Below are 72089 nucleotides of genomic sequence, written 5' to 3' on the forward strand. Positions count from 1 at the left end.
TAGATGTATATAAACTAATATTATTTGTTATTGACTCATAAAAAGGACGTATTATATGAGCGTCCAACAATATACATTTATTTATTTGTGTAATTGACGAATAAGGATAATGATTCCATAATATATCAAAATGTATTTTATGTTAGATTCTAGTGTATCATGAAAACTGAAAAAGATTAAATTCTATGGAAAGGTAGTAGACTGTTCATATAGGTGCGTTATATTTGGGATTAGGGGAAACATTTCTGAGCAATCCCATGCATGAACAGATCAACGTGTGTGGCAAGGAATCCTCCTAGAATCTAATTGCAATGTGCGGTAAGAACGATCAGGGAACAGACAGGATCTTATAGGAGATCAACCGTTTTTCTATGAAATGAGTTGCATCTGAAAGTGGGATAAGGATTGGGACAAAGATTAAATGATCCCATGTGCACAAGGGTGTATGTTAAAATATATAGGTAATAAGATCATGGTTTATATAGGAGAAAAAAAAAAAGGGGGGGACAATGAAATGTTATCAAAGGTCAGCTTCCTATTCACAAGGTGCGTTATATATGGGAGCATAGGAGCATAGGAGATATATATCTATATAAGGGAAGACATGCACATGATTATATTATATATGCAGACAAATATCAAATAGTGAGAAAAAAAAAAAAAGGGGGGAGGGGTGGGAAGCAATGAACTAATAAATACAGAACACTGCTATATGTATGGAATGATATATGAGGAAAATATTAAATATTTTTATCTTTTTGGTTGAAATATTTATTTAATATTTATAGATTTGTATTTTATGTGATTTTAATTTGATTTATTATCACTCCATAATCAGAGATAAAACATATGTGATTAATGAAATATGCATTATTTGTTATATGTAATGTTGGTAGTTAATTCTGAAAATACCTATATGGAGAAAATTCCAACAAAAAATAAAAATAAGAATATATTTGCAATGTGGTATGTAGACAACTCGGTGGAACACGTGTGATACAAAAATATATTTTCATTGTTGATCCCTTCATGTTCGTTCTATAATACGTAACGAAGGTCAGAACGATAATTTAGTCCCATTGGGAATCTACTGTCCATCTTAAGGATCCATTTTGCTTCGGTTTGGAGCAAAAGTCGAAACCAATCTCCACCACGTATAGGTTTACATACATATTCAATTCCTGTAATGCTTAGAGTAGAAAAATCCCCTTGATGCATGTCCAAAAAATGTTTTGTTAAACCAGAAACGGAGCGTTTGTTTTTATTTTTACCAGTAGTGGGATCAAGATATGATGCTACATTAGTATGCTCGGAGATTCTTCTCTTGAGGGGTCTCGAAGTACAACCAATGTAATCTTTAGTACAAGTGTTACAGGTAGCCTTGTAAATAACATGTGCTGTGGAGCAATTGATAAAAGTTGAAATTTTATAGGTTTTGTTAGCACCATAGGTAATTATTTGGGTCTTCTTCATATGCTTGCAAAGGCCACAGCGTGGAATGCCGCATTTGTATGAGCCCTTAGTATTTAACCAGGTGCCGGAATCAGTATCTGAGGAAGCAAAAAATGAGGAAGGAGATATTAAATTTCCAATCGTTCGGGCCTTTTTAGCAACCACATTTACTCCTTTGGATAGTATGTTGGCCAGATCAGAGTCCTGATGCAGGAGAGGAAGATATTGAAGGAAAATTACTTTAATTTTAGGGAAGTCTCTGCTGTAAGGAGTTGAAAAAGTGATGCGATTAGAAAACGTTCTTGATGATGTTTTTGATTGGTCCCTATCCTGTTGCAGATTATCACGAGATCTTTGGTCAGCAAGATTGTTAGCTCTATTAAGAATTTTTTTAGTGTATCCCCTATTCCTTAGGTGGATTTTCATATTCTCGACTTCAGCTTTGTAGGTCAAATCAGTGGAGCAAAGGCGACGTGCCCTCAGGAATTCGCCCAAGGGAAGGTTTGAAATAGTATGGGCCGCATGACAGCTATGGGCATGTAGGGTGGTGTTCCCACTAATAGGTTTGCGATATAGTTTGGTATGAATCAAACCTGAGTGTGGATCCCCAGACAGCCATATGTCAAGAAAGGGAGCTGAGTTCTGAAATCCCTCCACAGTAAACTTTAAATTCATGGTATTATTGTTAATATAATAACGAAAATCTTCAAGGAGTTCTTTTTGTGGGGTATTTTCGTCGAGCTGCCAGATCATCACCAGATCATCTATGTATCTGGCATACCAGATTATATGACTGAGGAAGGGGTTATCAAGAACATGTATACGAGATTCCTCCCAAGTGACTATATAGAGGTTGGCAAGAGCACAAGAAAAGCTAGCCCCCATGGGCCAGCCCTTTATTTGTATGTAAAACTGTTGGTCAAATCGAAAGAAGTTGTGCTTCAATAAGAAATCACATACTGTGAGAATGTACTCCTTTGTGACCTCGTCCAAGTTGGATTGTTTAGTCAGATGGTAAGAGAGGGCATTAAGAGCATCCGCATGAGGTATACATGAATACAAAGCTTCCACGTCACTTGTCACCCAAAAATAGTTATGTTTCCACTGTAAATCAGGAAGACATTGTAAAAGATGCTTGGCATCCTTAATGTAACCGGTTGAGTTTTTTACCATGGGTTGGATCATATTGTCCAGCCAGGCAGACAAGCGGCTGGAAAGCGAGTCTGTACTGGCCACAATAGGGCGCATGGGTGGAGGGAAGCTACCTTTGTGGACCTTTGGCAGTCCATGGAAAACCGGACAAATAGGAAAGTCATTAATGAGGTACTCAGTAGTACGTTTATCCAATATGCCGATGTCAAAGCCTTTGTTAACAATACCCCGTAGTTTGTCCAGGAAAACACTTGTAGGGTCCACATTGAGTGGTCTATATGTAGTAACATCATTTAACATGCATAAAATTTGCTTTTCGTATAGTGTTTTATCAAGGACAACCACGGAACCGCCTTTATCCGCGGCCTTGATGGTAATATAGGGGTTGTTGGAAAGGCTTTGGAGGGCACGTTTCTCCACTGTAGAAAGATTGTCTTTGAGAGAGGACTCAGACAAAAGGGCTTTCTTAATTTCAATTTCCATAGTGTCCTGATATATATCCATAGCAGGCACACGTGATGAAATGAGGTAGAAGTCCTTATTAGATATTTTGAACGGATGAGGATCTAGTGTGGTATTATGCGACTCATCCAAATCAATCAAAGTTCTTGTAGAAATCTGTTCTTTCAAATTCATGTATAGAGGGATAGGAATGTCAGATGTAATTATTTGGGTATCTTCCTCTTTTTCAGAAAGGATGACATGTTTCTTGATGGTAAGATTGCGAATGAATTTGTTGATATCTCTGATGGTCTGAAATAAGTCAGCTCTATGTGGAGGAGCAAAACTGAGGGCTTTCTGTAAAAGTTCTTGTTAAGCCCAGAAGTGTCAGGCCAAGAAAAATATCAGAAAGGCAGAGAAGAAGAATGGTGAGAACAGTCAAGGACAATCCACAGACCACCTCCAAAAACCTACAGCATCATCTTGCTGCAGATGGTGTCAATGTGCATCGGTCAACAATTCAGCGCACTTTGCACAAGGAGAAGCTGTATGGGAGAGTGATGCGAAAGAAGCCGTTTCTGCAAGGTATGCAAAAGCACATTTGGACAAGCCAGTTACATTTTGGAAGAAGGTCCTGTGGACTGATGAAACAAAGATTGAGTTGTTTGGTCATACAAAAAGGCGTTATGCATGGAGGCAAAAAAACACGGCATTCCAAGAAAAGCACTTGCTACCCACAGTAAAATTTGGTGGAGGTTCTATCATGCTTTGGGGCTGTGTGGCCAATGCTGGCACCGGGAATCTTGTTAAAGTTGAGGGTCGCATGGATTCAACTCAGTATCAGCAGATTCTTGACAATAATGTGCAAGAATCAGTGACGAAGCTGAAGTTACGCAGGGGATGGATATTTCAGCAAGACAATGATCCAAAACACCGCTCCAAATCTACTCAGGCATTCATGCAGAGGAACAATTACAATGTTCTGGAATGGCCATCCCAGTCCCCAGACCTGAATATCATTGAACATCTGTGGGATGATTTGAAGCGTGCTGTCCATGCTCGGCGACCATCAAACTTAACTGAACTGGAATTGTTTTGTAAACAGGAATGGTCAAATATACCTTCATCCAGGATCCAGGAACTCATTAAAAGCTACAGGAAGTGACTAGAGGCTGTTATTTTTGCAAAAGGAGGATCTACAAAATATTAATGTCATTTTTATGTTGAGGTGCCCATACTTTTGCACCGGTCAAATTTTGTTTAAATGCGGATTGCACATTTTCTGTTAGCACAATGAACCTCATTTCAATCCAGAAATATTACTCAGTCCATCAGTTATTAGATTTATGAAACTGAAATAGCTGTTGCAAAAACCCAAATTGTTATAAAGAAAAAAGGTTAACATTAACCCCTTCAGCCCCAAGCCTATTTTGACCCTAAAGACCAGGCCATTTTTTGCAATTTTGACCAGTGTCACTTTATGAGGTTATAACTCTGGAACGCTTCAACGTATCCCGGTGATTCTGAGATTGTTTTCTCGTGTCATATTGGGCTTCATGTTAGTGGTAAATTTAGGCCGATATTTTTTGCGTTTCTTTGTGAAGAAAACGGAAATTTTGCGAAAATTTTGAAAATTTTGTAATTTTCAAACTTTTAATTTTTATGCTCCAAAACCAACGAGACATATGACACAAAATAATTAATAAATAACATTTCCCACATGTCTACTTTACATCAGAACAATTTGGGGGAAAAAAAAAAATTTAAGGAAGTTATAGGGGTTCAAAGTTTATGAGCAATTTCTCATTTTTACAACAAAATTTACAAAGGCACATTTTTTAGGGACCACATCACATTTGAAGTGATTTTGAGAGGTCTACATGACAAAGAACACCCAAAAGTGACACTATTCCAAAAACGGCACCCCTCAGGCTACTCAAAACCACATTCAAGAAGGTTATTAACCCTTCAGGTGCTTCACAGTAACTAAAGCAATGTGGAAGGAAAAAATGAACATTTTACTTTTTGCAACAAAAATGTTAATTTAGCCTCAAATATTGCATATTCACAAGGGTAGTAGGATTAAATGAACCCCCAAAATTTGTTGGGCAATTTCTTCTGAGCACGCAGATACCTTATATGTGGCGAAAAAACACTGTTTGGGCGCACAGCAGGACTCGGAAGGGAAGGAGCGCCATTTGACTTTTTGAACAGAAAATTAGCTAGAATCGTTAGCCGCACCATGTTGCGTTTGGAGAGCCCCTGAGGTGCCGAAACAGTGGAGCTCCCCCATATGTGACCCCATTTTGGAAACTAGACACCTCATGACATTTATCTAGATGTTTATTGAGCACTTTGAACCTCTGGGGGCTTCACAAAAGTTAATAGAGTTGAGCCGTGCAAATAAAAAAAAATTTTTTTACCACAAAATTGTTACTTCAACCAGGTAGCTTTTTTTTCACAAGGGTATCAGGAAAAATTGCACCATAAAATGTATTGTGCGATTTCTCCTGAGTACACAGACATCTCATATGTGGTGGAAATGAAATGTTTGGGCGCACAGCAGGGCTCAGAATGCAAGGAGCATCATTTGACGTTTCAAACGCAAAATTGTCTGGGATAATTAGCGTATTCCATGTTGTGTTCGGAGACCCCCTGAGGTGCCGAAACAGTGGAGCTCCCCCACATGTGACCCCATTTTGGAAACTAGACCCCTCATGGAATTTATCTAGATGTTTATTGAGCACTTTGAACCTCTGGGGGCTTCACAAAAGTTAATAGAGTTGAGCCGTGAAAATAAAAAAAAAAAATTTTTTACCACAAAATTGTTACTTCAACCAGGTATCTTTTTTTTCACAAGGGTATCAGGAAAAATTGCACCATAAAATGTATTGTGCAATTTCTCCTGAGTACACAGACACCTCATATGTGGTGGAAATCAAATGTTTGGGTGCACAGCAGGGCTCAGAATGCAAGGAGCATCATTTGACTTTTCAAACGCAAAATTGTCTGGGATAATTAGCATATTCCATGTTGTGTTTGGAGACTCCCTGAGGTGCCAAAACAGTGGAGCTCCCCCACATGTGACCCCATTTTGGAAACTGGACCCCCATGGCATAGAAAAAAAAATAGGGCGCACGCACAAATGTTCTGCAAAAAAGGGGGGGGGACTAGGTGGGATGGAAAAAAGAAGTCCTGTCCAAAGTCGAGTACGACTGCAAGACGATTGCTGATCAGGTACCTAATTGTACATGTTTTGTTATGTTTTTTTTTATTTGAGGTACACAAAAAAAGCAAAAACTAGAGCAACAATTACGTACCTGATCAGCCAATCACGTAGCTGATCAGCACTTGGCGGCAGGCAGGTGGGGGAGGAGGGGGGGAGAGGGAGTGGGAGATGCGATTGGGGATAGTTAGAAAAGAGCCACGAACAATACTTACAGGATGGATCAGAACAGCGGCAGATTGGGGGCGGCAGATTGGGCGGCGGCAGATGAGGGGGCAGCGGCATATAAAGGGAGCATCTGTGAATGTGAGATGGCGGCGGCTGGGATAGGGTGGGGGCGGATGGGAGAGGGCGCAGTGGATGCAGGAGCAGCAGAGGATGGGGGGGATGGCAGGAAAGGGGAGTGGGAGGTGAGATTGGGGATAGTTACCCTACAGGATGGATCTAGGCAGCAGGATCACAGGAGATGAAGGAGGCAGCAGATCGGGGAGGGTGAGAGGTGGGAGAGGGAGCGCAGCGCAGATCACGGGGGAGACAGGTGAGTAGAGCACAGATCACGGGGGTGAGAGGTGAGGGAGCGCAGATCACGGGGGAGACAGGTGAGCGGAGCACAAATCACGGGGGTGAGAGGTGGAGGGAGAGCGGACAGCAGATCACGGGGGTGACAGGTGAGGGAGCACAGATCACGGGGGTGACAGGTGAGGGAGCACAGATCACGGGGGTGACAGGTGAGGGAGCACAGATCACAGCGGTGACAGGTGAGGGAGCACAGATCACGGGGGTGACAGGTGAGGGAGCACAGATCACGGGGGTGACAGGGGAGGGAGCGCACATCATGGGGGTGACAGGGGAGGGAGCGCACATCACGGGGGTGACAGGGGAGGGAGCACACATCACGGCGGTGACAGGTGTGGGAGCACACATCACGGCGGTGACAGGTGAGGGAGCACACATCACGGGGGTGACAGGAGAGGGAGCACACATCACGGGGGTGACAGGGGAGGGGGCGGGTAGCTGACCACGGGGGTGAGAGGTGGGGGGAGCGTGCAGCACATCACGTAGGGGAGGGGGCGAGCAGCACATCACGGAGGGGAGGGTGCGGGCACCGATCACGAGGGGGAGGGGCCGGGCAGTAGATCGGAGGGAGCGGTGGCACTATGACAGATGGAGGAGGACAGGGATCGCGCAGCACATCACGGAGGTGAGGGGGTGGGCACCGATCACAAGGGGTGAGGGGCCGGGCAGCAGATCGGGGGGAGCGGTGGCACTGTGGCAGATGGAGGGCGGCGGCGGCAGCGGATCGGGAGGTGTGGGGGTGAGGGTGCGGGCAGCAGATACGAGGGGTGGGGGTGCAGGCAGGAGATCGGGGAGACAGGTGGCAGATCGCGGAGGGCAGTGGCGGCGGATCGGGAGGCGTTTCGCCAGTTTCATACAGTGCAATGGCAGCGCGGCAACTTCCGGGTCCCATGCTCCGGTCTCATAACAGCATGGGATAACTGAAGTGAGCACTAATATATATATTATGAGTGCAAGCCAAAAAATACATACTATACAAAGGATAAGGCTGCACATCAAACATAGATAATGGTATAATGCCTCAAGCATATGGAAAAATATTGGAATATACAATGAAAAATGCTACTTGCTAATTTGAACATGTGAATAATGAATTGCATACCTGCTATGAATATTAGGAAAAAGGAGATATTTAGCAATCGCATTGATCAATGTAACTGAGCCCCAAAGCCTCGTCAAGGCATATCTCTATATTGGGGTCCCTAGCTCTGTGACCCTAACTGTGTGTCATCTCATTGCAATTAAAAACTGCTGTGGGTGGAGAGGGGTAACTAAGGACTTTCTTATATAGGAGATGGAAAAAACATGGCCGAAAGGGGCGGAGCTGTGTTCACATTCAGAAAAAAAACTACATATAACTGAATAGGATAACTGAAGTGAGCACTAATATATATATTATGAGTGCAAGCCAAAAATACATACTATACAAAGGATAAGGCTGCACATCAAACATAGATAATGGTATAATGCCTCAAGCATATGGAAAAATATTGGAATATACAATGAAAAATGCTACTTGCTAATTTGAACATGTGAATAATGAATTGCATACCTGCTATGAATATTAGGAAAAAGGAGATATTTAGCAATCGCATTGATCAATGTAACTGAGCCCCAAAGCCTCGTCAAGGCATATCTCTATATTGGGGTCCCTAGCTCTGTGACCCTAACTGTGTGTCATCTCATTGCAATTAAAAACTGCTGTGGGTGGAGAGGGGTAACTAAGGACTGTCTTATATAGGAGATGGAAAAAACATGGCCGAAAGGGGCGGAGCTGTGTTCACATTCAGAAAAAAAACTACATATAACTGAATAGGATAACTGAAGTGAGCACTAATATATATATTATGAGTGCAAGCCAAAAAATACATACTATACAAAGGATAAGGCTGCACATCAAACATAGATAATAGTATAATGCCTCAAGCATATGGAAAAATATTGGAATATACAATGAAAAATGCTACTTGCTAATTTGAACATGTGAATAATGAATTGCATACCTGCTATGAATATTAGGAATAATTCATGGCAGGTATGCTTTGGGGCTCAGTTACATTGATCAATGCGATTGCTAAATATCTCCTTTTTCCTAATATTCATAGCAGGTATGCAATTCATTATTCACATGTTCAAATTAGCAAGTAGCATTTTTCATTGTATATTCCAATATTTTTCCATATGCTTGAGGCATTATACCATTATCTATGTTTGATGTGCAGCCTTATCCTTTGTATATCATAACAGCATGGGACCGGAGCTTGTCGCCCTGCCATTGCACTGTGTACACTCACTGTGCTCAGTGTGCTGGCGTGCTGCAGGGACGACAAGTGAAGCTGATGGGGGCGGTCACCGGCAACAGTTCCACTGTGATTGGAGAAATCGGTCACAAGGCCGATCTCTCCAATCAGAGCTACTGGAGCTGGGGGAGGGTGATCCAGTAAGGTCACCCAGCTCCAGCCAATGGCCAGTGCTACAGCTGCACTGGCCAGGGCTGGATTTCAATGTTTCAGTCATTTTAAATGGCTGGAATTTTGTTTAAAAGAACAGAAAGTCCTCAGTGGTTGATACCTTTTAATGGCGTTTAATTGCCATTAAAAGGTATCAACCACTGAGGAATTTCTGTTCTTTTAAACTAAATTTTTTTTATCTCTACTGGCTAACACGGTACAAAGATATATTTTACTTGTATTTAAATGGCTGGAACATTACAGTGGCTGTGATTGGTTGAGCGGCGTTCGTCAGCCAATCACAGCCTCCGTAGGTCCGGGGAGGAGGCACCACCCCTCCTGAGGTCAGGAACAGGTCCCCTCCTCCCCGAATCTGCGGTTTATGTTAACATATTGCAGTCACCGGAGGCTCCGGTGCCGCGATTCCGCCATGACGGAAAGATCCGTCCTTGGTCGTTAAGGCCCATGTTAGGTTGACCTAACGGTCACAGCTATTGCCAGCGATGTCCGAATGCAGAGAGGGTACCGGTGACCCCCCTCTGTCCCCCCTTTAGCCTTCAATGAAAACAGGCAGACACCGTTATACACGTAAGGCTAGGAGACGTGCGGCTCCGAATAGAAAGTGTATTAGTATTGTTTACATTACAAAGTTATACAAAGTTGATTAGGGCGTAACTATGCAACATACATATTCATTAATCTACATTCATTAAGGCGTGGATTGCATATTCCCAGCAAGACAAAATTAATATAATGACTTATACTCCCATAACAATCTATGACGTTTCTTTTTCCATAACAAGAATGTTTTTCAGTCGTCTCTAAGTCAAAACATTCTGCATCCTTGAAGTTGGTCTCATAGTTTATTACGCAAATAAGTCTGGTTCGGTCTTGCCAGGGAGAATGAATTTCTATTATTTTCTAAGTCAGTGAAAAAGGTTAACTCTTTCCTCACAATCCCCCCTATTGGCGTGATTGATGGACAGGGGGCCATCGAGAAGCTTTGGACTATAGAGAAAGCAGGCTAGCCTCCAGATACTTTCTGAGCCGCGGGTTTGCTCAGGGAGTGTCGTCTCACATCCGTCACCCAGGACTGCCTGCATGCCTCTCGATAGGAGTCTCATCATGATACGCCAAGGTGATTTCTAGAGGAAAGAGTAGAGAAGAGAAAAAAGGCATATTAGTGATTTCATACGGGTGCTGAATAATCATTGTATCTACATTGTTTCAAGCAGCGGGAAAACAAAGCCATTAGCAACTTGAACACTACATAAGCAACTAGTAAACAGAGTAACACTTGGAACACTGATAGTCTGTTGTAACAGCCTCCCCATTGAAACACTTCGTTTATTGGGACTGGTATGGCTAAGTATCGCATGGAAGAGGCTGTCACAGGTGCGTGTGTACATATCCAGCAGTCTGTGATCTCAAGTTTTTCAGCTAACACTTCATGATGGGTCTCAAATGAATTCTGCCGTGGTGTAGAAGGCCCCAAAAAGGGAGTACACATAGAAATACTTATCAGCAGTATTAGGCCTTCTTGCAGTGGCTGGCATGGACCCATGTCGATCTCCCCTCAAGTTTGACGGAGGTTGGAGTGGTCAGCTGGACAGTCAAAGGCCCTTCGAATCGTGGCTCAAGGGTCTTTTTCACGTGCTTCTTTAGGTAGACCCGGTCACCAGGCTTTAGAGAGTGGGTTCCTGGAACGGCATCAGGATCAGGTAGAGAAGAGTAGACCCTTTGGTGGGTTTCAGTTAGTCTCTTCTGCAGGGAAACAACATAAGACGTTAGGCTATCACATTGCAGGTGTAACTCCTGTGGGAAGTAGCATCCTAATCTGGGTGCACTACCAAAGAGTATTTCAAAGGGAGAGAGCCTGTGCTTTCCCTGCGGGGTAGTCCTTATAGAGTAAAGAGCTATGGGGAGACATTCTGTCCATGGTCTACCAGTCTCCTCCACTGCCTTGGCTCTAATTTGAGCTTTAGAGTTCCATTTAACCTTTCCACTTTCCCTGATGACTGTGGGTGGTAAGGCGTGTGTAAGGCTGACTGAATGCCTAACAGGGCACAGGTGTTCTGGAAAACTTGTCCAGTGAAATGAGTACCTCGGTCTGACTCTATGACTTCAGGGAGTCCAAACCGAGGCACCAGATCACAGGCCAATTTCTTTGCTGTAATTCGGGCCGTGGCTCAGCTTACAGGATAGGCCTCTGGCCGTCCTGAGAAGAGGTCTACACAGACAAGTACAAACTCGTAGATGCCATGTTTTGGCAACTGTATATAGTCTATTTGTACTCTTTGAAATGGGGCAAACGTCTTTGGCATGTGTCTTTGCGGGGTTTTAGTTAGCTGGCCTGGATTGTGTTGTTGACAGATGTGATAAGCTTTTATTCTCTGGGAGGTGTATTGTCTGAAGTCCGGGGCTACCCAATATGGTTGCATCTGGTTCATGATTGAGTTTGCGCTACCATGTGTGGGATAGTGGAGTACTTGGAAAATGGCAGGGAACCAACTGCGTGGCAGGACGGGAAGTCCGTTTAGGCGCCAAATCCCCTCCACCTTTTCTGCCCCCTTGGCCTGAACATTCTTTGTGCAATCATACAGCGGTTGCATGAGTAGTGACGCATTGGGAATCCACCGTCTGCATTTATCTCTGCTTGCTTTGCATCCTACTTCTGCTAGAAAGGTAAGCATTCCTCTTCACTAGGGCAGCACAGTAGTAAATCATCCACGTACTGGTAGATGTACTGCGGGAGGTAGAGGGAGGGGGGATTGTCTCAGCTGCGGTGGCGTAATTCCAGGTTTGACTGAAACTTTTACTGTGGGCACGGGTAGTGTGCCGAGGTCAGTTTTTGATGTGGACCAGAGTTTTGCAGGAACTTGTAGAAGTATTGGATCCGTGTTTACTTTACGTGTAACATCAGATTCTGGTTGATCTTCTATCATCTGGAGAGTGCACAGGATTTCTTCTGGGATATCTTCTGGAATTTGCAGGATAGCAGATCCATCTTCATTGTAGACAATCTGAGCTTGTAGTCTTGATAGTAGATCTTCTCCCACTAGGGCATCTCCACCCAGGGGGGACACTAAGAATTTAGACACGAACATGTGTGGTCCCAGTTTCACCTTCAGTGGATGTGTTATTGGGATTATCTGGGCTTGTCCATCAAATCCGGATACTACAGTAGCTTCAGATGAGATGGATCCTTCAGGCACTAGGTTCCTGGGGTTCAGGAGCGTGAGGCTCCTGAGTCCACCAAAGCTCTTATTTCCTTGTTGCCAATGTGAAGGGTGACGTGTATAAATGGACCTCTGGCATCCCTATCCCGTGCTGCCGTGCTATCCCGTGCTGCCGCAAGTCAGGCAGTCTTCTCCTCCTGACTCTCGGGTTGGTTTTGAGTGTCCCTCTTCTTCTTTCTACAGTCTCTGATCACATGTCCTCTGATCCCACAATAGTAGCAGGTCGGTGCCTTCCTTCTTGTACCTTCTGGCTGACCGTCCACTGCTGCTATGACAACTTTCTTGTTGCTCCTTTTATCCTTTGCGTCGGTTTCTAAGCCACTTGCTTTGTTGACTAGAAGATGTATGTCTTCATGTTTCTCCATTCTGGGCAGCACGCTTTCAATCTTTCTGCCAGAGGTCCATGTATTCCATCCATGAAGGATCTTACCATCAGGCGACGTATCACACCCGCTTGTAAGTCCAGCCCTTCATCTGCGAATGACTGCATCAATCTGTAGTAAAATGAGCTGACATTCTCCACAGGACCTTGATGCACTGGTCCCATTGTGCCCTTAGTTCTTTGCTCCTGGGCGCAGAAGAGATTGAGTCTTATCATGAAGTCTTGGCCCGATTCCACATTACGGGTATCGTCCGGAACATGTCCTGTCAGGTGGGCAGTGAGTTTGGCATACAGTTCGGGAGACATTTTAACTCTACACAAACCTTCCATGTCCAACCAAGTGCTTCTGTAGGAGACCTGTATTTGGTTCAGGTAACGTGAAAAACTGACTGGGTTTCTAGTCGGGTCTGGAGCATTTTGCAGGAAAGCCATCTGCTCGGCTGGAGTCCAGGGTACGTAGTCATCATACGTACGAGGAACTGCATCTCTGGGAGCATCTGGGTTTTGTGAATTAACAGGTGGTCTTATCAGGACTCTTCTTTCCACTACGGGATAGAGAGGCACTGGTGCTGTGGCTTGTAGCTTGTGCTGTGGGGCTCCACAGGCTAAGCATGTTTCACTCCAGTCCGGATTTTGTTGGCCACAGTTTGTGCAGGTCCATTCCGGGGATACTGCTATTTTTGAAGCTGTTCCAGGAGTAGCTGACAGGTACGGAGGAAGCTGCTGTTCCTTATTAGCCTTCTTCCCAGCTTCTTCCCATGTGTCTGATTCTTCATGATATATCCAACCTTGATCGTGGGCTGTTTTTGCCATGTCAGAAAGAGTTCTGACCAGTTTAGTCCATGATTTATCTGCTATCACTCCTGCTCTAGTAGCTGTTATTGTGTCCCATTTGTTGGGGTCCAATTGATCCTTCCCCTTCAATCCAAATGTCTTAAAAACTTCCTTGGACTGACTGGCTGTTCTTTTGCCATGATAACACGTAATGAGATGTTGCAGGGTGCATCCAGCTCTTCTGTCTTTTGATATTCCTTGCCCCATTCTTCTTCTTCTATCTTCTTCAGCTTTTAGACCCTTGAACGTCCTTTGGACTAAACCTACCTATCCTGGAGATACTCAGAGACTAACTCCTTTTGTATTCCTACCTAAGGTGAGGTCTAGAACCACCTTTCCTGGAGATACTCAGAGACTAATTCTTGATCTGTATTCCTACTGAAAGGTGGTGTCCTAACTTCAGAGGGGGCTGAGAATGTTGAATGGCGCTGGGTTGCCCTTCTTGTACCACAGGTACACTCTATATCCGATAGCAATGGCAAACAGGGCTATTCCCACTAACACTAGGGCAGTGAATATCACATCCATGGGACAGAGCAGGTACACTATTCCCTTTCAACAGTCACTGATGTATGGGATCTATGACATGCCAACAAGGACAACAGCACAGAAGCAAAGCGCAGGAGAGCAGACCCGCGACACACGGAGAGGCAGAGAAACACAGAGAAACAAACAAGCAAACAACCAAACAAGGCACAGAAAACATCAGCTGGCAAGGCTCTCTCAGAGTTCAGTAGAAACCCGCCAATAACCCAGTATCTACTCACAGTGTACCATTTTGCGCGTTGAGGAGAGGGGAGATCAGATGTGGGGAGCATAAAGAGAAGAATAAGGTTCAACTCTTACCTGGCCAGGTGTTTCTGGTCCCCACGTCTGGTCCACTCCTCCTCTGAATGGCAAGACAGTCCACTGCGTCCTGGGATTACAAACACGGGTCCCTGCTTTTCGGGCGCCAGATAATGTTAGGTTGACCTAACGGTCACAGCTATTGCCAGCGATGTCCGAATGCAGAGAGGGTACCGGTGACCCCCCTCTTTCCCCCCTTTAGCCTTCAATGAAATCAGGCAGACACCGTTATAAACGTAAGGCTAGGAGACGTGCGGCTCCGAATAGAAAGTGTATTGGTATTGTTTACATTACAAAGTTATACAAAGTTGATTAGGGCGTAACTATGCAACATACATATTCATTAATCTACATTCATTAAGGCGTGGATTGCATATTCCCAGCAAGAGAAATTAATATAATGACTTATACTCCCATAACAATCTATGACGTTTCTTTTTCCATAACAAGAATGTTTTTCAGTCGTCTCTAAGTCAAAACATTCTGCGTCCTTGAGGTTGGTCTCATAGTTTATTACGCAAATAAGTCTGGTTCGGTCTTGCCAGGGAGAATGAATTTCTATTATTTTCTAAGTCAGTGAAAAAGGTTAACTCTTTCCTCACACCCAGGGCACAAGGACGGATCTTTCCGTCCATGGTCGTGAAGGGGTTAATAGGGGTGCCCAAACTTTGTCATATGACTGTATAAGCAAACATCATTCACAAAGAAATGCAAGACTGGAAATTTGTGGACATACATAAAATTCATTAGAATAAATTACATTTATCATTTTTTTACAAAACATTTTTAGGTATATAAGAAATGAACAGTTCATCGGATGTCAAAAATTGTTATAAATTCTGTTTTTGTATTTTCTGGTGAGGATCCATGATTGCTTCAAATAGTCCATAATAATTATGATGTACAGTTCATATTGTTGAGGAAGTACGGGAGGAAGATTAAATTGTTGTCAGAAATTCAGTCTTTCCAGAAGTCCTCCGAGACTCAGCGTGATAAAAATGTTCAAATCACCATGAATGAATGTGAACAGAGTCCTGCAGCAATTAATCATGAGATTGTTTTTAAGATTTAGAACAACTAATGCACCTTTCATAATACATTTCTGTGGAATACAAGAATTACTGATTATAAGCAAGATCAAATTAGTAATCACTATTATGAAGTAAACCTACTGTATTAGGTTATTCCAATTGATTCAGATTCACTATGGGTAAGATTATGCATTTACTTCACATTCAAACATGTTATCATGGTGATTAGGAACATGACACCTGGACAGTTTGTGCTATGGCCAGATTCACTGAGACAGCTTCAAAGTGAAACATAGTATCTCATTTGAAATTCAAACAACATGGAGCTCTGATAGGTTCAAACTTAGGGGTACTTCTCACATAGCGAGATCGCTAGCGAGATCGCTGCTGAGTCACGGTTTTTGTGACGCACCAGTGACCTTATTAGCGATCTCGCTGTGTGTGACACTGAGCAGCGACCTGGCCCCTGCTGTGAGATCACTGATCATTCCACACAGCTCTGGTTCATTTTTTGCTCGTTGCTCTCCCGCTGTGAAGCACACATCGCTGTGTTTGACAGCGAGAGAGCAAGGATCTGAATGTGCAGGGAGCTTCTGACAGCTGCGGACGCTGGTAACCAAGGTAAACATCAAGGTAACCAAGTCCCGATTGAAGGCAACAGCCCGACGGTGAAGGGGAGACACCGCCACCGCCAGGGCACCAGTTTCCCAGGGCCAGCGCCTGCGGGCAAAGTAGGGCTCCTTCGGCCCAGCTTGAAGCCGAGGAGTGGGTAACCGGTGGGGACCCATCGCTACCAAAGAGACTTTCATAGGTGCAGGGAAGAGACCGTCACCGCTAACTGCAGGGAACATCCGCACCGTGAACCGTCCGAGGGACCCGTCCAACCAGCCGTTTGTTTACCGAGAACTGTGTCGTGTTTACTGGCTGAGTGAGTACCTCCGTGCCGTGCGGCACAGCGCTGCCCCTGCGTCCCTGCACCTCCATAGGCCCCATACCCGCCTGACCACCATTCCAATCCCATCACCGGGCCCCGGGAGCACCAACACCCCTACCCACGGAGGGGCACATCAACAACTGGCTGCTCCATACCATCACTCCCGGGCTCCCCATACAGAGCAGCGGTGGTGTTAACAAATCACCACAACCGTGGGTGGCGTCACGGACAATAAACTATCCCAAAACAACCAATCCCCTTTTCACTCACGGGCGAGGAGCGCCGCTCGAGTCCCCGGGATCCGGCCCATCGCTCGAGCCACCGAGCAGTGGAAGGCCGCAGCAGCCGCGGCAGCCGGACCCGAGCAGTAGGGAGAGCGCGGTGTCCCCTCCTCCGCCCGCGACATGTCCGCACTTTGCTTTTTTACCTGCTTTTCCACTGCTTTTTCAACTGCAGCGTTTTCATGCCAAAATGCTTGCGTTCTGCTTTTCAAGCAAAGTCAATGGGACATTGAGCTTTCTTGTGCGCACTTTGCTGTTCAAAACGCTGCATTTAATTTGCATAAATTTGGCCAAAAACTCAGCGTTTAAAGAAGCAACATGTCAATTGTTTTTGCCATTTTGGCTGCGTTTCCCATCCATTCAATTTAATACAAAAATGCGTTTCTAAAAGCATCGGAAAAGCACTAAAAACTCATGAAAACCGCAAGGTGCGCATAGGCTACTTTCTTTGCGTTTTACATGCATTTTTAAAGCCAAAAGCATTGTTCTTTCTGCCAGAGGATGCTTTTTGAACTGCAACTACCTCAACGCAAAGTGCGGACACAGCCTAATAGTGCAGCATGATGTCTCGTCTGAGATTCAAGCCTTGGGGAACTCTGGTGTTTAAATGAAAGATCCACCATGCTTCTCTGTTTCTCAAATCATTCAAACTGAAACTGTGGCTGGGTTTTTTTTTAAGTTTTTCAATCGCAAATGCTGAAAAAAATTCAATCGTCCTATCATGTTCCTGAATAAAATGTTTGGAAGCCTGTGATGTATTTTTTACTGGATTGTATTTGACAATGTCATGAAGATGTTCCTTAATTCTAGTGCAGAGCGTTTTGTATTGCCAACATATTTGAGATTGCATTTAGTGCATTCTATGATGTATGTGACCCATCGAGTGTTACAATTCAGAAAGGAATTAATTTGATATTTTTTTATTATTTGTTGAATTAGTAAAAGATTTACAGTTTTTGGCCACTGTGCACATTTTGCAATTGTGCAAACCGCACCTGTAAAAACCCCCAGTGATAACCAATTGCCTTTAGGTTTGGAGGATCTAATAGCGCTAGGTGAAAGGATGTTAGCCAATGTAGTTGCTTTCTTGTACACTACTTTGTAGTTGTTATGTAAAATGTTGTTTAAAATATCATCCTTTCACTAACGCTATTAGATCCTCCAAACCTCAGGGTATGACCGCACTTTGCGTTGTTCAAAACGCACCCTCTTGCATTAATTGATTTAGCCAAAGTTGCCTTTTTCAGAAATTTAGTGCTAAAAACGCATGCGTATTTCCCGCGTTTAAGATGCGTTTTCAGCGCTTTTTACATGCTTTTTCCCTTGCGTTTTGACAGATGCGTTTTGAACATCAAGACACTGCTAAATAAAGTTTAAACAGTCAAACAAAATGAAAAAAGAGAAAAAAAAGCAAAACAGATATATTTTTGGAATTAATAAAGAAAATAGTTATATTTCATGAAATTATAGCGGTTTTATAATATTTATTGTTAAAATAGCAATAAAATCATAATTTTCATTAATTTAATTGTCGGACTATGTGTGTGTGTAAAGGGACATATTAATCCATTAATTTGATGTCAGAAAAGCATGCGTTTTTGAAGTAAAAAATGCAGTGTTTCTGCAGCTAAAAAGCAGGTAAAACGCTGCAATTTTGATATTTGTTGCTTTTTGCTACTTCTCATTGACTTAAATGTTAGCAAAACGCACCCAAAATGGCAAAAACAATTGACATGCTGCTTCTTTGAACGCATGTTTTTTGCCACAAATTATGCAAATTAAATGCAGCGTTTTGAAACGGAAAGTGCGGTTAGGAAATCTTCATTTTCCATAGACTATCATGGAAAATCAAAACGCAGGCCATTTGGCATGAAAAAGGTGCAGTTCAAAACGGACCTAAAAAGCACCTAAAACGCAAAGTGCAGTCATACCCTAAAGGCAATTGGTTATCACTGGGGGGTTTTTAAAGGTGCAGTTTGCACCATTGCAAAATGTGCACAGTGGCCAAAAACTGTAAATCTTTTACTAATGCAACAAATAATAAAAAATATCAAATGAATTCCTTTCTGAATTGTAACACTCGATGGGTCACATACATCATAGAATGCACTAAATGCATCTTAAATATGTTGGCAGCACAAAACGCTCTGCACTAGAATTAAGGAAAATCTTCATGACTTTGTCAAATACAATCCAGAAAAAATACATCACAGGCTTCCAAACATTTTATTCAGGAACATGATAGGATGATTGAATTTTTTCAGCATTTGTGATTGAAAAACTTAAAAAAAAAAACCCCAGCCACAGTTTCAGTTTGAATGATTTGAGAAACAGAGAAGCATGGTGGATCTTTCAATTAAACACCAGAGTTCCCCAAGGCTTGACTCTCAGACGAGACATCATGCTGCACTGTTAGAGCCGATGGTGTGAACTGTGCTACATTACAGGTTGTTACTGTGCTGCGCTTCTGATGACAGTGACAATCTGCTCAATATGCTGTGAAAATTGTTCCTTTTAGTTAACTTAAAATAATCCCCAATATAAATGAAAGTATTACTAATGATTGTAACAATTTCCATATAATAGATTGCACTCACATACTCATTTATAATGATAACATGCTTCTGAATTTTTCCGGGTTTATTTACTGAAAGTGTGTCTGAAATTTAATTTCTATGTTGTTACAATTTAGTGTGAACCCACCGGAGCTCCGTGGTGTCTGAATTTCAAATGAGATACCGTAGTTTTCGCTTTATAAGACGCACTTTTCCTCCTAAACATTTGGGAGGAAAATGGGGGGTGCGTCTTATATAGCGGTACCTGGGGGGGTCCTGTCTGAGGCGATCGGGCGGCCGAGTGCCTGTGGCTGCATGCAAGCGGCCGGGTACCTGTGCTTGCGTGCGGTGGTAGCCGGGTACCTGTGGCTGTGTGCGGGCGGCAGCCGTGAGCTGTGTGGGGTCAGCAGCCGGGTACCTGTGATTGCGTGCAGTGGCAGCCGGGTACCCATGACTGTGTGCGGGCGGCAGCCGGGTGCTGTGTGGGGTCGGCAGCCGGGTACCTGTGCTTGCGTGCAGTGGCAGCCGGGTACCCATGGCTGTGTGCGGGCAGCAGCCGGGTGCTGTGTGGGGTCGGCAGCCGGATACCTGTGCTTGCGTGCAGTGGCAGCTGGGTACCCGTGGCTGTGTGCGGGCGGCAGCTGGGTGCTGTTTGCGGGCGCCAGTCGGGTGCCCGTGCAGGCGGCAGCCGCCCTCACACAGGCACCCGGCTGCTGCCCTCACACAGGCACCCGGCTCTCGCCCGCACACAGCCACGGGTACCCGGCTGCCACCGCACGCAAGCACAGGTACCCGGCGGCTTGCACGCAGGGTGGGCGGGCAGCCTGCTGGCTGCCACTCTGTGCGTGCGGGGCAGGCGGCTGTGCAGCAAGTTACCAGTTGTCCACGGTCCCACTTTCAAATGATGGCGCCGGTAGAGCTCTTGGATGAGAGCTCCATCTGCGCATGCGTCGCTCCAGGCGCCATTACTTGAATCGGGACCGCGGACACACTCGGAAAACACCGCATCCGTCTGCTCCACCACTGAGCAGTCGCCGCCGCTCCCACCACTGAGCCGTCACCGCCGCTGCCACTATGACGCCCTGGGCAAGCCAGGGGTCACAGGTCATAACACCACCACACCCTACACCCCAGATAGGAACACCAAGGCTAACCAAAAATCCTTGTTGCCTTCCTCCAGGGGCTGATGTCCACACCAGGGAGTGGGCCAGGCGGTTGGCTCCACCCACCGAGGAGTTCACAGCCCTGGAGGCAGGGAAACCAGTCAGTCGAGTTAGGGAAGTGAAAGTAGAAGGAAGTAGAGTGGTGGAGGAGCAAAGGAGAGGAGCTGAAGTAAGGGAATGTGTCAGTTAAGACAGCCTGAAGCTGGTCCGGGTGTGTGCCCCGGACTGAGAGACAGCAAGGTCAGCAGACGGCGGTGACTGTCTGCAGGAGAGGCTGTTTGGAGGTTGCCGAAAGGACCGCGGACGGGTGGTGGCCCGGCGGTACCGGAGCGGTATACGAAGAACAGTCAGCACCAGTGGCAGGGGCCTTTTGGATCCCGTCAAGGTTAGGAGTCGCCGTGAATTTGCCAAATCCGTTAGTGAAGGGGACCTCTGGGTCTCCCAACAAGCAAGTCCCGATTGAAGGCAACAGTCCAACCGTTACAGAGAGACACTGCCACCGGCAGGGCACCAGTTTCTCAGGGCCAGTGCCTGCGGGCAAAGTAGGGCTCCTCCGGCCCATATCCAAGCCGGGGAGCGGGTTACCAGTGGGAACCCATCGAAACCATCATCATCTTAGGTGCAGGAAAAGGGACCGTCACCGTCAACTACTGGGGAAAAGCAAGTGCAGCCGTCCGTGGGAACCGTCTTTCCAGCCGTGTGTTTTACCGAGAACTGTGTCATCGTCTCAGGCTGAGTGAGTACCACAGTGCCGTGCGGCACAGCGCTGCCCCCGCGTCCCTGCACCCCACCAAGCCCTGCATCACCCACCTCATCACTGGGCCCCGGGACAACCAACCCCCTACCCACGGAGGGGAGGACTAACATCTAGCTGCTCCATACCATCACTCCCGGGATCCCCATACAGAGCAGCGGTGGTGTCAACAAATCACCACAACCGTGGGTGGCGTCACGGACAATAAACTATCCCAAAAAACAATCCCCTTTCACTCACGGGCGAGGAGCGCCGCTCGAGTCCCCGGGATCCGGCCCATCGCTCGAGCCACCGAGCAGCGGCAGGCCGCAGCAGCCGCAGTGCCAGCCGGACCCGAGCAGAGGGAGAGCGCGGCGTCCCCTCCTCCGCCCGCGACACCACCACTGAACCGGGACCGCGGACACTCACTGCACCGGCCTGCTGCACGGCTCACCCGCCGCCACCACGGACCCCACGGCTCCTGCCACCACGGACGCCACCGCACCTGCAACCACGGACCCCGCTGCCACTGACCAGCACAACCTGTGCCTCCTGTGACCCCGCTTCACCACCACTGCTGCCCCCTCCAGTAAGAAAACATCGGAGTATAAGACGGACCCCATTTTTCTTTTTTTTTACCTTTTTTTGTCTAAATTCGGGGTGCGTCTTATAATCCGGTGCATCTTATAAAGTGGAAAATACGGTACTATGTTTCACTTTGAAGCTGTCTCAGTGAATCTGGCCATAGCGCAAACTGTCCAGGTGTCATGTTCCTAATCACCATGATAAGGCTACTTTCACACTTGGGTTGAATGGCATCCGTTGCATTGCGTTGTGTGACAGATGCAACGGATGTGTTGCATTTAGTGGCACAACGGATGCAATGGATCATACAAAACAACGGAATTTTTATTTATTTATTTTTTTTCTTCTTTCGTTTTACCGGCGGCAGACTATTGTGAACGATCAGCTGATCGCTCACAGCAGCTGGTCGCCGGGTGATCAGCTGTTCGTTCGGTCGCCAAGAATGTGTGAGGGGGGGGAAGTGCAGAGGCGGAGTGCGGGGTTTGTGGAGTCGAGCGGGACCATGGCACTGAGGACGTCAGTGCAGCGAGGAATGCAAGGCTGGGGACAGGTGAGTGTGTGTGTGTGTGTGTGTGTGTGTGTGCGTGCGTGTGTACATGTGGAGTGAAGTGCGGGAGGGGGCAGAGCTGAGCGGGAAGTGTCGGGCTTCCTGCACCCGTAGCCAGGGTAAATATCAGGTAACTAGGGAAAGCGCATTGCTTAGTAACCCAATATTTACCCTGGTTACGAGTGCAGGGAGCCAGAGAGAGCATGTGCAGCGAAATCCTACGGATTGCGCTCCTCAAAAAATGGTACATGCAGCGTTCCCTGCGCCCGACGCAGCGTCAAAATAACGACGCTGCGTTGTGCAGCGGATGCAACGCAAGACCATCCGTTGCTATCCGTAGCTAATAGAAATCTATGAGGAATATAACGGTTTCCTGCAACGGTTACCGTAATTCCTCAAGGCTGCGGATAGCAACGGAAGCCGTCCAACGCAAGTGTGAAAGTAGCCTAACATGTTTGAATGTGAAGTAAATGCAAAATCTTACCCATAGTGAATCTGAATCAATTGGAATAACCTAATACAATATGTTTACTTCATAATAGTGATTACTAATTTGATCTTGCTTATAATCAGTAATTCTTGTATTCCACAGAAATGTATTATGAAAGGTGCATTAGTCGTTCTAAATCATAAAAACGATCTCATGATTAATTGCTGCAGGGCCCTGTTCACATTCATTCATGGTGATTTGAACATTTTTATCACGCTGAGTCTCGGAGGACTTCTGGAAAGACTGAATTTCTGACAACAATTTAATCTTCTTCCCGTGCTTCCTCAATAATATGAACGGTACATCATAATTATTATGGACTATTTGAACCAATCATGGATCCTCACCAGAAAATCCAAAAACAGAATTTATAACAATTTTTGACATCTGATGAACTGTTCATTTCTTATATACCTAAAAATGTTTTGTAAAAAAATGATAAATGTAATTTATTCTAATGAATTTTATGTATGTCCACAAATTTCCAGTCTTGCATTTCTTGTGAATGATGTTTGCTTATATATGTATGTTTTCCACCACTATGTATCATATTGATATTATATTTATGAAACCCCTTATAATTGCTCTATATCTTACATGCATAATTAGATTATTTTACCTACAAATAATAATGATTAATTAAAGCACCAATTATAAAAAACATGAATCTCTTGATACTAATTTTTTTTATAAAATTTATCTGAAATTATATATATAGAATAAGTTAGAACAAGTCTCACATGAGCTCCCAGTTATTTTGATTAATTGGGATTTATAGTAAAAAGAGCATTATACGTGGTCTCAATAATATATTCTGATCTTATATGTTTTTTTACTAATTCACTTTTTGTATAATGCAAACATTCCTTGCTGACACCTATGTTCCCATTTCCACTTAATTCCCCCAGATGGAGAGGGGAGTATATAGTGGAATCGATAACATTCACTAGATCTTATGATTAAGGGCGTCAAGCCAGAAACGCGTTAACGTCTCTGTGCATTGTCAGTACTGCACTGAATAAATCAGCACTCAGCTGGATTATCTCCTTCATTTATCGTAATCCCTTAGTGTATGGGGTTGGAGAGAATATTCTGAGCTTCCTTATCTAGTCTTCCATGTTTTGGATGACTATACCATCCCCCTTGTCGGCTCTATTTAGGTTATTTTGGGTAGTTGGGAGTGTAATATTTCTGATTTTATTGAAGTATTCAAGCACCAAGTCGAGGAAAGTGTTCAAAAAATGGCCTTTCTAGGGGATAAAAGCTTCATTTTCAGAAAACATCAGTATGTGGTCCTGTGTCATATAGAAATTATAAAATCCATAAAGACTCAAAAGACCCCTATGAAACTGACCCCCTCCTTTGGAAACAGGTAACTAAAGAGAATCCTCTAGCAGATGTGAGGCCAATTTCAACTTGAATGCATAAGAATGAAGAAAAGGACAGATTTATGACCAATAGAGATAAGAGCAGAAGTTGAACACAAAAATAGCAAAGAAATTCAAATACTTTGTTTCCCCTTATAGAAAATATGAATTGAGGTTTCATGAATGGCATCAATATAATAGATAAGAAAGCCATATTTTTGAATTTGTGATAAAGTAGAGAACGCAAAGCATCATTCAGCATCATTGGGAGATGGCCAGGTCCTGTAAAATGGATATTTGCCAGAGAGATTAAAATATCTATGTAATGTCTCCTATCTGTGAACAGATAAAATCATGAGAGGAAAGATGATGGTAATATGTGCCGCCTGGGATTTCCAGGGGCGAAGATATTGTAAAAGTTGGGAATGTTATAATTTTCAAAGACTTAAGGCTGCTTTACACGGTATGACCGATTGTGCGATTTCACAATCGATCGTACCCGCCCCCGTCCTTTTTGCGTCACGGGCAAATCGCTGCCCGTGTCGCACAAAGTTAGTAGCCCCCGTCACACATACTTACCTCTCGTGCGACCTCGCTGTGGGCGGCGAACGTCCACTTCCTGGAGTGGGAGGGACGTTCGGCGTCACAGCGACGTCACACGGCCGCCGGCCAATAGAAGCTGAGGGGCGGAGATGAGCGGGACGTAAACATCCCACCCACCTCCTTCCTTCCACATAGAGCCGGCGGCGGCCGCGGGAGGCAGGTGAGCTGCTCATCGTTCCCGTGGTGTCACACGGAGCGGCGTGTGCTACCACGGAAACGATGATCAACTAAATTAAACGATATTATGGAACCTAGCGAGCAGTACCCGACTCACGATTTGTGAGCGATACTGCGTCGCTAGGAGGTGTCACACAGGCCGGCATCGCCAGCGATGCCGGATGTGCGTCACAAAAACCGTGACCCCGACGATCTATCGCACGATAGATTGTCTGGTGTAAAGCAGCCTTTAGACACATCCTGTAGTTATGTAAAGTCCAGCCCTGTTATGAGTCACCAGAGGGGAAGTATGTGGGTGTAACTTGTGTTAATAAAAAGCTAATGCCAATTATGATCCTTCTTTAATGAATGGAACATTGCTGTTTAGGATTGTTCCATTGTAGGCCTTCCCTCCATAAATCTGAATCTATTTCTGTGATCCAGGTTCAATAATTTTCTTTCATTATTCCCTTTTATTTTATGCAATTGTATATACTATATTGTTTTGTTCCCCTTTGTAACATCTGTTGTGCATTTTTATAAATACTGTCTACTTTTTCAGATTAAATATATGACATTTAATAGCGTATGGCTTTGGGATGTGGCTTAGGCCCTTTGCGCACGCTGCGGATTTTACCGCGGAATTGCCGCGGATTTCGCTGTAGAGATACTGCAGAAAATGTTTATAACATTTCTGCAGTCCTTCTCCAGCAAAACCTATGGGGATAAAAAAAAATGCTGTGCGCACACTGCATTTATTTGTCCCTAAGGGTTTTGCTGCGGAATTTCCGCTGCAGAATTAATGTGCATGTCACTTCTTTTCCACAGGTCCCTGCATTTTGGAGGGCTGGCACATCAATCACCCGCTGACTCTGGGTCGGTGGAAGATTGATCCCCAGTATCTGGAAGATGCTGCTGCCCATTTAAAATTTATGGAGAACATAATCTGGCGCAAAGGGGTAGGAGCAAGCACTTCATACTCACCAATCATCAGTCGGCTGTCACACTCCTCCCGTGGCAGCTCTTTCATCTTCCAGAGCCGGCCGCTATGTTAGTCTTATAACATATTCACACCTTCCCTGCTCACCAGTGGCTGTGATTGGTTGCAGTAAGACCCACCCCCACGCTGAGTGACAGCTGTCTGACTGCAACCAATTACAGACGCCAGTGGGGGGGGATCTATGGCGTACATAAAAATAAATAATTTTAAAAAACGGCGTGCGCTCCCCCCAATTTTGATAACCAGCCAGGATAAAGCCTCACAGCTGGGGGCTGGTTTTCTCAGGCTGGGGAGCCTCCCAGCCGAAAAATATCGGTCAGCACCTGCCCATAATTGCCGCATCCATTGGATGCAACAGTTTCGGGACTTTTCCCAGCTCTTCCCGTTGCCCATAGCTGCCACTTATTCCTAGTTTAGTGATGGCAGGTATCTATGAGACACCCCCTCATCACTAAACTGTAAGTAAAAGTAAATAAACACAAATACCCCAAAAATCCTTTATTTGAAATAAAAGACAAAAAAGCCCCCTCTTTCCCCACTTAACCCCACCAATAAGAGCCCTCCAGGTCTGATGTAATCCAAACGAGGTCCCACGACGCTTCCAGCTCTGCTACACCTGACACTCACATCGAGCGCCATAGACCATGACCGCTCACTGTGAGGGTCAGGCCGCAAGTGAAGTGAGCCACGCGGGATCAGCGGTGACTTCACTCATGTGCTTTGCGGTGACAGGTGGAGGACTCAGCTGTCACTACACATCAGCTGACTGAAGTCACTGCTGATCTTATACTCACCTTCTCCAGCGAGGCTGCCTCTGGACGCTGATCTCCTGCTTCTAGGCCGGCTCATGCATATGCAGTTATGCACTCCACAGCTGACCCGTAAGTAGCAGAGCGCCGGAGAGAGCCGCACGGGACACAGCATCGCGGGACACTTCAGCACCACGGACAGAAGGAGCAGGGGACAGGTGAGTATCTCCCTGTGCTATCAAAATAACGCAGGGAAATACCGCAGCAAAACCACAGCAAATCCGCAGCAAACCGTGGTAAAACCGCATGCGGATTTCGGGTGCGGTTTGCTGCGTTTTTTTGCCGCAGGTGCGGTAATCTTTTAGAGGATGCAGATTTTTCTTAAGAAAAATCCTTTTTCTAGTGCGCACATAGCCTAATAGATTAAGAGGAACAAAGCTACCTGTACCGCGTGTCCAGTCGACCTGCATAAGCAAAAACCCTAATTCCAGTGAACTGTCACTTATTTGGCTGCTTGCTTAAGTTTTGATAAAAATCAGTTTTATCTGCTTAAGGTGTACTAGTTCTCAAAATGCTGTTGTGTATAACCTCACCCACATCACTGCTTGGCCGCTGTGTACAATGAGCATACACAAAAAGCTTCCAATCAAGTGGGGGCGGGGTAATACAGAGCTAATGGAGATGGGGGATACATGGTAGCAGGTTTACTAGTTTTCTAGTGATAATCCCCTAGCTATAATACTTTTTATCAAAACTACAGCAAACAGCCCAGTAAATGACACATCATTGGAAGCAGAGTCCCTGTCTGTAACAGACAGTCCTGTGGTGATCGGCATTAGAAGGTCACAGCATTTGTTTGCGCAAAATAGCCCTGACTTTATATTGTTCCTGCTGTCAATATTTAGTGTACTGATATCTCCTCTCCTGGGTTTTCATCCTTTTTTTAGGACCTAGTTGAGCTCCTCTTCCCTTCAGTTGCTAATAATCTGTATTTCCCCTTGGGTTTAGATACTTTCATTTTCCCTGGACTTGTGTTGGTGATATTATTCAGTTACTTAACAAGCTCTGGATGCAAGCAGGTGGCTTGCACACACCAGTAGGATTGTTGTTGCTTTTTACTGAACTTCTTACCGAGTTATCTAGAGATAAGTTGTTTCCCATTCTTTATTTTTTATCCCTGTGTGTCCTTTAGTGCTTAGTGGGGTTGACGAAGAGCTCTTCCCATCCGTTCCTTATTTAGGGCCCAGATCAGGGTCAGCCTAGGGTCAGGTATCCGGCTCAGCGCGGTGAGGGAACCCAGGGCCCAGCGGTAGGCTTAGTCAGAGGTTACCATCTCCCCTTCCCTATGCACAGGGTTTTCCTTCCTTTTCGCTTGGTACTTCCCCGTACCTAATGTGACACTGTGTTTACATTATTCTGATTTTTAATTAAGAGGTAAACACTTAGTGACAGAATCCCATAAAATTCACAAAACCCCAGCATAGGTATCATAAATGTTACTTCCTCTCCACCAAGAGATAGGCCCCTTTCAGTTCTGGTCTCTTCTACACCCATAATCTAAACTGTAATAAAGGTTTGTGGGCAGAGATGAGGGAACCTGAATAGTAAAGTTCGGTGTTTGTACCAAATACAGACTTTATACAAAAAATCAGTGTTAGAGTTCGGAGTTCGGGTGCTTTATGTATCCTAACCACTCGATCTAGCATCGCTGTGCTCGGGTACACTCAGTGCTCGGCCCAGTGCGAGACGCTTGCAGTGTGTGAATGGCTTTCACGGAGAGGTAAAAACATCATTATAGGATGTATTGTGTACAAGGAAAAAACCCGCCCTCCCTTCCCAGTAATAAATGCTCTGTTTATGGCTGGATACATGTGGGCGGAGACCCGAACTGCCCAATCAGTGACTTTCAATGGGGTTAACGACAAGTCCGGTTCCAAACTGAACTTTATTTAAAGTCCGACTGAAAAACCTGAACTTCAACGGGTCCGTATATCTCTATGTGTGCGTAGCCCCACAAAAAAATAATCTCTTGGATATCAAACAGATAAAATCCTTTAGTTTTTTTCAATACAACAATTATCATTTGTAAAGGAATCAGTTTTATAACATAAAAAGCCCCATTTATGCGGGGACCACTCCTGATTCATGAAGTGGTAAATGCCTCTCCATGAATCTGGAGCATTTGACGAGTGGCATGTGCCTCCTTGTACCATGCTAGAAATATTACTCCCATCAGACACTGGAGTGAGATTTCTGGCATAGGGAACACCACAGCTCGTCATGAATTAAAGCAGCTGTGGTATCACGCCCCCGTCCCACCTAAGCTCTGACAATTTTAGAGTGAAAATGCCAAATCTTGGCACAACTTTCCAAATTTTTGTGACAGTTTTTTTGGCATAAAAGCTTTGATGATTTGGGGACAGAGCGTCTTAACAACTTCCACATATCTAGGATGCAGTGTGATTCAATTCTCCCCTCACTATTTTGGTGTGAAATGTCTACAGGTCTGCGCCAACTCCAGAGGTTCTGAGGCAAACTCATCACATCTAGACAATAGAGAAAGCTAGGCATGAAGAATATATATTTACAAGCATTTATTAACAAAACAACAAGTTTTGAAATGCAATTATATACAATGTGATATACTTATGAGTTCCTATCTCCAATCTGGGGCTGCGCTTTTTAGTAAATAAAGCAGTGGGCAACCTGAGATTAGTGAATTATCTAAATATAATCCAGTATCAAAACCTTTCACAAATGTTCCTAAAGGCTCTCAAAAAGGCTAACAGTATGCCAGCTAAAAGAGAAAATTAATATTCACTGCTCCCCACGCCATAATCCCGCCCACCTCTAGGCAATGAAGCCAGCGCCAACCAAGAAGTAGGCGGTATTATTAGCATGGGGAGCAGCGAATATTCATTCTCTTTAATATCGGGTACACATGATTACTAAGCCGCCCGCTTACTGCTATGACTGGGCGATCACTACTACTACTATTAGACATTGAATATTCACTGCTCCCCAAACCCATAATCCCGGCTGTGGGGAGCAGTGAATATTCTGGCAGTTTACTGACAGAAAATGTCCGTAGACCTTGAGAGCTAAGAAGACGTTGTAGACAATCCGTTCCAAGCAAAGACTGAAGTTTATTCCGAGATAGCAACAGAGCAGATAAGACAGGTTATGCGGCAGGATGACACACGCAGGTGTCTGGCAGAACAGCAGAATTAGCAACAGATGAAGAAGTGTCCCCCGAAAGACGTGTGGGGCTCTTATACATGTTACACAAAGGAAAGCTCATACTGCAGAGAAAGGCGTATACGTTGGAGAACAAAGAATATAATGATACATCATGACATTATTTACGAGCATTGCGGTAAAACTATTGGATTCCTATGGGCCTCCATGATACTTTTCACTAGTTCAGCCGTGTCATCATTGCTGACATTTCTGATCCCTGAAGGCGCCTCTACTTCACATAACTCTTCACACACTGACAACTCTATTGACAACTTCATTTCTTTATCAATTCAATATACCTGCTATTCATGACTACACATCACCATCTATCAACTGACGCAATTGTATTCTTCTATTCAATTTAACCTTTTTTGGACCTTTTCTTATACTTGCTAATTACGCTGATGTCATCTCTATCTCCTCTCTGGGGGAGAACTCTAGCCAGTGCAGCTCATTAGCTGCAAAGTTAGTTTGCTCAAGTCTTCCCAAGATGGCTGTTAGATACAACATGGCAGCATATTATGGCTGACTATTCTCTAACACTTACGTCTGCGTGTAACTGGGGGCACATGGCAGTAATGTCATGCGCTTCTCCGCTTACATGCTGAAGTCACTTGCCAGCATCAGTAGAGAACACCGTGCACCGGAAGAGCGGAGGGATAGGGAGTGTAATCATTTGTTTTCTTATGTGTGCAGCGTGATGGGGAAATATATACCAGCATGGGCCCATGATGAGGGCTATATATATATATATACACACAAGAATGGGGACATATATACTAGGACAAGAATCATATATACCAGGATGGGGATCATATATACCAGGATGGGATAAAGATGGGCAACATATAAACCAGGATGGATATACAGTATACACGAGGATGGGAGACACATCAACAGTACCTGTAAGGGGCCCAGGATGGGTGACATCAGTACAGAATTAGGGGATTTTGTCCCAGTAACAGTGTCAGCAGATCCCCCCCATAACAGTGCGTGATGACCACATTTTTTGTGTCAATCTTTTTCCCTATATTCCTCATTCAAAACCTAGGTGTGTCTTATGGTCCAAAAAATATAATAAGTTTAAAAAGAAATAAAAAATTTTTTTCCTTACAAATTCTTACTTGAGCAATTGTAGCAATCTTTTTATAAAATCCTTTAAATTATAGTAGATCATGATGGCTTCTCCTGTGTGACTCATCGGACAACAGGATCTCATTAATCTTAAAAACATTTGCCAAATTCTGAAAGCAAGAATGGCTACTCCGCTCTGTTGGTTTTCTGATGGTCGGCAAGACTTGATTTACCAGTTAAACATTTCAATTATTCACAACATGAAAAAGGTTCCTTCCCTGTGCAGCTTCTTCACATGTTTAACAAGACCTGATTTCCTAGTAAAACATTGCCCACATTCTGAACATGAAAATGGCTTCTCCCCTGTGTGAGATCTTTGATGACTAACAAGATGTGCTTTCTGAATATAACATTTCCCACATTCTGAACATGAAAATGGCTTCTCCCCTGTGTGAGACCTTTGATGCACAACAAGATCTGATTTCTTAATAAAACAATTCCCACATTCTCAACATGAAAACGGCTTCTCCCCTGTGTGAGACCTTTGATGCACAACAAGATTTGATTTACTAGTAAAACATTGCCCACAGTCTGAACATAAAAATGGCTTCTCCCCTGTGTGAGATCTTTGATGCATAACAAGCTCTGATTTTGAAATAAAACATTTCCCACATTCTGAACATGAAAATGGCTTCTCCCCTGTGTGAGATCTTTGATGCATAACAAAAGCTGATTTCGCAATAAAACATTTCCCACATTCTAAACATGAAAATACGTTCTCCCCTGTGTGAATTTTCTGATGTCTAACAAATTCTGAATTCTGACTAAAACATTTCCCACACTCTGAACATGAAAATGGCTTGTCCGCTGTGTGAATTTTATGATGTCTAACAAGATGTGACATCCGACTAAAACATTTTTCACATTCTGAACATGAAAATGGCTTCTCACCTGTGTGAGATCTTTGATGACTAACAAAAGCTGATCTCTGGATAAAACATTTTCCACATTCTGAACATGAAAATGGCTTCTCTCCTGTGTGAGATCTTTGATGCACAACAAGATTTGATTTCCAAATAAAACATTTCCCACACTCTGAACATGAAAATGGTTTCTCCCCTGTGTGAAGTTTCTGATGTCTAACAAGGCATGATTTCTGAAAAAAACATTTTCCACATTCTGAACATGAAAATGGCTTGTCCGCTGTGTGAATTTTATGATGTGTAACAAGATGTGACATCCGACTAAAACATTTTTCACATTCTGAACATGAAAATGGCTTCTCACCTGTGTGAGATCTTTGATGCCTAACAAAGGCTGATCTCTGGATAAAACATTTTCCACATTCTGAACATGAAAATGGCTTCTCTCCTGTGTGAGATCTTTGATGCTCAACAAGACTTGATTTCCGAATAAAACATTTCCCACACTCTGAACATGAAAATGGTTTCTCCCCTGTGTGAAGTTTCTGATGTCTAACAAGGCATGATTTCTGAAAAAAACATTTTCCACATTCTGAACATGAAAATGGCTTGTCTGCTGTGTGAATTTTATGATGTGTAACAAGATGTGACATCTGACTAAAACATTTTTCACATTCTGAACATGAAAATGGCTTCTCACCTGTGTGAGATCTTTGATGCCTAACAAGATCTGATCTCTGGATAAAACATTTTCCACATTCTGAACATGAAAATGGCTTCTCTCCTGTGTGAGATCTTTGATGCTCAACAAGATTTGATTTCTGAATAAAACATTTCCCACACTCTGAACATGAAAATGGTTTCTCCCCTGTGTGAAGTTTCTGATGTATAACAAGGCATGATTTCTGAAAAAAACATTTTCCACATTCTGAACATGAAAATGGCTTCTCCCCTATGTGAATTTTCTGATGTCTAACAAGGCATGATTTCTGAATAAAACATTTCCCACACTCTGAACATGAAAATGGTTTCTCCCCTGTGTGAATTTTCTGATGTCTAACAAGGCATGATTTCTGAATAAAACATTTCCCACACTCTAAGCATGAAAATGGGTTCTTCCTAGAGTTAATTTTTTGATCGTTAGCAAGGGTTATTCTTGGAATAAAACATTTTTCACATTCTGGGCTTAAAAATGGCTTCTCTCCTGTGTGAGATCTTTGGTGTTTAAAAAGATAGGATTTCTGAAAAAAACATTTCCCACATTCTTGACATGAAAATGGCTTCTTCCCAGTGTGATATATTTGATGGTCAACAAGATGTGATTTACTGGCAAAACATTTCCTACATTTTAAACATGAAAATGGCTTCTCCCTTGTAGGAACCAATTCATCCGTTTCATATTCCACATCCCTTTTGTAACTTTTATACTGCTTACAATTCTGTGATAGATGGGAATTTTGGGCTTGTTTGAAAAACTCAGATGATAGAGCTTTCCGAGGAAGGACTGGATTTATATCTGGGACAACAGTATGCTCTTCATATGTATCATGTGGGATACTTTCATCTTCTGTTATAAATTCTGAAGATATTAGAGATCCATCTGAACTCCCAATACAGTCATCTGCTAAAAATAAACACAAAGTTATTAATTTTTAATGATATTATCTTGACAGTACATTTATTTTTTAAACCATAACATCAGAAATTAAATTAGGGAAAAAATTATTCTGAATCTGTTGTCCAATATCGAGATCTAAAGGCCCATTTACACGCTACGATTTATCTGACGATATGTCGGGGTCATGGTTTTCGTGACGCGCTTCCGTCGTCGTTGACGACGTAGTTGCGTGTGACACCTACGTGCGACTCCGAACAATCTTAAAAAAAGTGAAAATCATTGACACGATGTTCAGTTTCAAAATATTGTGTAACACAGCAGACATATTGCTACGTTTGACACCCTGCCAACGACAAACAACATCCACATGACCGCCTTGGTCAAACAATATCTCGCTGAACGATGTAGCATCGTTTGTGAGATGGGTACATGTGACCGCTACAAAATGACCTATGAGCGATCTCGTCAAATCGTAGCAACGATCTGGGCGTGTCACATCGCTAACGAGATCGCTAGCAATATCGTGTGTAAAGCGGCCTTAAGAGTTACATCTTTGCTAATTCGGCTCTCCCATTTCTAGCACCAGTTCTCTGGAATGTGCTACAGTAAATAATCTGATTGATTATCCTGCAGTCACATTGTGACAATGAGGGATAGGGGGCTCCTATACTGTCCCTCACACTAGGGGACCCTAAGCTATTCCTAACCTCTGGATTACCCCTGAAGATGGAGATGCCGGAGTCTCGTGCATTACTAGTCTCCTGACTTGCTCTAATCTGTGATCCCCTAGGGAAGGAAGGGGCAGGATTATGATGGAAATACAGATTAAGACAGACGGGACACATTGCAAACTCACAAAAATAAACAGTGAGAGGCTAAGGAGAAAAGCAAGAGCAAGAAGGCAGCAACAAAAATGACAACAAGGGTTAACACCACAACAGCTAACAGTAATAATGCACAAAAAACACCCATAAGTCTGGATCACAACACCTCACCAGATCAGTATAGGTAAACTATAGCTGGCATTAATGAAATAGTCCAACCAGCATGTACAGAACGGGAGCAAACAATACTTTCTCCTCTACAGCATGGGATCACAGACATTAACAAGCAGCCCAGCAGAGAATAACTTTTACTAGCCTGCCCAAGCCTGTGGTTTGATGCCTGCGTCTCCCTGCGCTGCTCACAGACAGCAGAGAAATTAACATGCAAAGTACCAGAGTCTATCATTTCAACAGATCCTGACGCTGCCATGACGGTTCGCAAAACCTGCAAACATCTCCTTGAAACATTGATCCACAACATAGACAATTTCAAAAAGGTTTTTTTGAAGACGAAAATAAAATAAAGACAGATGCTGAAAATTCAACTGGGTTGTCTGGGACTGTAACGCTGATGGTCTATCCTTAGGCTTTGTAACCAAAGCAGGTAGCAGGGTCTTGCAGCCTGTACAGATAAACATTAGGGTTCAAATTCATCAAAACCGGTGATGTACACTGAAAAATGACGTCAGGGACTGGAGTGAGATTTCTGGCATAGGGATCATTGCAGTTTGTTATGAATTAGAGAAGCGGTGGCATCACACCCTTGTTCTGGCCAAGCTCTGCCCATTTTGGCAAAGCTGGTTAAAATTGTCGTGAACATACACAGACACACACACACACACACACACACACACACACACACCAGCCTGTCTCCTCTTCAGCTTTAGACTCCTCCAATTGAGACCTTTGGTCACATGACTTGATGACAAAATGGTCCTTAAGCAGTCCTATTGTGGCGCCCTGGACAAGCCAGGGGCCACAGGTAACAACACACACACACCCCCACCCCCAACAGTTTCACAGCAGACATCCCCAGTGAAACTTGATTCCTTTCCTCGGGCTCAGACTGACACACCAGGTGGGCGGAGTCAGGAGATGGACACGCCCACCCAGGAGTTAGCTGGCCTGAGGCAGGAAACAAGCTGAGTCAGGTCCTAGGAGAGGAAGAGAGAGGAGGTCTGCAGAGAGGCAGACGCAGACTGGGGCCTAGGATTGGAGCCTATGGCCCTCGTGCAGCAGAGAGTCAGGCAGACGGTAGTGGCCGTCTGCAGGGAGCCGGGGAGACAGTTGGTGGAACCGTAGGTAGCCGGGGCTGGGGAGCCAGCTGGAAGCCGGAGCGCAGGAGGAGCATGCACGGAGGTGGAAGAAAGGACTTACACCACCAAACTGGGTCAGGGGAGAAACAACAACCGCAGCCGTCTGTGGGCACCCGTCCATCCAGCCGAGTGTTTTACCAAGGACTGTGTCGTGATTACTGGCTGAGTGAGTACCCCGTGCCGTGCGGCACAGCGCTGCCCCTGCGACCCTGCACCTCACCAGGCCCCATAACCCGCCTGCTACCCATCCACCTACCTCACCGGGCCCCGGGACAACCAACCCCCTACCCACGGAGGGGAGAACTAACATCTAGCTGCTCCATACCATCACTCCCGGGATCCCCGTCCAGAGCAGCGGTGGTGTCACAACCTCACCACAACCGTGGGTGGCGTCACGGACAATCTCCCTTACCAAATCCCCTTTTACTGTGGAGCCTGGGATCACAGACCGGGTCACGCCACTGTGATACCCACAGAAGTGTCCCCGTGGCCCGGATCTGAGTACCCCCTTATCCATGGGCGACACACTATAATTGGTATATAAACACTGGGGCCCCTGGGAGAATGAGGCCCTGTGCAATTGTCCAGTTTGCTCTCCCTTTCCCCTAATGCCAGTCCACCATGCCAGCCTGTCTTCTGTTCAGTCCTTTTAGACTCCTGCAATTAAGAGACCTTTGGTTACATCATGTCACATGACTTTGAAGCCATCAAAGGTCCTTAAACAACTAACCTCAGAATACAACTGATGGGGTCTTTAAGAGAGTGGGGTTTTGAGAATTTGCGCAGTTTGACTCCTCCCAACGGTGGCCCTGACTGTAACTAGAGCTTATTTATGGAGTAGGGCTTATATTTCAAGCATTCTTCAAAAATCCCATAAAATTGTGCTAAGTGTTATTTTTGGACTATGTTTGATTTTCAGTGAAACGGTATTTATGAACCCTCTGCAGGTCTTTGAGTTCCCTTCATAATAACATAGAAAAGGCACTAGAAACAAACAGAAGGAAAGACAATACATTTGAAAAAAAAACTGAGCAGAAAGTCTAAAAATGTAAACACAAATTAGTGCAGAAAGTGCATGAGTAGATATCTCTTACTGAATAGAGCTGGAGGAAACACATCCTGAGGAACATCAGGGTCTTCTTGTTTACAGTCCTGTGGGAGAAGAGGACGGGGACATCTCTCTGGTGTTGTCCTCTTACTGGATAGAACTGGAGGAGACACATACAGGGACTGAATTCATTCCTTACATACAGATAATTATAGGCCGTGTGTATTTAGTCCTGTCTATTACCTGGTGATGTGAGGGGCTGAGGAACCTCCATCATGACGTCCTTGTACAGATCTTTGTGTCCTTCTAAATACTCCCACTCCTCCATGGAGAAATAGACGGTGACGTCCTGACACCTTATAGGAACCTGACACATACAATGATACCGTCACCCCCGATCCCTTCATAGCGTTACTGTATAATGTCCCAGCATTCCCAGCAGTGTCACCTCTCCAGTCAGCAGCTCAATCATCTTGTAGGTGAGTTCTAGGATCTTCTGGTCATTGATGTCCTCATGTATCGGGGTGTTAGGTGGAGGCCCCGTGATTGGGCTCAGGGGGTCTTCCCCATCCCTCAGACACAGGGGCCTGACAGCGCTCACTAGAGGTCTTCTTCACTACTGTGTAATCCTGGTTATGGAGAGACACAGTAATAAATCTCACTCCAGACATTTCCAGAGTCCTCACCTCTCCAGTTCTGTCCATCTGTTATTCCCATAGATAAGAATGATGTAATGTGACGTCATCAGAATCTCTCACCTCTCCAGTAAGCCGGAAGAGGATCTCTAGGGTGAGGTGTAATATCCTCTCCGCCATCGTGTCCCTGTCCATATCCATCCTGGACAGGACATTTTCTGAAAACAGAATAAAAACCACTGATAGAATCCGATATTATAAGGACCAAAATGATAAGGAGATGAGCCGATATGTAAAATTAATGGAGATAATAATGGAGGAAAGATATCATTTGGGTAGGAAAAAAAAAATTTCAACATGAAATGAAGTAGCAAAACCGACCCATAAAAGTATTGCACCTAAAATGGTATCAATGAAAACGTCGGCTCATCAAGCAAAAAACAAGTCCTCACTCAACTTCGATGTCGGAAAATCGGAAAATGGAGACACAAACAGATTTTTTAATGTTTTTTTTTTTACAAAAGTCAGATTTTTATTCACTACTAGAGATGAGTGAACCTGTAGTTCGGTATAAACTCAGACTTTTCCAAGATAGTAAAGTTCAGGTTTGGAGTTCGGGGGCTTTATGTATGCAAACCACAATCAGATGTATTGTGCACCAAGAAATAAAACTGAAAAACCCATCCTCCCCTGATAGTGATCTGTTTATGGCTACATGTGGGCGGAGACCAGAACTGCCAATCAGTGACTTTAAATAAACTTCAGGTCAAGTCCAAGTCCAGAACCGATCTTTACAAATATTCATCTGGACCAGCAGAAGCCGAACGTCCACGGGTCCGCTCATCTCTAGTCACCACTGAGATACTAAGAAATGTGGACGTCTGATATTGCCGTAATCACACTGACCTGGAGAATCACGCTGACCGCTCACTTCCAGCACATCGTCAATAGCGTAAAAACAATAAAAAAAGATGGAATTTGTTTGTTTTTTTTTCATCATTTCATTGCACTTTTACTTAATTTCCAGTAGATTTTATGGTAAAATTAAAAACTAAGTCATATAAAGAAAAAAAAATAACCAAAAAAAATCCTTCATAACAGTTTACAATGCGCCCATTGTATTGTTGGTAGGCATGAGCGAATGTATTCGCCACTATTCGGTATCCGACAAATAACAAGCTATTCGCGACATTCGGTATCCGACGAATAAAACAACATCCGCTCCGATACTTTCATTTTCATTTCTGACTTCCTGGCGCCTGTTTTCCAGCCAATGAACACATCTGATGTTGTTTACCCTCACAGTAATGCCGCAGCCATCTTTGTTGTGGTGTTACTGTGATTGGCTCGGCCGCACAGCGTCTTGGGGGCTATATATGCCAGCGGCCATTTTGTGAACATGCAGTCATAGGGAGCTGGCAGTGTAGATAGACTGTATTGTGTGCGGGAGAGCGTTCTTAGAACCAACTAATAAATAGTCCTTGTAAGGGCTGAAGACTGTGTCCAGTAGCTGATAGCAGCTCCATAAATCGCCAAATCGCAAATCTGTGAATGCAGAACCAGCTATAGGGTTCTCTCTGTCTGTCCATCGGTCTCTCTCTGTCTGTCTGTCTCTCCCTCTCCACCCTTGTCTCATACTCACCGATCACTAGCACTGCTCTGCATGGCTGTCACACTGCTTCGGCGTCTTCTCCAACTTTTGAAAATGCCGCTCATTATTCCATCTCGTATTCACTGCTTCCCTTGCCCACCAGCACCTATGATTGGTTGCATTCAGACGAGCTGCCACATTGAGTGACAACTGTCTCACTGCAACCAATCACAGCCGCCGGTGGGCGGGTCTATGTAGTGCAGTAAAATAAATAAATAATTTAAAAAAACGACGTGCAGCCCCCTCAATTTTGATGCCAGCCAAGGTAAAGCCACATGGCTGAAGGCTGGTATTCTCAGGATGGGGAGCCCCACGTTATGGAAAGCCCACCAGCCTAAAAATATCAGCCAGCAGCCGCCGGAATTGCCGCATCCATTAGATGTGACAGTCCTGGGACTCTGCCCGGCTCATCCCGAATTGCCCTGGTGCGGTAGCACTAGGTTAATCATGGCAGGCATCTGAGACACCCTCATGATTAACCTACAAGTTAAAGAAAATAAACACATACACCCAAAAAATCATTTATCTGGAATAAAAGCCGAAAAAAACCCCACCCTCTATCACCACTATTAAAATCCCCAAATACCCCTCCAGGTCCAACGTAATTCACACGAGGTCCCACGACGCATCCAGCTCTGCTACATGAAGATGACAGGAGTAGCCGTAGAACACCACCGCACACCGTGAGCTCCACAGAGCAACTGAAGTGAGCCGCGATGCTATCAGTGATGACGTCACTCAGGTTACCCGCGGCCACCGCTCTCAGGAAGAGGACTCGAGCTGGCCACGGGCAACCTGAGTGACGGCACCGCTGATCGCGCGGCTCACTTCAGTCACTCAGGTGATTTGCGGTCACTGGTGAGTCCTTCACCTGTGATAACAAATCAGACAAAGCCGCGCAATGACAATGAAGTCGGGAGACGTACCGCACTGTCAAAAATGCATCTAAAATGCATTCAAAATGCATCCAAAACGCATCGTTTTGGATGCTTTTTGAAACGCACATGCAGTGTAAAGCATGACAAAAGGGAACGTGAATGAGCAGAGCTGCCGTGTAAAGCATGAGAAAATGAAACATGAATGAGGAGAGAGAGTGACAGAGACAGAGAGAGAGAGAGAGAAGGCTTGTTTCCAGATTATTTCCAACCTTCTACAGGCTGTGCCCATACTGTTTCTGCCTTTTCCCATCCATTTCAGCCTTTCCTCAGTCACCACAGGTCACCGTTAGGTCCAACATGAAATTATTCGGGTTTCCCATAGACTTACATTGGGCGTCGAATATTCGCGAATACTCAAATAGCAGCGACCTATTTGTCGGATATTCGTCGAAGCGGATATTTTGGTATTCGATCATCCCTAATCGTTGGGTTTTACTCTCCTCCTCCATGTCATTCTGTAGCACTAAATTCAAATTTTCAGAGGGCTTGCAGGTGTCAAGAAACCTGGAGTTTGGTGAGGGCCCTGAGGTGGCCCAGTAACGTACATTTTGGAGGGACTGCTCTTACTTATATATTTGGGCGGTGCCTCCCTCAATGAGACTCAGATAGTAGAATACATATTCCATAGCAGTTTACAATGCTCCCATTGTAGCATTCGGCTTTACCCTCCTCCTCCTCAAATTTCCCAGTCTGGAATGTAAACGTGTGTGTAAACCAGAAGAGCGAGAGCAGATTCTATCTTGGATGGCAGACAATAAGGCCTCTTCACATTTCTCAAGCAGCAACCAATTTTCCACAACCACACAGTCTACTGTGAATACACAGAAGGCTGGTCCATCCAATCCTCAACCTGGTCCTTCTTCCTCCCACCATCATCAGTCACAGGAGACATATGACCCCAAGCTTGGCCACTCTGAGGATCTGTTTTGTATGTATCCTTTGGTTGGCTCTGGCCTCTCACCGTGAAGTATTGAAGAGGGATGAGAGGAGGTGGTGTGAGTTGAGTATTTGAGAACCTACGGCCAGAAGAAAGCCACTTTGAGGATCCTCATTTACTGGCTCCAGAGGTGGAGACTGATGATGATGAGACACAGTTGCCATCAGAGCAGCCTACAATCTCAATTGGGAAGGAGGATGAGATGGAAGACGAGGTGATCCATGATGAGTCCACTGATTTGACCTGTACCGTTGACATTCATAGCCAGCACAGCAACACAGAGGAAGATGGATATGTAGCACCAACACAGGCACCAAGGGGTAGTGGTTTTCCCAGATTGAGAACTGAATCAACTGTTCCGAAGAGCACCCCCTCTGTGGTCCAAGTCAGGGAAAGGGGGCATTTAGCCGCTGTCTGGATGTTTTTCCTGAAAGTCCTTCAGAGAAAAAAATTGTAATCTGTAGCATCTGCCATACTAAGTTGAGCAGAGCGCAGGTCAAACGCAACCGGAGCACCACCAGTATGTGGAACCACATGGCAGCCAAGCACCCCAGAAAATACAATAATTATAGCAAAAACAACCCTGCTCATGAGAGCTTACATCTACAATGAGGTGGTGGGGAGAGGGACAAGGTACAGGTGCTCATTTCCAATGACAATCCAGCTATCTCAAAGATATGGCGGATAGATAAAGGCTGCCTGAACCAGTCAGCCAATCTTTGAGATGCTTTTGGGTGTGGTGGAGTTTGATGGAGAGTTATGTTGTGAGAAGTTGTGGATGGACTGAATTTAATTTAATTAGGGAGTGTGATAGGCCACCCTATAGAGCTGTGTTTTAGGGAACATCTGAAGCTGAATAAGTTGTGGTTCATCCTGGTTTCTTGGGTCAGAGCATTCCAGAGGATTGGTGCAGCTCGGGAGAAGTCTTGGATCCGGGAGTGGGAGGTTTGTCTTAGTGTGGTTAGTCAAACGTTGTTTGCAGAGTGTAGAGAATGGATAGGGTGATAGACAGAGATGAGGGTGGAGATGTGGGGGAGAGGGTGCCGCACTGTGGAGAACTTTGTGGGTGAGAACAAACAATTTGAATTGGATCCTGTGATATACAGGCAGCCAGTGCAATGACTGGCACAGAGCAGAAGCATCCGCGTAACGGATAGCCAGATAGGTGACCCTGGCTGCCGCGTGAAGGATGGACTGTAGAGGAGAGAGTCTAGTTAGGGGAAGACCAATCAATAGAGAATTGCAGTAGTCAAGGCAGGAGTGGATCAGGGCCACAGTGAGGGTTTTTGTAGTTTTCATGGTAAGAAAGGGGCTGATTTTAGAGATGTTCTTGAGGTGCAAGCGAGAGGAGCGGGCAAGAGATTGTATACAGGAGGTGAAGGTGAGATTGGTGTGGCGCAAAACCCCCATACAGCGAACCTGCTGCCTAGGAGTTATCGTGCTACCACACACACAGAGGGAGATGTCAGGTTTAGGGAGGTTAGAAGATGGAGGGAATAGAAGTAGTTCAGTTTTGTAAAGGTTAAGTTTCAAATATAGAGTAGACAAGATGTTGGAAACTGCAGACAGACAGTAGGTGGGCAGAACACCAGGGTACCAAATTTGTGTCTGCGGGTCAAACCACTGCCATGTCACCTGTGCTACGTCCTTCGCAATCTGCTGTCCAGGAAACAGGCTCTCATGCATCCTGCCCAGAAGCTGTGATTGCACAGACGCAGCAAACATCAACCACATCCACTTCCTTTTCCCAGCGAAGTGTCCAGTTGTCCATGCCTAAGAACTTGGAAAGGAAGCGTAAATACACAGCCACGCACCTACAGGCACAAAATCTAAACTTGCACATTGCTAAATTGCTAGCCATGGAGATGTTGCCGTTTAGGTTTGTGGGAACACAGTTTTTCCATGATCTCTAGGCTGTGGCTGCCCCATGATACAGTGTTCCCATCCGCCACTATTTTGCCTGGTGTGCCATCCCCGCCTTACACAAGCATGTGTTAAACAATCTCAACTGTGCTCTGACCAACACCATAACCGAGAAGGTCCACCTAACAACAGGCACGTGGACAAGTTGTTGTGGACAGGCACGATACATATCTGTCACAGCACAGTGGGTACACCTGGTGGAGGCTGGGACAAAGTCGCAAATCGTTAACATCACGCATCCTACCCATGCCAAGAATAGCGGGTTCAACTTCTATCTGGATTTCCGCCTCATCATATGCCACTTTCTGTCTCCCCTCCTCCTCCTCCTGATCCTCTACTGAATTACCCTCCCCATCACTGCCAAGCAGGCAGCTGTGCAGTAACGCATCGGCAAAGTGGCAACACACTCTGCTGAAGCTGATCTGTTTTGTAGAGATGAGCGAGCCTCTAGAGGCTAGAGTTCTGCTTGGTTCGTCGAACGGAGTCCGTGTTCGAGTTCGGTTCGGCGAGCCGTTCGACGAACCTCTCGAGCCCCATTGAAACCCATGGCAGGCAAATACAAACACATAAAAACACATTATAAATGTACACATACAGTTAAAAGGGAACCAAACATCAGGATTTTCATGTATAAGGTGCAGCCAGTGCAGTACTGGCACTATCCTGCACAAATACCTATCGGACATTATATATGTGTTCGACATCTATCCATCCATCAATCCATCCATCAATCCATTACTAGCTTTTTAGGCTATGTGCGCATGATCAGGTTTTGCAGCGTTTTGGATGCAGAGTGTTTTCATAACAAGTAACAATTTTGTGGTAAAAGTGGATTTTTTTTATTTTTACAGATCAACGTTATAAAATTCTGTGAAGCACCCAGGGTTTCAAAGTGTTCACCAACCATCTAGATCATTCTCTCTGCTGCTTGTGCTAATATCTGGTATGTTTGATCAGCCACCCTACTTCCCATGAACTGATCTTTCTTTTCTCTGCTTCTTGTAGCAATTTAATGTGCTTCTAACTGACCCCTCCATCACCCTCTCCCCACTTTCTTTATGACCCCCTCGTTATCTCTGGCTATGGTATCCCCACATCTGGGCTCAGTTTTGAAGTGAGTGATCTAGATAAGTGACGACCCCTCCCCTTCCTCTGAAGTCTGCATGAGATTTTAATCTGCATTAATACAAGTCTGCACCATATAAGTATGATGCAATGAATTGGACCAGAAATGGACCGGAAGGAACCTGTAGGTAACTGGATACAGAGACTCTGCAAACAATGTTTGTGTTTCTCTTCACTTTCACCCTTATAACACTTCATATTTTTCCTTACGCCTCTGATCCCTAAACCCAGTAATGACCTGGTCATCTCTCCCTCCATCCTCCCCACCCACCTCATCTCCTCAGATCTTTTCCTCCACACTACACCCTGTGTCACCAGACACACACGACTACCTCATGGCCTCCTCATGGCCACTCCTGCTCCCACCTACTAACACTCTCTCTGCTTCTCCTCACTGCTGGAGATATCTCTCCTAATCCTGGTCCTCCTCAGCACATCCCCATTGTCACTTTGAACCCTCATCCACGATCTATGACAGATTTTCACAACCGTTCTAACCTCATACCCATTCACCCGAGCCCCGCTCCCCCAGTCCCTCTAACAGGAGCTCTATGGAACGCTCGCTCTGTCTGCAACAAACTTTCAAACATCCATGATCTTTTCATCACTAATAAACTTTCCTTCCTCGGCATCACAGAAACCTGGCTTACCCCCTCTGACACAGCCTCTCCTGCTGCACTTTCTTATGGTGGTCTCTATCTGGCTCACCCCCCCCCCCCCCCCGCCCCAGTAAGAAGCATAATGGAGTAGTTGGATTGCTCCTGTCTGACAAATGCTCCTTTACATTAATTCCACTACCACCCTCTGTTACTCTCCCCTCTTTTGAGGTGCACTCTGTCTGCATCTACTCCCCTTACAACCTCCAACTGGCTGTCATTTATTGCCCTCCAGGGCCAGCCACCGCCTTTTTGACCACTTCACCACCTGGCTACTACATTTCCTTTCCACCGACATCCCCACCGTCATCATGGGCGATTTCAACATTTCCATCGACACCTCTCACTCAGCTGTCTCAAAACTTCTAAGACTCACTTCCTCCTTCGGCCTCACCCAATGCTCCTCTGCAGCTACTCACAAAGATGGCCACACGCTGGACTTCATCTTCACTCGCCTTTGTTCCCCATCTAACCTCTCTAACTCACCACTCCCCCAGTCTGACCACAACCTACTCACATTCTCTTCCCTCTCTTCTCCAAATACACAACCCCCCTCCACAAACAGTCACACCCTCGCAGAAACATCAAACACCTTGATTTACACGCACTTTCTCAGTCCCTTCTCCCTCTCGCAGACATTGCTTCCTTACACGACGCAGATGCTGCAGCCTCTTTATATAACACTACAATCTCTGCAGCTCTTGAATTCACACACACCAAAACTCGCACAATCAACAGGCAACCTTGGCACACGAGCCAGACTAAAGAACTGAGACGGGTTTCCAGATTTGCTGAGCGCAAATTGAAGAGGTCTCATTTTACTGAGCACTTCACTGCATATAAAGAGTCCTTCACCACTTTCAAGTCTGGACTCACTGCTGCAAAACAAACCTACTTCTCATCCCTCATATCCTCTCTATCTCACAACCCTAAACAGCTATTCAACACTTTCAATTCTCTCCTCAGTCCCCCAGCACCCTCTCCCTCTCCTCTCATCTCAGCTGAAGACTTTGCCTTTTTCTTCAAGCAGAAGATTGGCAACATCAGAGCAAGCTTTGGCCCACAATCCCTACAGCCCCTTATCATTGCTACTCAGCCCTCTTCCTCCAAATCCAGCTTCTCCCCCATGACAGAAGATCATCTTTCAACTCTACTCTCAAGATCACATCTAACCACCTGTGCATTTGACCCACTCCCATCGCACCTCATTCCCAACATCATCACAGTCCTCATCCCAGCCCTAACCCATCTCTTCAACCTATCACTATCAACTGGTGTATTCCCTTCAGGCTTTAAATATGCTTCGATCACACCCATCCTCAAAAATTCCTCTCTTGACCCATCCTCTGTGTTTAGCTACCGCCCCATATCCCTTCTCCCCTATGCCTCAAAATTACTGACACAGCATATCCATCTTGAACTGTCCTCATGCCTCTCCTCCTGCTCCCTCTTTGACCAGCTACAATCTGGCTTCTGACCGCATCACTGAAACTGCCCTAACTATCGTCACTAAGACATACTAACTGCCAAAGCCAAGCAACACTACTCTGTCCTCCTCCTCTTGGACCTGTCCTCTGCCTTCGACACTGTAGACCTCTCCCTCCTATTACAGATTCTCTTCTCTCTGGGCATCACAGACTTGGCCCAATCTTGGATCTCTTCATACCTAACCGACCGAACTTTAAGCGTCTCCCACTCTCACACCACCTCCTCATCCCACCCTCTATCCATTGATGTTCCCCAAGGTTCTGTTCTTGGAACCCTGCTGTTCTCCATCTACAACTTCGGCCTCGGCCTAGGACAGCTCATAGAGTCCCACGGCTTTCAGTATCATCTCTATGCTGAGGATACACAGATCTACCTCTCTGAACCTGACATAACCGCCTTACTAACCAAAATCCCACAATGTCTGTCTGCTATTTCATCCTTCTTCTCTGCGCCATTCTGAAAGCTTAACATGGACAAAACAGAATTCATTGTCTTTCCTACTCCTCATTCAACTCCTCCACCAAGCCTGTCCATCAAAGGTGATGGCTGCGCACTCTCCCCGGTCTCACAGGCTCGTTGCCTTGGAATAACCCTCGACTCTGCTCTATCCTTCAAGCCACACATCCAACCCCACTTCACCTCATGCCGACTACAACTCAAAAATATCTCCCGCATCCATGATTTCCTTAACCAAGAATCAGCAAAAACATTTGTATATGCCCTCATCATCTCCTGCCTCAACTACTGCAACCTCCTGCTCTCTGGCCTCCCTTCCAACACTCTTGCCCCCCTCCAATCTATCCTGAACTCTGCGGCCCGATTAATTCACCTCTCACCTCGCTACTCCCCAGCCTCGCCACTCTGCCAATCCCTTCACTGGCTTCCCATTGCCCAAAGACTCCAGTTCAAAACATTAACCATGACCTACAAAGCCATCCACAACCTGTCTCCTCCTTACATCTGTCACCTAGTCTCCCGGTACATATTTGCACGCAACCTCAGATCCTCACAAGATCTCCTTCTCTACTCCTCTCTTATCTCCTCTTTCCACAATCGCATACAAGATTTCTCCCATGCCTTCCCCATACTCTGGAACACCCTAACCCAGTATATCAGACTCTCTCCTACCGTGAAAAGCTTCAAGAGGAACCTGAAGACCCATCTCTTCCGACAAGCCTACAACCCACAATAACCCTCAGTCCAGTACACCATTGTGCAACCAGCTCTGTCCTAACCTACTGTATCCTCACCGATCCCCTGTAGACTGTGTGAGCCCTTGCGGGCAGAGACCTCTATCCTCCTGTACCAGTCTGTTTTGTACTGTTAATGACTGTTGTACTAGTATTTATGTGTACCATTTTTCACTTGTAAGGCGCCATGGAATTAATGGCACTATAATAATAATAATAAAAAAAAAATCACTGACGGCTGCGGCCCCTGCACCAAGCGTGATCATCAAGGGGGGCACGGGCTTGCGGGCCGCCAGAAGCAGCCTGAGGAGCCGCATATTTGATGCCCTTGCTCTACAACATACACTTCTTGCAAATTTCCAGAGACTTCCTGTGGAGTCAAAATACTCATTTAGGCTAATAAAGCAGAATATGGTAAATGCTATCTATTGACTATATGTTGCGGTATCAATTTGTTTTAAGACCCTCAGGGTAATATTGTGGTACCGTGTTAGCCAGAAAAATCAATTGAAATACCATGTCCCAAGAATGACAAAAGTATTTTAGAAGTGATACCTTTAAAGGTATCACTCCTAAAATACCTTTGTCATTCCTGGGACATAGTATTTCAATTGATTTTAAGATCCTCCAAATACAATGTTTCATTACTTCTAATTCTTTCACATTTTTGGTAAATTTCAGGATTTTTTTGTTTAAATAAATGGAAAACAAATCAACCTCACATTACAGCTAAGATAAAGTAGAATATGCCACAGAAAAAAATCTGAGAAACTCTGGGATCAGATTCAGCATTACAAAGGTGTTATCATGTAAAGTGACAGATGTCAGATTGGAGAAATGGGGCCTGGAGAGGAGCAGAAAACTGGCTGCAGTGGAAAGCCATGAAATAAGAGCGGCTTTGTACTAACTACTATAGAGGAAACTGTGACTATAGACAATAACACATCTACTAAAATGACCGCCCTCCACCCGACAGCCTTCACCGTCAGTGATTTAGTAACTAGAGGTGACACATCTGGAGTAATTACAGTATGTGGCTCGGGGGCTCTCGGCAATCCAAACTATTGTAGGGGCCAATATCTTCTGTCAGATGAGTTTCTTGAAGAAATATTAGACATTTACTTTCTGCCTCTCGGACTCCACAATGGACGGCTCCAGTACAAGGTCTTATATAATGGACATTTGTAGAATTCAGAGAAAATATCTTTCAAGCTCTTGAAGATAAAAATATGAGAACTTTATGTGTTAATTATTACCATGTGTTAATGTTATGTTATGTGTTATTACTTTCCTTTTTTCTCTAATTACATTGTGGAAATCCTGTGGGTGGGCTGCTCGGCCTTCATGTACCCACTGTGGGGTAATCCTAACCTCCCTCATATGTTACAGTTACCCTGTGCCCAACTTTGGACATAAACGCCCCTATCAGCAGATTCATCAGAAGGGAGAGAAGGAAGATCCATCAATAAGAGGCCGAGATTCTAGAAAGATGGATTCATTGCTCTCAGTGGAGAAACAATAAGAATCTTGTAGTTATGATACTTATTAATGGAAAACAAAAATAAAATAAATGATGTTACAAAGCAAGCTTTCCAGACTACTGAGGTCTCTTCATCAACTACAAGATTATTATTCTGTTTCTCCCACTGAGAGCAATCAATCTTTATTCACCTGGAGAACACGGCACCAAACTAAGAATCTAGGAGGTCACCAGCATCATTACCCTCCACTTTCTCTTAGGGGTCCACCATACAGTTTAGATTCTTCTTCCCATGATTTTCTAAGTTGTCTGCACATTCTGCGTACACTGTCATTTGGCTTTACAGATTAGAGATCTGGGCAGCTAAGGGTCAAAATCTTCTAATTTCAGAGGATAGGGTGGATCCTACCTGTGACATCCGGCTGATACAGATCTCACTCCAACAGAAGGGCGTCCAATGCCCAAAATAATGGGGACAGTTTTGGGTGGAGGAGCATGTGGTGGTCTAGCAGCAGAATGGTGACCATTTGATATGGCCGGACTACAACCCTGATAAAGCAGCCACAGCCGGTGACTGAGAAGAATCTGTGACTTCTCTGCATTTAGTGGTCACTACTCACCTGGGCGGTTATCTGTAGGAATCTCCTCTTTACTCCGCTCATCACCCCTCACATATGTCTCTGTAGCATTAATATGGGGCAGATCTTCCCCCTGAAACAAATATTGTAAAAGTCACAGACAGATGGAGAAGTCCCATCTATGATCAGCTCTAATCCTGCCATCTCCACCGCTCTCATTACACAAGTATGTGCAATACAGGGTAATATTGTGGTACCGTGTTAGTATTTCAATTGATTTTTCTGGCTATGTCCCAAGAATGACAAAAGTATTTTAGGAGTGATACCTTTATAGGCTAACCAGAAAAATCATATTAGCAAGCTTTCAGAGCACAGAGGCTCCTTCTTCAGGCAAATTACAAATGAATTACTGAGACTAAACACAACATTTAAATGAATGTTACAACAGGACATGGGAAAGATGATGCCTCCTAAAGATAAGCCAAGGAAATCAAATCATTTCTAAGAAAAAACTTAATTTGATTTTCTTGGCTTATCTTTAGGAGGCATCATCTTTCCCATGTCCTGTTGTAACATTCATTTAAATGTTGTGTTTAGTCTCAGTAATTCATTTGTAATTTGCCTGAAGAAGGAGCCTTTGTGCTTTGAAAGCTTGCTAATATGATTTTTCTGGTTAGCCTATAAAGGTATCACTCCTAAAATACTTTTGTCATTCTTGGGACATAGTATTTCAATTGATTACACAAGTATAACACATATAATACTGGAGGATAAAACAAGACTGAGCACAAGACCTTCACAGCCGTCTACACATCATAGGGGGATTTCATGGCACCTTCTCTCCATCTACCTGATGATCCTGAGGAACATCGGGGTCTTCTTCTTTACAGTCCTGTGGGAGAAGAGGACGGGGACATCTCTCTGGTGTTGTCCTCCTACTGGATAGAACTGGAGGAGACACATACAGGGACTGAATTCATTCCTTACATACAGATAATTATAGGCCGTGTGTATTTAGTCCTGTCTATTACCTGGTGATGTGAGGGGCTGGGGAACCTCCATCATGACGTCCTTGTACAGATCTTTGTGTCCTTCTAAATACTCCCACTCCTCCATGGAGAAATAGACGGTGACGTCCTGACACCTTATAGGAACCTGACACATACAATGATACCGTCACCCCGATCCCTTCATAGCGTTACTGTATAATGTCCCAGCATTCCCAGCAGTGTCACCTCTCCAGTCAGCAGCTCAGTCATCTTGTAGGTGAGTTCTAGGATCTTCTGGTCATTGATGTCCTCATGTATCGGGGTGTGAGGTGGAGGCCCCCTGATTGGGCTCAGGGGTCTTCCCCATCCCTCAGACACAGGGGCCTGACAGCGCTCACTAGAGGTCTTCTTCACTACTGTGTAATCCTGGTTATGGAGAGACACAGTAATAAATCTCACTCCAGACATTTCCAGAGTCCTCACCTCTCCAGTTCTGTCCATCTGTTATTCCCATAGATAAGAATGATGTAATGTGACGTCATCAGAATCTCTCACCTCTCCAGTAAGCCGGAAGATGATCTCTAGGGTGAGGTGTAATATCCTCTCCGCCATCTTGTCCCTGTCCATATCCATACTTCACGGGGCAATCAGGAGAATTCTCTTCTATAGAAGATCTCCACTGAGAGGATCCGATATTGTAAGGACCTGAATGGGGAGAAGATGACGATGTAACATCATAGAGAATCCGCTGTAATAATACAATTACTGGAGATAATAAGGGGAACATATAATGAGAACATTCTGGGGGAACATTATACTGTGGGGGGACAAAAAGGGGCCAAAGATTGAGGGCAGAAAGGGGCCGAGAACCGAGGACAGAAAGGGGCCAAGAACCGAGGACAGAAAGGGGCCGAGAACCGAGGACAGAAAGGGGCCGAGAACCGAGGACAGAAAGGGGCCGAGAACCGAGGACAGAAAGGGGCCAAGGACCGAGGGCAGAAAGGGGCCGAGGACCGAGGGCACAAAGGGGCCGAGGACCGAGGGCAGAAAGGGGCCGAGGACCGAGGGCAGAAAGGGGCGAGGACCGAGGGCAGAAAGGGGCGAGGACCGAGGGCAGAAAGGGGCGAGGACCGAGGGCAGACGGGTTTCCTCACTTCCGGCCTCTCATAGTTGGGGCGTCTGTATCTATCAGAGGAAAAGGAACAAAAACCTCACAATTCATAGAAATCAGCGAGAGAAAAACTCCAAGAAAGTCTCAGCGCTGAAGGGGTTACTGTCACCTGTGACCAATAATGGGGAATTTCCACACACCTCCACCTGCAGAGCCGCTGTCACAAGTGACAGTCATGTGGTTTCTGGCTATAGAAGGTCACAGCATCTGGCTGCGCAGAATGCTCCCTGACTTTCCATTGTTCCTGCTGTCAGTATTCATTTCCTGCTGGATTTCTCTCCCCCTTTTGGACCCAGCAGGAGCTCGCCTTACACCAGATCATCAGCATTGTCTGGGTGCTTAAATACCAGTTACTTCTTGGACTGATGCTGGTGATATTTTTAGTTCATTCAAGCCTTGGTTGTAAGCAGGTGGCTTGTACTCCTCTGTGGAATTGCTGCTGAACTTCTACCTGTGTCACCTGTAGATAAGTAGTTCATGCATTTTCCTGTGTGTCCTCCTTGTGTCGTCTTTAGTGTTTAGTGGGGTTGATGAAGAGCTCATCCCACCCTTTCCCTATTTAGGGTCTTGTAGTAGGGATACCTAGGGTCAGGTATCCGGCTCGGTGCAGAGGTGCGGAACCTATCTATGGTGGTGAGGGCCCAGGGACCAGCAGTAGTTATAGCTAGGGTCAGGTATCCGGCTCGGGGCAGAGGTGCGGAACCTATCTATGGTGGTGAGGACCCAGGGACCAGCAGTAGTTATAGCTAGGGTCAGGTATCCGGCTCGGGGCAGAGGTGCGGAACCTATCTATGGTGGTGAGGACCCAGGGACCAGCAGTAGTTATAGCTAGGGTCAGGTATCCGGCTCGGGGCAGAGGTGCGGAACCTCTCTATGGTGGTGAGGGCCCAGGACCAGCAGTAGTTATAGCTAGGGTCAGGTATCCGGCTCGGGGCAGAGGTGCGGAACCTATCTATGGTGGTGAGGACCCAGGGACCAGCAGTAGTTATAGCTAGGGTCAGGTATCCGGCTCGGGGCAGAGGTGAGGAACCTATCTATGGTGGTGAGGGCCCAGGACCAGCAGTAGTTATAGCTAGGGTCATGTATCCGGCTCGGGGCAGAGGTGAGGAACCTATCTATGGTGGTGAGGACCCAGGGACCAGCAGTAGTTATAGCTAGGGTCAGGTATCCGGCTCGGGGCAGAGGTGAGGAACCTATCTATGGTGGTGAGGACCCAGGGACCAGCAGTAGTTATAGCTAGGGTCAGGTATCCGGCTCGGGGCAGAGGTGAGGAACCTATCTATGGTGGTGAGGACCCAGGGACCAGCAGTAGTTATAGCTAGGGTCAGGTATCCGGCTCGGGGCAGAGGTGAGGAACCTATCTATGGTGGTGAGGGCCCAGGGACCAGCAGTAGTTATAGCTAGGGTCAGGTATCCGGCTCGGTGCAGAGGTGCGGAACCTATCTATGGTGGTGAGGGCCCAGGGACCAGCAGTAGTTATAGCTAGGGTCAGGTATCCGGCTCGGGGCAGAGGTGCGGAACCTATCTATGGTGGTGAGGACCCAGGGACCAGCAGTAGTTATAGCTAGGGTCAGGTATCCGGCTCGGGGCAGAGGTGAGGAACCTATCTATGGTGGTGAGGACCCAGGGACCAGCAGTAGTTATAGCTAGGGTCAGGTATCCGGCTCGGGGCAGAGGTGCGGAACCTATCTATGGTGGTGAGGACCCAGGGACCAGCAGTAGTTATATCTAGGGTCAGGTATCCGGCTCGGGGCAGAGGTGCGGAACCTCTCTATGGTGGTGAGGGCCCAGGACCAGCAGTAGTTATAGCTAGGGTCAGGTATCCGGCTCGGGGCAGAGGTGCGGAACCTATCTATGGTGGTGAGGGCCCAGGGACCAGCAGTAGTTATAGCTAGGGTCAGGTATCCGGCTCGGGGCAGAGGTGAGGAACCTATCTATGGTGGTGAGGGCCCAGGGACCAGCAGTAGTTATAGCTAGGGTCAGGTATCCGGCTCGGGGCAGAGGTGCGGAACCTCTCTATGGTGGTGAGGGCCCAGGACCAGCAGTAGTTATAGCTAGGGTCAGGTATCCGGCTCGGGGCAGAGGTGCGGAACCTATCTATGGTGGTGAGGGCCCAGGGACCAGCAGTAGTCATAGCTAGGGTCAGGTATCCGGCTCGGGGCAGAGGTGAGGAACCTATCTATGGTGGTGAGGGCCCAGGACCAGCAGTAGTTATAGCTAGGGTCAGGTATCCGGCTCGGGGCAGAGGTGCGGAACCTATCTATGGTGGTGAGGACCCAGGGACCAGCAGTAGTTATAGCTAGGGTCAGGTATCCGGCTCGGGGCAGAGGTGCGGAACCTATCTATGGTGGTGAGGGCCCAGGGACCAGCAGTAGTTATAGCTAGGGTCAGGTATCCGGCTCGGGGCAGAGGTGCGGAACCTATCTATGGTGGTGAGGGCCCAGGGACCAGCAGTAGTTATAGCTAGGGTCAGGTATCCGGCTCGGGGCAGAGGTGAGGAACCTATCTATGGTGGTGAGGGCCCAGGGACCAGCAGTAGTTATAGCTAGGGTCAGGTATCCGGCTCGGCGCAGAGGTGAGGAACCTATCTATGGTGGTGAGGGCCCAGGCACCAGCAGTAGTTATAGCTAGGGTCAGGTATCCGGCTCGGCGCAGAGGTGAGGAACCTATCTATGGTGGTGAGGGCCCAGGCACCAGCAGTAGTTATAGCTAGGGTCAGGTATCCGGCTCGGCGCAGAGGTGCGGAACCTATCTATGGTGGTGAGGGCCCAGGGACCAGCAGTAGTTATAGCTAGGGTCAGGTATCCGGCTCGGCGCAGAGGTGCGGAACCTATCTATGGTGGTGAGGGCCCAGGGACCAGCAGTAGTTATAGCTAGGGTCAGGTATCCGGCTCGGCGCAGAGGTGCGGAACCTATCTATGGTGGTGAGGGCCCAGGGACCAGCAGTAGTTATAGCTAGGGTCAGGTATCCGGCTCGGGGCAGAGGTGCGGAACCTATCTATGGTGGTGAGGGCCCAGGGACCAGCAGTAGTTATAGCTAGGGTCAGGTATCCGGCTCGGGGCAGAGGTGAGGAACCTATCTATGGTGGTGAGGACCCAGGGACCAGCAGTAGTTATAGCTAGGGTCAGGTATCCGGCTCGGTGCAGAGGTGAGGAACCTATCTATGGTGGTGAGGACCCAGGGACCAGCAGTAGTTATAGCTAGGGTCAGGTATCCGGCTCGGGGCAGAGGTGCGGAACCTATCTATGGTGGTGAGGGCCCAGGGACCAGCAGTAGTTATAGCTAGGGTCAGGTATCCGGCTCGGGGCAGAGGTGAGGAACCTATCTATGGTGGTGAGGGCCCAGGGACCAGCAGTAGTTATAGCTAGGGTCAGGTATCCGGCTCGGGGCAGAGGTGAGGAACCTATCTATGGTGGTGAGGACCCAGGGACCAGCAGTAGTTATAGCTAGGGTCAGGTATCCTGCTCGGGGCAGAGGTGCGGAACCTATCTATGGTGGTGAGGGCCCAGGGACCAGCAGTAGTTATATCTAGGGTCAGGTATCCGGCTCGGGGCAGAGGTGAGGAACCTATCTATGGTGGTGAGGACCCAGGGACCAGCAGTAGTTATAGCTAGGGTCAGGTATCCTGCTCGGGGCAGAGGTGCGGAACCTATCTATGGTGGTGAGGGCCCAGGGACCAGCAGTAGTTATAGCTAGGGTCAGGTATCCGGCTCGGGGCAGAGGTGAGGAACCTATCTATGGTGGTGAGAACCCAGGGACCAGCAGTAGTTATATCTAGGGTCAGGTATCCGGCTCGGGGCAGAGGTGCGGAACCTATCTATGGTGGTGAGGACCCAGGGACCAGCAGTAGTTATAGCTAGGGTCAGGTATCCGGCTCGGGGCAGAGGTGCGGAACCTATCTATGGTGGTGAGGACCCAGGGACCAGCAGTAGTTATAGCTAGGGTCAGGTATCCGGCTCGGAGCAGAGGTGAGGAACCTATCTATGGTGGTGAGGGCCCAGGGACCAGCAGTAGTTATAGCTAGGGTCAGGTATCCGGCTCGGGGCAGAGGTGAGGAACCTATCTATGGTGGTGAGGGCCCAGGACCAGCAGTAGTTATAGCTAGGGTCAGGTATCCTGCTCGGCGCAGAGGTGAGGAACCTATCTATGGTGGTGAGGACCCAGGGACCAGCAGTAGTTATAGCTAGGGTCAGGTATCCGGCTCGGGGCAGAGGTGCGGAACCTATCTATGGTGGTGAGGACCCAGGGACCAGCAGTAGTTATAGCTAGGGTCAGGTATCCGGCTCGGAGCAGAGGTGAGGAACCTATCTATGGTGGTGAGGGCCCAGGGACCAGCAGTAGTTATAGCTAGGGTCAGGTATCCGGCTCGGGGCAGAGGTGAGGAACCTATCTATGGTGGTGAGGGCCCAGGACCAGCAGTAGTTATAGCTAGGGTCAGGTATCCTGCTCGGCGCAGAGGTGAGGAACCTATCTATGGTGGTGAGGACCCAGGGACCAGCAGTAGTTATAGCTAGGGTCAGGTATCCGGCTCGGGGCAGAGGTGCGGAACCTATCTATGGTGGTGAGGACCCAGGGACCAGCAGTAGTTATAGCTAGGGTCAGGTATCCGGCTCGGGGCAGAGGTGAGGAACCTATCTATGGTGGTGAGGGCCCAGGGACCAGCAGTAGTTATAGCTAGGGTCAGGTATCCGGCTCGGAGCAGAGGTGAGGAACCTATCTATGGTGGTGAGGGCCCAGGGACCAGCAGTAGTTATAGTTATAGCTAGGGTCAGGTATCCGGCTCGGGGCAGAGGTGAGGAACCTATCTATGGTGGTGAGGGCCCAGGACCAGCAGTAGTTATAGCTAGGGTCAGGTATCCTGCTCGGCGCAGAGGTGAGGAACCTATCTATGGTGGTGAGGGCCCAGGACCAGCAGTAGTTATAGCTAGGGTCAGGTATCCGGCTCGGGGCAGAGGTGAGGAACCTATCTATGGTGGTGAGGACCCAGGGACCAGCAGTAGGTTTAGTCTAGTTTAGTTTCCCTAGACACAGGGTTTCCGTTACCTTCCTTTTTGCTGTTCGCTTGGTGCTTCCCAACCCCCGCATCTCGCGTAACAGCCGCACAGTATACATGTGGCTGCTCTGTGCTTCCAGGACCTGTGATGATGTCACATGGAGGGGAGGAGTCAGGGTCACATGGTCAGCTCCTCAGTAGTGATGGGTAAAATGCGATTTTTTTGGTGAGCTGGGTCTTTTGGCTCCGAAAACGGCTCTTCATTTCCTATTACCTTTGGCTTTAAATTTGAAGCCAAATTCTGGTATGTTGTAACCCATGATTGTACCTTTTAGTAAAAATCTACACATGACAATTTATGACATAAAACAGAATAGTTTCCAGAATATCCAGATTTTATATTATTTGCTGTAAAAACTTTAACAAACACAAAATGAACATGTAAAATAGCAACAAGCTCCTAATCCTCAGCGCCACATTGTAGAGCCCCATTCACACTTGGCGAGTTCAATGTGGGCTGTGTCTGCTGCAAACAGTCTGCAGCAAATCTGCAGTGTCCAATGTGGCCTCTGCATCCAGGCGGATTTAGAGAAGGAATCTGCTGCGGAATTCCCCCGTCCATTGACTGCAATGAATGTGGCATATCGGATATTCTGCACATAGTGACGCTGCTGAAGCCAGTTTCCCACCTCATGTCACATTCTGAAGTTTTCCATGAAGTGAGAATGTGTTTGGATAAAGCCATTGCCGCTGTCGGCTTCTGTAAATGCCATGGAATTTCCACGCTGATGATCTGCTGGAAACTCCGCTGCAAATCCACAAAGTGTGAAGGCAGCCGAAAAGTGTCTTTAGGGCCCATTGGATAAACTAAGTGCCATAGCCTGGATGGACGGATTCAGTTTATTTCCTCTGTTATTATCTGTTTTGGAAAATACAGTTTTTTTGGTGTCCCATCAAGGACCAATGTCTTCTGCCATCACTAATATAATGTCATAAAGGGGTTGGATCACATGGGCAAGTGCCATTAATTGAAGAGAACTTTTTATAATAGGTATATTCTCCATATACTTATTTTATAAATTCTGCTTCAATCCTGCTGGTATTCCATAAAAACCTATGGAACTGTTTACATGGGTTTCCATGGAAGTTGTCCTGTGCCGGAGCCCTATTCAGCAAAAGACACACAGGATGCGACCATGTTGTCGGCCAGCGCTCGCTGACTGACCGCATGGACCATGCAGCACCCGTTGTGGGCCGGGCGGTGACAGCACAGAGCTGTGCATCGGTCCCCGGAGGCCAATCACGGAGTTCTGTGCGCATGTCATGTGTGCGCACAGAACTGCCTCCGGCCCCGCCCCCTGAGGCAGGGACATAAGAGAAAATGCAGCGCTGGATCATTTGTTCTCTTCCATTCAAGTGAATGGGAGAGAACAAGGGACGCACATTTACATCCGCTGTTTCTCCCTCGCTCAGCGAGGATTTACAAGCTGGCGGTAAATAACTAGAATCAGGCGAAATCCAGATGTCAGTGTTCCTTTAATAAAGTGCCTGACTGCTGCTTGTCACAGATTGGAGGGGGCTGTGAGTCAGTGCTATGTGCGGCAGCAGGAAGAGCATGCATTCTCAGTCTCCTGGATAAGATCAGAGTGACTACTGCCGGGAGGGAGGGGCCGGGGGCGCGGCAAGAGGGGAGAGGCGGGGCAAGAGGGGCGGGGCAAGAGGGGACTGACTGTGGAACGGAACTGGCAAAGAGCCGTTTAAATTTCAATTGGCCCCTGCCAGGAGCCGACTCATATGATTCACTATGAAGAGCCGGCTGTTCAGGAACTACCCATCACTAGTGGACAGACATGGAGCAGATATCCTGGAAATCCAGGGATGAGCAGTGAAGTCTGAGGGGGCAGTGGCCACAGCTGTTTCTAGATTGTTCCAGAACTATTTACCCCGGCCACAGTAAGCGAGGGTCACTGAGCTTGTGAGGGGCAGTAAAGTCTGAGGGGGCCGGGAAGTGCATAGTATAAGCACAATATCATAGTGTGACACAAGAGCAGAGTTTGCAGTTTTCCTTACAAGTTTCCCATTGTTTTTTGTTTTAAAATGTATTTATTAAGGTTTTTAACAAAACAAATAAAAGGAAGGGGGAAAATTAGAGAGATTGTTGAGATGAAACAGCGATTAAATGGTGACATTAGTAAATATTTAGCATAAAATATCTTTCAGGTGAGGAGGTATGGGAAAGGATTGGTGAAGGAATGAAGGGGAGGAAGGTGTAGCAATTTAATAGGGAAATTAGGATTAAGGGAAATGGGGAAAAAAAAAAGGTAAAGGGAAAAGGAGAACAAGATATTAATTTGCAAAACTATAAACCTTATACAAAACGTATATACAAGAAAATGTACCTATGTAACATGACCATGACAAATTAAATACCAGAACCATATGTTTGAGAATTGTAACACTTGACATAGGTGAGTTATTTAAGTATGCAAATCAGGTGACTTCCGATCGATAAGTGTCCCAGGGATGCCAAACTTTGAAATAGCGAGTATATTGATTATTGAAAGTGGCATAGTGCTTTTCATAGTTTCTGTGTATGGCAACCTTTTCAATAATTTGATTAAGGGTGGGGGGATAAATATTCCTCCAGTTGGCAGCTATACTACTCTTTGTTGTGAGAAGGATATGAATTACAATTGATCTAAAAATGGGGTCAATTAATTTGGCATCTAAAGATAAAAGAGCTAGTTGTGGGGTGATCACAATATTTGTTTTGGTAATTTGATTTATCAAGTTTGAAATACCAGTCCATAAGGTTTTTAAGATTGGGCATCCCCAGAAAAGATGTAAAAGGTCCCCATTACCGCCACAATTTCTCCAACAAGATGGTGAAATATTATTATTAATCTGATGTAGCCTAGTTGGGGAAAGGTACCATCGCGTCATGAGTTTGGTATGTATTTCCAGAGCAGAAGAACATATGCTTGCAGAGTGAGTCGTTTTTATAGCATCTTGCCAGTCTTCGTCTGGAAATGTTTGACCGAGGTCCCTTTCCCAAGCGAGAAAAGATTTTGTTTTTTCAAAGTAATAATCTCCTATAATATATTGATAAATCAATTTACTACTCCAGGTCCTGCTGTCCCTAGGATTACAGAATAAAGGATCTAATAAAGATGGGAGGGGATATTTATTATTAAGTAATCTCCGAATGGAATCTCTAAGAAAGAGCAATAGTTTGAAGTCAGAGTCAAGAATTTTGTGCTTAATTTTCAAATCCAAGAATGAAATAAAATCAGCACCATCATGTATGTCGCTTAAGATTCGTAATTTAGAGTTTTGCCATGAGGCTGGGACTTTAATCTTGGACAAAAGTGCTATAAATTGTATAGAGAAATTTTTGACATTTTCGTATTTATTGGGATGTTTCGATTGTTTTGCTATATATTTCCATGCGTGAAGGGTGGCAGCTATAGTTGGCGAATCGGGAAACGGTAAAAATGGGGAAGAAAGGTGGAGGAGAATGAGGTTTTTTAAAGGACTATAATTATTAGAGAACATTTCCAAATCCACCCAGGGAAGAGAATAAGATTCATTTACCCAAAGTTGACTCTGTTTTATTATGTTGGTAATATAATACGCATGGATATCTGAGAGCCCTATACCCCCCCTATTTTTGTGTTTAACTAGATATAGTTTAGATATTCGAGCTTTTTTGTTATGCCATATAAAATTATTTAAGATCTTTTGGAAGGAATTTAGAAATTTAATAGGAAATATCAAGGGAATAGATCGGAACAGATATAAAATCTTAGGAAGGACAATCATTTTAAAAGTGGTAAGTCTCCCCAACCAAGAAAGATCATATTTTTGGGCCATGTTGATATCAGTGTTAATTATTTCAATTACTCTGTTGACGTTAGTAGAAATCATAGTATGAGGGTTTTTCATTATTTGAATACCAAGATAATCAATTTTAGAATCTTCCCAAGAGAATGAAAATAAAGATTTCAGCAGGTTAGTGGTGGGTAAGTCAAGAAAGAAAGGAAGGAGTTTAGATTTTGCTTCGTTTAGTTTGTAAAAGGAGGCATTTGAATATTCATTTAGAAGGTTGAGTAATTCAGGTATAGATGTAGAGGGATCAGATAATGAAAGAATGATATCATCGGCATAAAGTCCTATTTTATGGGTTTTGGTTCTAGTCGAGATTCCCTTAATATTGTCATTTAATCTAATGAGTTCGGCCAAGGGTTCAATAGCTAAAATAAAGAGAAGAGGGGAAAGAGGACATCCCTGCCGGGTTCCATTGGTAATGTGAAAGGACGTAGACAATTGGTTATTCGCATATACTCTAGCTGAAGGACCAGAGTATAATGCCATAACTGTTCTAATAAAACTATCATTAAAGCCAAATGATGATAGAGTCATCCTCAGGTATTGCCAGTTTATGCGGTCGAAAGCTTTTTCAGCATCCAGCGTTAGCAATACAGATGGCAGTTTGTTTTTTCCCATCTGATGTACGAGGTTGATGGTCCTCCTCGTGCCATCAGTGGTTTGTCGACCCTCCACAAAACCTAGCTGATCATTGTTTATAATGGTGGGAAGAATTTTCTTTAGCCTATCAGCAATCATTTTTGCATAAATTTTTACATCCGTATTTATGAGAGAAATGGGTCTGTAACAGCCAACATGTTCAGAGTCCCCCCCTGGTTTTGGGATCAGAGTTATCGTAGCTTCCAGCATAGTTGCTGGAAAAGAACCCGACAGGGAGGATTCATTAAGAGCATTAGTAAGGAAGGGGGAGAGAAGAGTAGAAAAAGACTTGTAATAGTCATTAGTAAATCCATCCGGGCCAGGGGATTTTTTTGGTTTTAGGGAGTTGATTGTACATAGGGTTTCTAATTCTGTAAAAGGGGAGTTAAGAATAGTTAAGTTATCGGGAGTAATTTGTGGAAGTTTTATTTTAGATAGGAGTTTATTGATTACTTCAAAAGTTGGTTGGGGAAAGTGAGGATCGTTTTTAAGGTTATAGAGCCTGGAGTAGTAATCTGCAAAGGAGTTAGCTATTTCCTCTGGATGGTGTATTGATATACCCTGAGTATTCTTAATAGATGTTATTCTATTTTTGATTCTTGCTGCTTTCACTCTTTGAGCCATTAAGCGTGTGGGTTTATTGAAGTCTGTATAATATAGCTGTTTAGAATAATATAAATATTTGTCATATTCATCAAAGAGGAGTGCTCTAAGTTGGATTCTGAGGTCTAAAAGTTCTTTATAAATATGACTAGATGAGGTAGGAGATTGTTGTAGAAGTTTTTCTTTGTCATATATCAGTTTTTGAGTAAGTTCTATTTTCTGTCTTCTAAGTTTTTTGTGGTGGGATGATATTTTAATTAATTCCCCTCTCAAGACAGCTTTATGTGCCAACCAAATTGTTGTGGGGCTTGTTTCATCATTCACGTTATCCTGAAAGTATAATTTGATGGCATTTTCAATCTGAGCTTTGTATTTGAAAGTATTAATTATAAAAGGACTACATTTCCACAGGCAATTTTTGGGAGAGTTATAATTTAATAGAACCTCACAAGAGACGGGACAATGGTCGGAGAAGATTTCTGTAATATGGAAACTTTTTTAAATTTAGAGATGGACAATGAGTTTGTGAGAATAAGGTCGATTCTTGAGAAAGATTTATATATTTCTGAAAAATAAGAGTATTCTCTAGATGTAGAGTTTAAACATCTGAAACTATCCAAAAGTTCATTTTTGTGAAGCCAATTTTGAAGGTTCTGTTTCCTGTATCTAAAATTTGCAGTAGAATCAAGGATGGGGTCAGGTATTAGGTTAAAGTCACCAAGGAGTATTAGGTCGCCAATGTGGATGGTTTCTAGATTTTTTAATAATTTGTTTAAGAAACGAATTTGGGTGAAATTAGGCGCATATACATTCGCAATTGTACAAGCACAGTTATTGATTTTGCACGCTAGAATGTGAAATCTACCAGAATTATCTTTTATTTCGTTTATAAATTCAAAAGTCACCGTATTCTTAATAAGTGTAAGAACGCCAGCATTTTTCTTTTCATTCAATGAACTAAAGGAATGTACAAAATTTTTATTTTCAAATTTGATAGGATTGTTTTTAGAAATTTTCGTTTCCTGAAGACAGACAATATCTGCTCCAGAGTTTTTGATGTCTCGCCATGCCAAATGTCTACGTCTGGGACAATTGAGGCCTCTAACATTGTAACTTAGGAATTTTGTGGTCATTTTTAATGTAATATCGAAATTAATAACCGTAAATACATTAAAAGAAAAACAAGGTTAGTAAAATGACAAGTTTCTAATTCCAGTAAAAATATACTTACCTAAAACACAGGATGCGGAACCTGAGGTTTAATAGTCTTATCAAGTACTGTAACAACAACTTATAATATATAACAACTGGCAATATTCAAGACAACAGTTGAATTAAATCACAAAATAAAGAAATAACAGATAAATGAAAAGTTCTCCTTATAGGTTTAATTCTCCAAAGTAGGAGAATCTCAAGCGAGGCAAAGTTTATAGGAGAAAAGCAGGTTATGATGTTAAGACGTTCTTCACAAATAGATGGTAGCAGGTAGAAGAAAAGGATAGAAAGTCCGGTAGATCTTCTTGTGGTGGTTAAAAGGTCCATGGAAAAGTCCAAGTTATTTATCCAGCAAGACAAATGAAGAAGGTTGTAATAGTAGGAATCCAAGTGGCAAACTGTTACACATTAAAGGACTAAACAGTATTTGTAATCCATATGGTCAAGTAGGACGAGAATTGTGATGATCCTTTTTTGGTTCTTTGTTCCTGTCTAAAGATTGCAGAAAACTTTGGCCATCCTCTGGGGAAAGAATGGGAACCACTTTGCCATTTAGCCAAATGAGGAGTTTGGTCGGAAAACCCCAACGATATTGGATACCCCAATCTTTAAGTTTCCTAGTAGTATCAGAGAAGGATTTTCGCAAATTCATAGTCTCTCTTGAAATGTCAATAAACACTTTGACGTATCTAAAGGGATCTGGCAATGATGTGTTATTTTTCATGTAGGACAAAAGTTTTTCTTTGGTGCGAAAATAATGAAATTTGAAAATGACATCTCTGGGAATTTCAGGAGCAAGAAACTTAGGCTTTGGCAGACGATGGATCCTATCAATGATAACATCAGAATCCGACAGAGTCGGAATAGCAGTTTTTAATAGGCGTTTGGTGTAGTTCTCTAAGTCATTAGCTGGTATTATTTCAGGAACGCCCCTGAGCTTCAGGTTATTACGTCTTGATCTGTCTTCAAGGTCTGCAACCTTAGTTTTCAAAGATCGGATTTGGGATTGTAAGTCTTCCTGACCCTGGGTGAGAGTCACTGTTTTTTCTTCTATCTTTGTCATTTTTTCGCCATAGTTGTCTAATCTAGCATTTATAGCCACCAGATCATCTTTCAATATTTTAGTTTGTTGCTCTAGAGCAACATTTATATCAGTCTTAAGAGAAGATATTAAATGAACCATAAACGATTCCATGTCCGCTCTGTCTGGCGCTTTTGTGGTGTCCCAAGGTTGTAGATTATGAAGTGTCACCCATGTTTGGTCAGTAGCGTTAAGTTCCAGTTTAGATCTCTGTTTTCTATGAACAGGTGAAAAAGCCTCATCACTAGAACCCGAAGGGGACACAGAGAATGTATTTTTTGTAGGGTCACGGTAAGTATCTGTTCCTTTACGTTTGTTAGTCCCTGCCTTAGAAGTGTCCATGTCATCAACTCCCAAGGGGTCGTCCTTGTCTTGTTCGAAAGAATTAAATAAAGGCGGTTTGATGTGTTTTTTTTCCGCTTGTGTAATTTTGTCATCTTGAGGTAATTCCAGGGCGGCACTACTTCCATTCAGAAAGTCCTTATGATAAGTGTCACATTGAGACTGTGTTGTTTTGGCGTCTTTTTTTGTAGATAAAGGGGAGGTCGTAATCTTCTTTGACACCGTAGGTTGGTGATTTTTTCCGGAATTTGATCCAGGATTCAGTTTTTGTGTTTTGTTTGATGGGTTACTATAAAAAAATTTAGGCTTTGTATCCTTCTCCATTTTAAATGAAAAGAAATGTCAATATATGTCAGTGTGAATTTAACAACCCCCTTTAAAAAATTTTTGTTAAGAAAAAAGGATATTATCCCTTTAAGAGCTACGCCTTTAAAAGAGATCAAAGTAAAAAGTGTTAAAGAAGACAATGTAATATGTCTTTAAAGTTTGGACCATGTAAAAAATGTTATTTTCCTTTTTATTATAATCAGGGATAATCAAGTTTAGACTTGTTGCTATGTCTCTATGGCAAAATGGCAGCGGTGCGTGCTTGATCCGGAGCTGTCTATATAGTGACAATAAAATTAGGTCTGGGAGCATGTGACAGCTTTATTTCCTCATGGTTGATCAGGTATTACAATGGGAACATTAAAGAACAGAGGCTCATTCACCAGAAAGGTATCGGAGGGTGTCAGTGTAATCACTACTGAGTTTAATAGAGCCAGCTTCTCTGTGGCCACGGAAACAAAGATGGCGGCAGCCCTTCTGAGGTGATTTATTGAGTGGCTGACAAAGGACTCCGAGGGTCACTGAGATTAGGGACAGAGTTTTCTTTTAGTTCTGGCAAGATGTGCTGGTATGTGGTCACAGTTAAGGATGCTAATACTGACAGTGTGGGGAGCAGAGATGCGGGGAGATAATGTGTGACAGGAGCGCACTAACACTTCTCTTACCCGCCAATGTTTTTCATCAATATCTTCGCTGTGCCACCTCAGATTCCTTTGGAAATGGACTTCAGATGCTCACTAGACTTTCCCACAAATGGTTCACTAGTTTTTGAGCAAGTTTAATCAAGTATATTAACAGGACACTATTAAATGAAGGCACTTCCACTGGTAATGTATCTGAGATTAGCAGTTAGATCGCCATTGATTTCTATGAGCCAGTGTCTCCATCACCACGGCAACTAAAATAACTGCTGCACGAGCACTCCCAGAAGATCCTGTCACAGGCTAATGAGGACCTTCTGTCATCTTTTATGACTGGGGTTAGTATAAATGTGAGTAGGTGATGGTGCACATTAGTGGAATCATTTTGCTGTCACTAGCTGAACTGGGGACATGAGGAGACAGTGTGTTGTGAGGTACTCACTTACTGAACTTCTGCCCACCACAGATTTTTTCGAGTATCTCCGCTGTGCCACCTCAGATTTCCTCAGGAATAGTCTTGAAATACTCCCCAGACCTTCCCACAGATGGTCCACTGGTTTTTAGTCTGTCAAAATGACTTTCATTTTGCGTATTTGTTGCTTTTGAAGATGACCGTTGCTCCTTCTCTTTTAAGGCTGTGACATCATCACCGGCAAGCTCCGCCTCCTCTCTCCCATTGTTTTTTGCTTTTATCTGTACCGTTCATCCCCATTTAATAGCGGCTCCATGGACAATGCTGCCAGGTGTGTGTCTTGTCAGATGTATGCCTGCCTTGAGCAGCCGTTGGAGGGTGAATATGTCTGCACTCGATGTCAGCGTGTTACATATTTGGAAGCCCAGGTAACTGATCTAAATATGCAGCTCACAACACTCAGGAGCATTGCAAACCTGGAGAGGAGTTTAGAGCTCACTGAGCGGCTCTGGCTGGGGCCAGTGCTATGGAGGAGGGTGGAGGAGGGGAAGGTCAGGACCCAGAGGTAGGTAGCTGGGTAACAGAAGAGGAGGTAGGGGGAAAAGTGTCAGGGAGCCTAGTCCTGATCTGGCACAACCTAGTAAATATGCCTGTGTGGCTGATATTAGGAATGAAGGGACATGACTAGGCTCACTACAGCAGGACATTGCTACTAGCAACCAGGAAAATGGCTGCTGTAGGAAGGAGGGAAATAGGAGAGCAGCAAAGGCTAGACAGATGTTGGTGGTAGGGGACTCTATAATTAGGCGGACAGACAGGGTCATCTGTCACAGAGACCGTGAATGCCGAAGAGTGAATTGTCTGCCGGGTGCTCGGGTTCGTCATATTGTGGATCGGGTAGACAGATTGCTGGGTGGGGCTGGGGAAAACTCAGCGGTCATAGTGCATATTGGTACTAATGACAAAGTTAGAGACAGGTGGAAGGTCCTTAATGATTACAGGTAACCAGGAGAGAAGCTGAAGTACAGGACCTGGAAGGTGGTGTTTTCAGAAATACTAACGGTGCCACGAGCATCACTAGAAAGACAACGAGAGCTTAGGGAGATAGATACATGGCTTAGAAATTGGTGCAGGAAGGAAGGGTTTGGGTTCACGGAGAACTGGGCCGACTTCTCAGTCAGCTACAGGTTCTACAGTAGGGACGGGCTGCACCTCAATGGGGAGGGTGCAGAAGTGCTGGGGGAGAAAATGGTCAGACGGATGGAGGAGCTTTTAAACTAGGATCTGGGGGAGAGAGGGTAGTGGAGCAAATAAGGGGATAGATAGAGCAGATAGAGACAGTGAGACAGTAGGGGTCAATGAAGGATTGGGGGGTCTGGGACATGCAAGGAAAGTAGGGAGGCTAGGGATAAGGAATGTGTTAATAGTATTAAATGTCTACTGGCAAATGCAAGAAGTCTTGCAAACAAAATGAATGAATTGGAGACTCTTATGTCATCCATGGATTATGATGTGGTGGGCATTGTTAAAGAATGAAGCCGGCGTCACACGGTACGATCTATCGTTTGATCGCACGAGCGATCGTACCCGCCCCTGTCGTTTGTGCGTCATGGGCAATTAGTTGCCCGTGGTGCACAAAATCGTTAACCCCCTGTCACACGCACTTACCTCCCAGACGACGTCGCTGTGGGCGGTGAACATCCTCTTCCTGAAGGGGGAGGGACGTTCGGCGTCACAGCGTTGTCACACAGCAGCCGGCCAATAGAAGTGGAGGGGCAGAGATGAGCGGGACGTAACATCCCGCCCACCTCCTTCCTTCCACATTGCCGGCGGGACGCAGGTAAGCTGTGTTCGTCGTTCCCGGGGTGTCACACGGAGCGACATATGCTGCCTCGGGAACGATGAACAACCGGAGCACAGAAGGAGGACCGACATTTTGAAAATGAGTGACGTGTCAACGAGCAACGATAAGGTGAGTATTTTTGCTCGTTCACAGTCGCTCGTAGCTGTCACACGCTACGATATATCAAACGATGCTGGATATGCGTCAAAAACTCCGTTACCCCACCGACATATCGCCCGATATATCGTACCGTGTGACGCCAGCTTGAATCTGGTTTAGAAGATCAGATTATGATTATTATTATTATTAATATTATTTGCTACACCTAACATAGAATAACATCTAGACAGATGTGAAGGCCATAGTCAGTGTAATGTACCTTTATATATAAAATGATATATTAGGTACTGGTACATTTTACAATGTACCAGTCCTTATCTCTAAGAGTGTCCCCTGATACACATGGCTCTGCATGTTCCATTTGAATCAGGTGGTCTTTATTTTACATGATATTCCAAATTAACCAATGAGTATAAATGATAAACAAGAGTGTAACCAATTATTATGTAATAGTGTTGAGATTGACCAATGAATGTTGGGGTGCATTGACTTATATGTTAGAGCTTTTCAATAAATGACCCCCTGGGCACTTGCTCAGATGGGGAATCACATGACTGTCATCTGTTATTGCTGACTTCTTCCCGCTGGCGAAGCATTCATTTTGCACGTGGCTTGGCTGATTGCCATAACAGTTTTTGGTGGTGAATTGTGGCCTCACAATATCGCCCCCCCCCCCCTCCCCACGGGAACAGGACTAGATGTAGGGCAAACCATGATAAGTAACCCTTTGTGTTACTGACTGCCTCCTGTGCCATCCTTGTGGTTTGGGGTGTGCCGTGCAGGCATCCTGCTGCCTAGTACCCAATGAGTGTTGCTTTATATGTGCTATTGTCTGTAGGCGTATGAGTCTGTGAGTGTCTGTAATAAGTGTGGCGCCCCTGAGTTGTCAGGTGCCACAGGGTATTGCATCTAGTAACAGGTGCAGTACTAACCTCGGATTCCTGGAAGACCAATGCTGGTAAAAACCAAACAACAGCAACCAAACATACAAAACCATGCCCTTGTCCCCAGACTGGGTAACAAGCTAGAGGCGGACCTGATGGATAGCCACCTGTAGCTGGGGCTCGTCCAAACCCGCTAGTCAGAAACCAGGGAAAGGGGAGGGGCTAGAGTGTGCAGTAGGCAGTTGACAGTAGGTCTGAGGATAACATGCAAGACAGCAAATGTGGAGTGACTGATTGGGCAAAAAGGAGTACGGTCGCTGGGAGAGTACGGGGAGTACTTACAGGACCAGGCACCGGTGGGGTGCAGAGCCCTAGTTCAGAAAGACGCTTCAAGCTCATCTAATAAATCTGCCCGGTGAGGGAATCATCACGGTTCCTCACCAACGTTAGTATCCGGAGCACAGCAGCAAACAGGGAACCAAGGGAGCTGAGGCGGAGGCCCAACTCATGAGTGGTTAAATCTGCCTGCTATACGGGCCAAGACTGAGAGACCAGGAGGGGAGCCCCAGAACGCTTCAGGCTACAGGGACCCACCAACTACAGACGGGTCCAAGGAAGTACAGCTCACCAGGTCACAAAACCGGCACTGGGACAAAAGGAATCCTGAGGCCCATTTTGGTGCCGACCAGCACCAGTCGGGCTGTAGCTCACAAAACCCGTGAGTAAAAGACAAGTTAAACCACAGCTCTTGTGTGGCCTGAGTTCTTCTCTTACCTGTTTCACCTGTTGCCCTCATACTACACTCCCATCATTGTCCCCTGGGGCTCAGCCCTACTTGCAGAGGGCCATTACATCTAAGCTGCTAAATACCACCAGCCCCAGCAATGAGAGACTGCAGCGGCGACTTTCCTCACCTAGCCGCATACTGCAAGTGGCATCACAAAAAAAAACCATTCTTTTATCTTAAAGCAAAAGAGAAAATTCAGCTCACCGAATTGCTGTGATCCGCTGTATTTCCAGGGAGGCGCACGGAAGGCTAGGCTGCCATGAAGAATCAGGAAAGAGAAATTTCCAGCGCAGTCCAACTTTTCTTATAAAAATTCATCTTTATTAGTCAATCCATAAAAAAGGGGGATTTACAAGCGGTCAGCAAAATATAGCATAGAAGTTATGCAGACCCCACAAAGCTACGCGTTTCGACGTGAGTCTTAATCATGCTCTGAGCATGATTAAGACTCACGTCGAAACGCGTAGCTTTGTGGGGTCTGCATAACTTCTATGCTATATTTTGCTGACCGCTTGTAAATCCCCCTTTTTTATGGATTGACTAATAAAGATGAATTTTTATAAGAAAAGTTGGACTGCGCTGGAAATTTCTCTTTCCTGATTCTTTTATCTTCATTTTAAACCTCTTTTTAATCAACCCCCAGGGTCACGGAACCAGGCATTGGCCAGACTCGTGACATATCCCTGTAATACTGGGCCCGGGACCAAGTACCACCTAGCCCTGTGGTGGGTCATAAGCTTCTTACGAGGGAGGCTGAGAATAGTGACCCAGTATAGAGGGGTCCAACCGTGAGGAAGTTAGGGCCCCTGCGATTCTGCGAGCTGACCCATGTGAGGCGCCTCCGGCCAGGGACTGTTACATGTTTGTTTTTGTCTATACCTAGGGACACCCGCCGAGATTGATGAGTATAGCAGTTGAAACTGAGGGTCTGAAACTCTAACATTCATGTGCAAAGACCTACCCGGACCCTGGCACGATTTGATAGACCAGGTCTGTCGCTCTTTGAGCTTGATAGACATACTCGGAGGAGACTGAGGTGAGTATAAGATCTAGATACGCATCACTATAGGCAGGGAACGGTCGTACACCATTTGAGGCTTCCGTTCAGAAGGGACGGAGCTGCTGGGTACGAGCCAGGGACTTTGTGGTTTCTCTGTGTGTATGGTAACCTTATAACTTTGTGTGATTGTAAAAACATTGCAATGAGTGTACTTGAAGACTGATTGCAATGTCCGTAACTGACTTTTTGACTGACTGGCAGTTTTGCTGACAGGTTGTGATTTCTTGTATGTGTGTATGTGGATGACCTGCCATTTGTGATGAGCACTGTCGGTTTGGTGTGAACACCGGTATGTTGTGTGACTTTGTAAAGAACGCTCTCACATCTTGGCTACTGACACTGACTGGCCCAGCCTCATGTCTGACAGCTGCCAAATTTGTGACTCTGAAAGCAGTGAACGCTGCCGACTTTTACAGCAAGACACTGTCTCATCTCTGGAAGCAGACGCTGGACGTCCTGCAACTAACCTTTCTCATCTTGCAATGTCCTGCTCTTGCTCACATTCTCAGAGAATCTTCAGTGTAGGAGGAGAAAAAGGGGTTAAACCCGCGCAATCCGCCAAATAAGATGTAGAGATGTTGATAGTTTAATCACTCTTTTATTCCATAGGTCTACGCGTTTCAAGGTGCAGGGACCTCTTCCTCAGGACCAGAAAATCAACATTGCATGTGCAGAGAGATAACACACTTATATACATATGGGATATAACAAAGGACCGCCTACTGGCACTTTGAAAGGAAAAAAAAAAAAAAAATGTGTTTAAATGACACAGCATTTTCCAGCACCATAGCAAAACTTAGTCAGTTGTTCATATAGTGTTAAGATGCATCTATATGTATCAGTAATTTTTTTTTTTTTTTCCTTTCAAAGTGCCAGTAGGCGGTCCTTTGTTATATCCCATATGTATATAAGTGTGTTATCTCTCTGCACATGCAATGTTGATTTTCTGGTCCTGAGGAAGAGGTCCCTGCACCTTGAAACGCGTAGACCTATGGAATAAAAGAGTGATTAAACTATCAACATCTCTACATCTTATTTGGCGGATTGCGCGGGTTTAACCCCTTTTTCTCCTCCTACACTGAAGACTTCTGCACGTGGGGCCGCGGCAGCCGCCATTATCCTATGCTATCTACGGTGGTTGTGACCCTTCACAACCATTTTTGGTGAGTGTATTTATCTATATACTAACCTGTACTTATCTGGTAAAACCCTATCAGCGCTTCTGTTTTTTAGCACTATTATTCTCAGAGAATCTGACATATTATGCATTGCGTGGACTTCATTGTGCCTGTACTACACGACACTGATCGCCTCTCACTAACACGGCAATTAATCCGCAGAAACTATATCACGCACCCTGATAATACACTGCTTGTTATAGGTTTCTCTTTAGTTCTTTTTGCTGCTCTTTTGGTGTTACGCATGGAATATCGTACATACCTCTTGTGTGAGCGCTGTTTATAATCACTATCTTTACTCTGCTGTAAGTGCGAGTCCTTTTTTTTGCCATTTTTGCAAAAAGTGTACCGTCCCTTTAAGACATTGAACTTTGAATTTATGGGCTAAAAATTGTGATACAGGTCTATTTGGACACCCTGATAACATTCCCAGGGTATGATTAGCAGCTCATAGGGTTTTGGTTGTTCTGGTCCTCTCA

At 45.1% G+C, this 72089-nt stretch overlaps 1 protein-coding gene across 1 annotated transcript; it reads right to left on the minus strand.

Annotated features, from left to right (window-relative positions):
• Positions 1 to 29681: 29681 nt before the first annotated feature.
• Positions 29682 to 51111, minus strand: LOC142259085 (uncharacterized). Its single transcript, XM_075331604.1, has 5 exons — positions 50981 to 51111; positions 50672 to 50851; positions 50468 to 50591; positions 36882 to 36995; positions 29682 to 33653 (listed from the first exon to the last, which is right to left on the minus strand). Exons 1-5 carry the CDS (start codon positions 51056 to 51058, stop codon positions 31615 to 31617), a joined length of 2535 nt encoding a protein of 844 aa, XP_075187719.1. The 5' UTR covers positions 51059 to 51111; the 3' UTR covers positions 29682 to 31614.
• Between the last annotated feature and the right edge of the window lie 20978 nt (positions 51112 to 72089).

This window comes from Anomaloglossus baeobatrachus, assembly GCF_048569485.1.
Source record: "Anomaloglossus baeobatrachus isolate aAnoBae1 chromosome 5 unlocalized genomic scaffold, aAnoBae1.hap1 SUPER_5_unloc_25, whole genome shotgun sequence".
NCBI lineage: Eukaryota > Metazoa > Chordata > Amphibia > Anura > Aromobatidae > Anomaloglossus > Anomaloglossus baeobatrachus.

What these genes read in the sequence shown, in the direction of transcription:
- LOC142259085 (XM_075331604.1), bottom strand. Translation starts at nt 51,058, where the DNA reads ATGGATATGGACAGGGACAAGATGGCGGAGAGGATATTACACCTCACC. An exon ending in TCTTCCGGCTTACTGGAGAG is followed by an intron (nt 50,852 to 50,980) that starts GTGAGAGATTCT and finishes CTCCATAACCAG; the next exon opens with GATTACACAGTAGTGAAGAA. An exon ending in GTTTCCTCCAGCTCTATTCA is followed by an intron (nt 33,654 to 36,881) that starts GTAAGAGATATC and finishes GTTTATTTTTAG; the next exon opens with CAGATGACTGTATTGGGAGT.